At 38.2% G+C, this 72,089-nt stretch overlaps 1 protein-coding gene across 1 annotated transcript; it reads left to right on the top strand.

The window, feature by feature from the left end:
• Nucleotides 1-30,973: 30,973 nt before the first annotated feature.
• Nucleotides 30,974-62,973, top strand: SLC15A5 (solute carrier family 15 member 5; the record flags this gene model as incomplete). The annotated part of the gene is made up of 9 exons (XM_080609716.1): nucleotides 30,974-31,343; nucleotides 33,068-33,290; nucleotides 38,101-38,270; nucleotides 41,956-42,176; nucleotides 43,464-43,650; nucleotides 47,394-47,582; nucleotides 51,917-52,048; nucleotides 60,852-60,960; nucleotides 62,829-62,973. 9 exons carry the CDS (start codon nucleotides 30,974-30,976, stop codon nucleotides 62,971-62,973), a joined length of 1,746 nt encoding a protein of 581 aa, XP_080465842.1.
• Between the last annotated feature and the right edge of the window lie 9,116 nt (nucleotides 62,974-72,089).

Raw genomic sequence — 72,089 nt, 5'->3', positions numbered from 1 at the left:
TGAGAAAAAATAAAAAGAAATGAAAGAAAGAAAATACAGAAAGAGAAAGGAAAAAAAGAAAAAGAAGCTATGATTTCTTGCAGGCCCTGAACCACTTAAGAGCAGTGATGAGACTGAGTGGAAAACTGGGGCCATAGTAAAACGGAATTGAACTTGTGCTCAAGGTCTATTTTCTTCTCAAAGTTCACTAGCAGCATAAAGTGCCTGTAGAACATTTGAAAACTGCTGTGATCTAAGTGAGGTTAGATACATAACTGGTGATAGTTACTCCTCAGGGGCCCATTCTCACAGTTCTTACTCATGTGAATTGTTCCTGTGATGCTAATAGGATTACTCTTGTAAATCAGGGATGCCATATCAGCCCGATGCCCAGGGTTATACTGATCATGAAGGGCTTCATCTTGCAAACCTCATTCATGTGAACAACCCTTTTTCATGACAATTTTCCCATTGACTTGAAGAACTATCCATGTAGCCAGAAACAGTAGAGTCAAGACACAAGTTTAGGGTCAGCATAAAAGTAGGAATACAAGAGTTTTTCATTTAACCTCCAGCAAGGAATAGATACTCCTCAAGGAGGCCAGATAAGTGCAGTCTTTCTCTTTTGACTGCAGGGAAGGCGAGGGAGAGGCATGTATTGGCCAGCCTTGTTTCATCCTGTCTCCTCGTTTGGCTCCATTTATTCACCGTAGAGTGGTAAAGAAGATACCAACAATACATTTTCACCACACCTGAAGCTTTTGTTCACCAACCGCTTGCTAATATAAATTAGTTGTTTCCTCAAATACCTCTTCTGTCAAATTGACAAATTATGCTTCCTGCATTAAATAAGCCAGTGGTTTTCAGAGTGAAACAAAACTTGGGCACTAGGATTCAGTCCCTATATTAACTTAAAGTCTGAAATACTGCTTAAATTCCAAAAGGAAAGTGTTACGAAACGTTTAGTATAATGGACCAGAGCCAGTTTTGTGCTACTCCATTAAAACCTACACCCTGTCTGGTTAGAAAGCACTTTCACTATATAAGATGTTGACACCTATGTAATTTTAATGTGATTCAAATGCTCCTGTTTCAGAAGATCTCAAACTGCTGTCTGGTTTCTCTGGGGAACTGCTTCAAAAACAGCAAGAAAGGATCTTTCTTTGGGGGAGAAAAGGGAGAGGAGTGGGTGTTAGAATTCCAGATGCTCACTTATGAGACAGTAACAATAATATATTGTGTAAGTGACCATTCACAGTGGGTGGTGACCAACAAGCAGTGTGTGAAGGTAAAGGGATACAGTCTCCACAAAACAGAAGAGTGGTTGTATGTGCTGATAGTCTGCTCAGTTATACATCATTAATACATTATCCAAAACCCCCCCACAAAGCTCATTTACTGGTCATTTAAAGAGACAATGAATAAGGTTATCCTCTAAAGTTGCTTACTATTTTTCATCAAGTAGCACCACTGAATGTGCAAGACACTGATCAAAAGCCAGGATGTGGACATATCGTAAGAAACACTCCCCTCATGAAGAAGTATCTGTAGACCATTGCCCTGCACATCTTGATGTCCCAGTTGAGAAACACCTCAGAAAGGGTTTGGCTGGCATATAGGCAAACCTTTTCAGTCGGTCTATATATAAGCACATCATGGACCATTCTTTCCCTGGATTCCTCTTTCACTGCATATGAATGCAGTGTTGTGGTATTGCGGTCTTGCTTCTGAAAAGCGGTCTTGCTTCTGAAAATAAGTCTGCAGCATGGAACCGCCTTTGCAGCTGACCGTAATGAATATGTGGTGAGGTATTTAAAGTCCCGTGCTGTATTGAAGGGAAAAAAGGCATTAACCTCAGCTTTTGTGGTGCTATTTGAACCATACAATTGTTTTTGCTAGGAAAGCAAGATATTTTATATCATTAAAAGCCGTGAGAGAGTTGATATCATTATAAGCTCAGATGTGCCAATAAAACAGATTTTGCAGACACCATAGGAAGTTACTTTTAAACTAATCCAGTGTGAAGAGTTATTTGTTAAGCACAGTTAAATACAGTTTACAGAACAAAACCTGATCCTTTCAAACAACCCTGAAGTAGCGGGAGAAAAATGTTCGTTATAAAAGCAGAAAGGTTATCAAGTTTCACTTCACAGATTGAACGAGGAAGTATAGAGAGCAAAATGAATTTTAAGATACTGAGGTTTTAATCATTAGTAGAAGAGTCCAGTAGGTTTTCTTTGGTATTGTACTATTGCTCTGCTCTAGAGGCATAAGCTGGAGACTAAACTGAAAGATTTCTTGCTGTGGTGCCACCCCAAATGCACAGATTTTAAGAAAACTTACAATCAGTTTGAGTGAGGTACTGAGAATACAAAGATGATAAAAAGTGTCTAGCAAGAAGTTGCAAGGTGTCTCTGTAGACAAGAGGTCCCTGGAAGTTAGCAAGCACCAGCTTTGCAGGAAATGGAGATACCTGTAGACATACAGACCTGGTATGTTTATAGACAAATAGGTAAAGTTATAAAGTTAACTCTCAAAGTGCTCTCAGATCATATGGTGAGAGTTTTTTATTCATGTAAATGTAGGTATTTATGTAAGGCAGTGAAAGAGCTCGGCCCTGTGGATTGAAGCAAGCTCATTATTCCATGAGAGCACTAAACTGCACTTACAATGGTCTGAATCTTTAGTCACTGTTAATCTTAACTGGATTCATATCACTGGATTCATATCAGTTGTATATTAATAGGCTAAATGATCCTGTTGCTCATTATTAGTCATCTAAAACTGAAGTTTCTCAGCACTTTATTTGTGTAATATATATCACTGATGGGTTATGAACCATCTTTATCTAATGGAGCAACTTCTGCTTGGTGGTTCAGAAAGTATGAGTGCTGAAGGTGGGGTAGGACCCTGTACTCCTGTACAGGGGGCTATTTTTGAGGAGTAACCATCTGAAAGAAAGAATTTATGTTCTTATATCCCTTATATCTTATATCACTTATATATTATATCACTTATATCACATATCTTGTATCACTTATATCACTGATCTTGCGGTAGGACTATGGGTGGGATTCTGTAGAAGTACTGGATCAGAAGATGTGGGGAGTAGGAACAGGACCCCAGTTTTTGGGTGTCTGTTGTCATCCAGCAGGAAATGAAGGCTGGAGATTCCTGCCTTCAGCAATTCAGCTGTCTCCAACTCACAGACTGAAGTTGTGTAATGAATGCAGAGTGAGTGCATTCTGCTCTGAGAGGAAAGAGCCCTAATGCATGTTTGTCTAGGAGTTAATTTGTGTGTGAGTTGTTCTCATGTAAGGGTTAAGGGGCAGACCGTGTAGTCAGTGTGAGCCAAACATCATTGTTTTAAAAATATCAATTATCTGCAATTACAGGGCCTACTCCAACAGTACCTTTGCAGTATGCAGAGCCTTCTCAGCTATTTTTATTTACAACCTTCCCTCCCCCAGCTCTCTGTACGGAGCCAAGTTTAGAGTCAGCAAAATTACTTGGAAAAAGCACATTTCCCCAATAGGCCAACTAACCACAATTAAACTGTATTACCACACATTAGGCTTTAAAGGGGTTCCTTTACTGCAGTATATAAAAGTCTGTAAAGGAGGGACAGAGAAGGGGAGGACAAACATTTCATGTGTAATGGATTAAAGTCCTCCCCAATGTAAGTCCATTGACTTCAGTTGGCTAGGGATGAATACAGACAATTCAATATCTAACAATCAACAACTTTTGCTTAGTTGGCAAGAAAAGGAACAATTTAAGGTCCAGAGCCTTCCCTGTGCTCTTTCTGTCTTCCTTCTCTCAGTTGCAGTAGCTCTCTGTGAACAGGAACGACACTCTGCAGGGTTGGCTGTTGGGTATTTTCTGCTGTGGTGCAAGATTACTTCTCGTGGTTTTATGATGCAGCAGTAGACTTTAATAGTCACCTGAGACAATTATTCAGATACTGTATTGTGCAGTAAGATTGCTTTTGAACAGCTGCAGAAATACTTAGCAGAGACACACTCCCTAAAGCCTGGGGAGGGGAAATAAAAACAAACCACAGCAGCAAGACAAGAGTCTGCATCTTATTCTGTCTTTAAGCTTGTAAAAAAAGGAGTTATGTAAGTGATTTAAAAGTTAATTGGGATAGGGACCATTTTTCATTTAGTGGTCCATATAACCCCCATTAATAATAGGCTGCAAATTCACATTCAGTCACTACTCAAACACAAGTCTTCTTTGGGCAGAGTTGTGACCAGTATGATGCTTGCCAGGCAGTTCTCATTAAAAAGATAAAGAGGTGATGAAATAGGGATGCTGTTATTCTCTGCAGTACTGATAATGTTCTTTGGTGCAATCCCATTTACAAAGAACATCACAAAATCATATGTTCCTCTGGTAGAAGTGGGCAATTTTGTTTCTCGTAGCTTTAACCTTGCCATTCTGGTGTTATGCCTTAAGAAAAATACCATTTCCCCCCCAAGCCATGATAACACATGTTTCTCTGTTACACTGTGTTGCAACTAATTAATTTCCCTGCTACAGTTAAAATCTTTTGGCTGATGCAACATATTGTGGCCTAGCTTGATGCTCAGTGTTGTTTTAAGTCTCTCCATACAAAGGGATATTCAGCTGCACTGTCTATTTAGCTTGAATAAAGAGTGCTCATAAACACATAAAATTTTATGGAATCTCTTAATAGCTATCAGGTCATCAAATCCTCCCTCCAGCTCTGGACTCAGGAGGATCTGCAGTATAGCAGAGATGGAGAAGTACTCTTGCTTAGTTTGGCCTCTGAGAAGGCTCCCTGCTTCTTTTTTTCTGCAGACAGGGAGTTGGTGGGGGCTCAGTAGGCTCTGCTAACCCACTCCCCCACTATATCATAACAACTTTTCTCTTAAGACACAGTTTGAACATTTCCTCATCATTTTCTCCCAGGATAACCCTGCAGGTGAAGTCAAGCTGGGACAGTGTTTTGTACTAAATACAGTGTGTGATATGCTGGGAATTCAGTGGATGAAAGACTGCTTGTTCACTTTTTACTGATGCTTCAGTAACGTTGCTTCAGTGCTTCAGTGAAGTTGCTCTTGATTTGTAGCCAGATAACCAAAATCAGAATCAGACCCTTGTTGCTCATTTCTGTGGGAGCAGGACTGGGCCTTATGTGTTCTTGTGCTCATTATATACCTCAGTATCAAGTCTCACAGCTTTGATTCATAGAGTTCTCTTTAATTTGGTACATGCAGGCTTCCAGACTAGATCACATAGCAGCAGGATAACAATCCTCAGGAGAGCATTTCAGTTTGAGAAATTCATGAAGAGGGTGACTTTGCTGCTTACTTGCAATGACACTTGTGGAATAGGAAAGTGAAGAAGTGAATGAAATGGAATTGCCAGCCTGTTCCAAAATGTATGCTCTGTTATACAGCAGATGACAAATAGCATCCTCAATAACATAGTTCTAGTAGCTGTGCTAGTTTTTGTCAGGTTGCTGTTTTTTTCTCACTGTAATCTGTCTTTTCACATTTAGGGCAAGTTTTTCTTGCCTGTGTGCACTGCACATGGGAGCTCTGGAATACTCCTTTTTGCCCTTCCTCAGAGGTTTCCACAGGCCTTGCCTAGGGTGGAGGTAAGCAGGAATAACAGAGCCTCTTTCTGCCATGCAGCAGGGAAAAACCTTGAATTCATCCCTTTTTTCCTCTGATCTTTGGCACTCTGACCAATAGTGTTGAATTCACAGTGTGCAGGTCACTTCCTCATGGAGCAAAACCAGGTTTCTTCCTGTTGCTTTTCTGATCCACAAAAAATCTTATGTGCCTCCTGACATGGGAAGGGTTGCAAAGCAACAACCTTGCCTTCTTTCACCAGGAATGAGCCACTCTCCTTTTGGCTGAGGCATTTTACTATATATTTGGGTATATAGAAGCTGAGGGAAAAATATGTGCTTGACAGTAGCTATAGTGAATCATCAGTATATGTATATGTATGTGTATGTGTATATGTATAAAATGACAGTAGGAGCTCTGCAGCAAGACAAGATGAGAAAGTGGTCCTAAAAGAAAAATAATGAGCTTCCTGCTTTAAGGACAGCAGTGCTTTTTGCGCCCTTTCCATGGAAGACTGGCTTCTTAGCCTAATAGTAACAACAAGAGAATAGAGAATTGAACTCTAGATGCTCTTCACTCCATCCTAATTTCCACACAAGATGCATATTTGCAAAGGGTAATATTGACTTCTAATGGTAGATGAACTGTCTTTGCACAAGAAAAATTACCTTATTGTGAAGCTGAGTAAGGGATTTTAGTGAGATTACGTGTTGAAGACAGTTGGAGAAATTTGACTGTATCCTAAGAACAGAACAAAGCGAAGGTACCTGACATACATCTCCTCCTAGTCCATGTCATATTGCCCTGGCAAAAGTTTCCCAGAGTATGCAGATTATTACCTAGACTTTCAGCGCTAGTGAAAAAGTAAAAAGAAGTAAAGAAGGTACAAGAAGCTACAAACTGAGGAGCTGTATATTCTTGAGAGAGAGTGGAAAACCAAAAGTGAAATGAATCATAGACACTCATGTTCTTAATGCTACTGGAAGGTGTCCTTTAAGTGTGGTTTGCCTTCCAAAAATCCTGGGCTAGAATGCAGTTAGATAAGGGATGAGATGTATGAAGGAGAGGGGAAAATCGTAGTAATGTTGCTTCTCTACTTCTAGTAAGATTGCAGGACTGCTATCACATAAACTGTGTTTGAATGGATGGATATGCAGGCACTGCAGTTCAGTAGAGAGCTAGGTATTAATGCATCCTGATTTCAGAATTAGTTAATTTGCTTTGGTGGGTGTTCATTCCATCCACACTGCTTCTTTTAAAAGGGTTGGTTATTTTCTGATGTATTTAATTTTGGTGCCTCAAGATTCTGTATGTTTGTATGCTCACAATGTTAATGTTTGTGGGAGTAGGCTTGAAAATGGTGCTTTTAGTAACAAAAAACAGTCACGTGCAGATCCAATCATTTACTGCTTTGTGCAAGAAATTCATCTGTTTCATCAGATGATCTAACTGCCAACAATTGCCAAAAAGTTGCTCAATAGCAGTCATATTCATGGCTTTTATGTATTTTCTTCCCGAAACTTTATAGCCCATTTGAGCCTGGAGAAATCATCTAGGAAACAGATCTCCAACAGAAAATTTTCAAAGCTTTCTTTAATCCTTTTAAGGGACTTTATGTGTATATATTTTTATGTTTTGTGCTGTAGTGTTTAGATTAAGCAAAGGATCATGAAGAATAATGGTCCTGTTCAGCTGTGCATAGTACGGACAGTCACACTGAGAACAGCTATACAGTAGTTCAAGAAATAGAAACAAATAAAAGTTTATTCAATAATAATAATAGGGTCCATATTGGCCAAGTTCAATTTGTAATGGTTTGTATTGAGTAGTGAGTTACCTGATTAATCAGATAACTAAATCTGAGGAGGAGCAGGCAAATTGCAATCTTCTTAAAAGGGCAGGTAATGCTTAGTATGGTGCTCACTCCCTCCTTATTCCAACGACAGGAATAGTAAAGGTTGTTATACCACCTGAATTATCACCTGAAGGGGCTACAAGAAGAGGTGAGAGAATAACTAGTCAATGACAACTTAGTTCTTGGTTCCTCCTATGAAGCCTGACAAAAATGTTGCTGCGACAGTCACATACTGTCATTTGCTGGGACCTGAACTATGAGCCTGAACTTGTTTCAACAGCCAACTGAACAATTAATTGTCAGATGATGCCTTTTGATCACTAGCTATCCTGACGTTATGGTAGCAGGGAGGAAGCTTTAATGCTCCATTTCTACCTTGTGGCCTTCATAAATGTCTGTGAATGAAGTAGCTTTTGATCTTTCAGGTTGTGATCTGAAGTCTACCAAAGTCAATGAAAAGACCAACTGCTTTAGGCCTTGTGTTCAGTAAATGTTAAATAGCCTTTTCCAGAAAACTCGGTCTAAAGTCAATGCAGTTCAAGTCCATAAATCATACACAGTAATTCTAGCTGCATGTCATATGGACATATGACCTAGAAACCGACAACTGCCTCACCTCAGTAGGTCTGTTGAAATCTGTTCCTGAGTACCACACCCCGGGGCAGATGCTCACAGTGTGGTTTTTTCCACAAGCATCTGTAACACTTAATCCATCCTTGTCAGTGTACGGCCCTTTGAAGAGGAAGCTTCAGATGTTGCACTTACTTTAGGATGAATGCCAAGTTCTATCCTCCCTTGCACTGAAACTGGCTGTTCTTCCTAGACAAGACTGGCGGATTTTCCCCTTAACTTCATAACAATTTACTAATTAACTTGTAACAGAGTTAAGTGACTATCCCTAGTTTGGGGATGCAGTTTTTTCACATTCTGCTTTCATTTTTCTCAGCTGTTAGCACTGCACTGCATGACTCAGTCCCTTCATTGCCTTCCCAGTCTACAGCAGTCACAGCTAATGGCTGCTCAGCAGCATAAATGAACCCCTTTATCTGCCCTGCATAACCTTATAACCCAGGGAAGACTCTAGCCACATGTATGTAAATTATGTATATGTTCACCATTACTCTTAGTTAATGTTTTCTTTAAATCTTTCATGAAGTTCCTTCAGTTATTTAATTCTGAATTTTCAGGTACACTGTTTCACTTTTAGCCTCTAAAAAGCCCCTCTAAAATTGTGCCCACTCTACCTTTGAAGCCAGTTCAGGGACTCTTATCACTCCTTCTTACCACTCAGTATTCCCTCTACTCTTCATGTGACAAGGCAGATAAACTGATAAATTGATATGAAGTGAGGTCAAAGATATGTTACAATGGCCCAATTTGCCTGAATGCAATCTTTTTGCTGCTGGTCTTCCACAGAAGGTCCTGTTAAATGCTGTGGACATTCCCTTAATTCCGTGAGCATCAGTGCAAGTTTCCTTCCTTTAGTAAATGTTGTTGAGTAAACAAGTCGGCTAAAAAGTTTCATGACCTTTTACGGTTTGTTCACAAACATGTAAAATAGAGCTATTGCTCAGTGGGATGACACTCACTTGAAATCAAGTCCTTTGACTACCATTCTTGTAGGAATAAGAGTAGTTGACTTGTTTCTTCCACTTTTAATAGGTTTTAGGGGGCCTATAAGGATGCTGGGGAGGGACTCTTCATTAGGGACTGTAGTGGTAGGACAAGGAGTAATAAGTTCAAACTTAAACAGGGGTAGATCAGGTTAGATATAAGGAAGAAGTTCTTTACTCTTAGGGTGGTGAGGCACTGGGATGGGTTGCCCAAGGAAGTTGTGAATGTGCCATCCCTGGCAATGTTCAAGGCCAGGTTGGACAGAGCCTTGGGCGACACGGTTTAGTGTGAGGTGTCCCTGCCCATGGCAGGGCACTGGGAACTAGATGATCTTAAGGTTCTTTCCAACCCTAACTGTTCTATGATTCTGTGATTCTATGATTTGGATCCACCTCGTCCAAATCCTATGGAAGCCAACGGATTTTTTTTTATTTATTTTCTAACTTGTGAGATATGGCTTACAGTCAGCTTCAGTGGCTCACAAGGATTGGAATTATTTTTATGCTTTGAAAAATAAGCCCATTTACAAGTAGTGGCACCTCCTTTAAACCTGAATTTTCACAGTGATAAAGAAAATTCTTACAGTGGATGTTGAATGAGTAGGGCCTATCTGCAGTTTAGCTCTCACAGGTGCAGAGAGTGATAGCAATGGCATGTATTTCTGAAGAACTTTGTATCAGCTAGAGATAGCTTATCAGAATAAACAATGATGGGGCAAAATTTCCATCTAGCAAGTTCATGACATCTTATAAAGCAGCAAACTTTATTTTTCACTTCTGCACTGTTGTGCAATAGTTTTAACAAATTTCTTAGTCACAGTTCGTTTTATAACACAGCAAGGAGAGAAGGAAGCAAGCAAGCAAGGAAGGAATGAAAGAGGGAAGGAAGATGGTGTTGATATTGTAATGTCTTTCTGCAGAATGAGTGGTGGTTAAAATGTACTAGCCAGGGGTTTTCTTAGTCCTTTATCAGTTTGGTGTACGTATGGGCAATGGTGGAGGATTAGGACAGGTTGTAATGAAACATGTTTTAATTTATCCACTTTTGTTATGGCATCAGTGCTCTAAATGTAGCAATCTTTATTAAAAATTAGTACTGTTATTTGATATTTTAACTGGAGAAGTAGCTGCATGTTCCAGTTTAGCTACATGCTTTAAAAGCTTAAAATAAGTCAAACTTGTCACAACACCTAAAACTGGATATATATGCTTAACTGTGCAGTTGCATTAATGTCAATAATGTGTATATTGTGCACAAATTTAGACATGATCATAACTTAGTGCAAGATTCAGGCTTATGCTAGAGAAGTAGTAATTTATTTTTTTACTTTTACTACTACTTTAAGTTATAAGAGAAGGTAAGGGGAAGTTTGAAAGGTGATGCTTTATGCGTGCTAAGCCCTATTATGTACTGCACAACCCAGTCATGATTGCCGTTACATTTGTGGAAATACCTGAAAGAAACTATGGAGAGATTTGGGTAGAAGGGCTTCAGGCATTTATGGAAGCTCCCTGTGTTGGCATTATGAGAGGTGGGTGAATTGAACTTCTCCCACAGTGCTTAACTTATTACTTACAGCCTTCAGGCATTGACTTACGCAATTCAGCATTGTTTGTTATGATCATGTTGCAAGTTCTTTGATAATTGGTGTTCTTCCTGAAATCCAAATCTTTCAGGCAGGTGAATCTGTGAGAATTTCTCTTGGTAATCCTTTGTGCTTATAGGGGAGGAGGGAGTTAAAAATTGTGGCTGAGTACAGCCCTAAAGGTCAAGCCAGCAAAACACATAACATGAGAAACAACACTGTCATTTAAAAAAGGAAAATTCATTATAAATACTTCCACTTTCAGACTTTTCTTTCTCTAGACCTGATTTTTTTTCCTAACTTGTTTACTTCCTGAATCAGTTACTTTGGTTTTAGCTTGGGGCAAAGGTTTGGCAACTGTTTCCCCTCATTTTTATTTTACTTAGATCATCCCTGATTTTTATATTCTTTATTAAAAGAGTATTTGAAAACTGCAAATTCTGAAAGGCCTACTTTTCTGGTCGGTACAGAGTGCCCTCACATTAGGTTGCTCTTAATAGAAATTAATTGTATCATGCCTATAGACCTTGGAGCAATTTTGTAGGTATTAGATTCTTAGACATCTGTGGTGTTTTATTATTGATTAAAGAATGAGAGGAAATCGCGTGGCTTAGGACCTTGTGCTGGGATTTATGAATTACTGCTTTTCCTATGTGACCCTTGGCAGGTCATTGAATCTGTCTTTCAGTTTCCCATCCGTGAAGCAGGGAATAATGATGATTTTCTGCTGCTGCTCTTTGTCCATCATGCCTGCTTAAGTAATTCACTCTTTGGAACAGGTCTTGTTACTTGCTAGTGCAAAGAAATCTCATTCTGAGTTAGGATCTGGAGCTGTAATACATATAATTAATATCAGCATTAAACAGTCAAAGGTATTACATCCAAGATGCATTTGGCCTGAGGCCACATAGTTCTTAAAATGATGGATTTTTAATTGATTATTTGGAATGAGGCTTTTTCTCAGACTAGCTAAATCGCCGAAGACCCACGCATGCTGGCTATATTTAGAGGCGAGGAGGTGGCAGAATAATTCTCAAAGTGCTCTATTTCTATAACCCAGGTGAGTGACAATCTGTGAGTGCTGCATCTTTTCAAACAAACATGACTCACAGCCCCCAGGCAGCAGGCATGTGCAGGTTAGAAATTGCATTGAACTGTCCACATTCAAGAGCCAGTGAAATACAGCCACTATCATAAACATTTAATTTAATAATTTCAGGTTAGTACAAGAGTATAGGCATACTAATGGCTTGGCATCTATAACAGCAAAATGCAAAAAGGCTGTGTAAAGTCTGTGTGGGGTTTCAAGGTGAGTCTGGAGTAAAAAAGGCGATATTTTCATCTCAAAGCACACCCTGATGCTTTCAGAAAGCAGAAATGTACCTGGAGTATCAGGCATTGTTGTGAATTCTGCAGAAACTGTATCTTTACAAGAATAAGATTATACCCAGTGTCCAAATCAAAGGCAAAATGTAAAAGGCCTTCTAAATGCATTGATATTTAATTCTCATTGAAACAGACCCCCACCCAAATGGCTGTTTCCTAGGCATTTCTTGTCCCAAACAGTTACTAGCGCCCATGAATGATCTTGCTCTCTCTCAGAAAGCGTACATGGTGAAATCAAGTTAGAAACTGACAGGGAGGTGCAAGAGAGGAGTGAGTACCACCCTTTTCACATCTTTGACCAAAGCTAAAAATAAGCACCAAAACAGGGAGAAGCTGGTTTCCCAGTGGGAGAAGGATCCCTCTGTCTTTCTGAAAGATGCTTTATGTCACTTGTGCTCCAGGGGACAACTGGCCCAAGTGATTCTTGTTTTGTGTCCTAAGCTTGTCACTGACCTCGGCACCCAGCCACATTGCACTGTTTTCTGTGAGATTACCCAAGGCAAGCTCATCTCTGGGAATCTAAAACAGTATTGCCAGGAACTCCCTGTGGTGCAACAACTTTCTTCCGTCACAAGCTGCAAAGTTGAAGACACGCTTTTGTCTTGACTGCAATAACAAAGCTCGGCAGGCTCTGAAATAGCTGCATCTTTGTTCCAGCACATTATCATTAAAGAAGCCAACAGCTGCATGAGAAATAAAGGCAGTTCTAACTATTTGCATTCTTAAGGAGGTTTCATTAGAAATTATATATGGCCCTTATTCCCCCAAATCGCTGACTCTTTTTCAATAGTTCCCATGTTTCATTTCCAAGAATTTGCATTCATAAAGCATGAAGTAACATTTTTGTGTAGTTTGCCAGTTCATGCAATACATGTAACAACACTGAAAACAAGTTAGGTCAAAGACACAAGGCTTTGGTTGAGAATTTCCTTGCCTCTTGCTTCCTTTAGAGCAAACACAGTATTGATTTTATATTTGTCTCCCAGTTATGTTTCTCAGAACCCAGTTCTGTTCTTGAACCCAGAGGCAGGAGAAAGCTAGGCATAATACCTGCTTAACAGCAAGTGGACACCCAGCTTCGCTACTGCTAATGAAATTTCCTCATGTCAAAACATCAGGTAAATGTTACTCAGTGGTTTTGCACCGGACTAGGAAACTGCATTTTAAAACGTCTTCTTCATAAGGACTTGAAGGAGCCTGATAGGCCTGGAAAATGAAGACGCAGCACCCATAGCAAGAAGTTGGTATTGAAAGTTGTTCAGTGTCCTCCCGTCTATCTGCAAACATGCTTCCAACTCTGACCCACTTTACTGGGTGGTGCCTCATATAATCCTTTGTCTTTTTAAGATTACTTGTGTAAATAACTGTATAATATTTATATATAATCTCTTCCATCAAGGTAAATAGGTTGCCAAGCTCTGAAAGTACCAGAGTATACTAGATATAAGGTTGATCTGGTTTCTGGGGGTGCTGTACAAGCGAAGATCAGCTTAATAAAAGTATGGGAAGACTGAGAATTAGTAATAGCTGAAGTGTGTAATGCTTTACATAATATTTCTTTTACTGGCAGTATGTCATTTAAGTTATTGCCTAAGATTCAGATTCTGTTCTACTTTCAGAAGTTCCTTTATGTCCGCACCACCACAGTTAGCTATTTGTTTGCGGATAATCAAATTAACCTACTCTTTGTCTTTGTCGGGTTCAGCTAGTTAGTTTACAGCTGCTGAATCATAGAATAGTTGGGATTGGAAAGGACCTTAAGATCATCTAATTCCAACCCCCCTGCCATGGGCAGGGATGTGAATATCTGAAGTATAAAATTTTACAACTTTTCCAAACATTTTTTCCTCAAAATTATTAATTCAATATATAACTTTAATTGTCTGTGTAAATATCCAGTTACTTTTTACATCTTTTCGTGTTCCTGGCTTCCACTAGAAATGAATTTCAGAGTTCAGTTATCTGCTGGGTATTGTTTTTTCAGGGTTGGATTATATTCTTTCTAATGGCATTGAATTGAATTGGTCTTCTGATTCTGTATGAAGAAACGGTGAGAAAATAAGCTCCCTATATCTTAGGTACTGATACACACTTTCAGGACTACCCATTTTGTAAAAGACAGTCTTACTATCCTTCTTTAAATAAGAGACAACAGTTTCGGGGATAGATGCAGTGATTAGCAGATGAATCATACTTACATTTCAAGTTAATATTCTCAGGTTTTTTTCTTTCTTAATGTTTGCTACTATCACAGCCAGCTTCCAAGAAAGGCTTTCGATCTGCTGCCTGTGATACCTCACTTTAACTGCTATAGTGAACCCTTATCTTTCAAACACACTGGCTCCAAAGTCCAGTAGAAAGAGCGAAAGATTTCTAGTGACTGCAATAAAGCCTGTAGGTCTTGGTGAAGTGCAGTGTTAAAGGGACTGTTTTCTTTTTTTTTTTTTTCCCCCTTCTAACTCAGCCTGTTAAGATTTGGCATTGTTTCCAGACTGCTTCAGTCCCTCTGTCCAGGATTTAGTTTTATTAATATATGTAGAAAAAGCATAATACTCAAAGTGACCTTTTCTTCTAAACCTGAGATTCTTTCAGTGCCTGTGTATTACCTTAAAGTTTCCACTTAATAGGCTGTTGCCCTGCATTGTAGTTTCTGTTTCCTACAAGAACTAAGTTGCTTCATCTGCCTGCCCCCTCCATAGAAGACTTTTCTCCTGAAATCATATCTCATACAAATCATTAGTCTAATCAGTTCAACTCTCAAGGAAACTGATAAATCAACAGTAATCTAAACCCCATCCTCTCTTCAAGGTGCTAGCCTGTGTCAAAGGGCTTTAAAGTTCATGCCGTTCTGTGTAATGAGTTCTGCCCTGGGAGGATGGAATAAATACAGCTTGATAGCTGATGAACATTTGAGGTTCTTTCTCCTGAACAGGATTGTGATTTTCCTGCATTTCAGTAAAATACTTAAAAGCTAATTTAGTCAGTGTATTGGTGGTGGTCAGATGTGGGTGCTTGACCACTAAAAACTAAACTGGCAAGCTACACACTCCTTTCTCCTTAAAGTCACTTAAGAGAAAGGGAAATTATTATCTAGAGTGAGCTGTCAACCTTTATGCCAGCTTTTCTCCTGATATGATTTATAAAACAGCTAAGATAACCTCTGGGGGGGGAGCTTTGCAATGGAAATAGCAAGTAATTCTTCTCTAATGAACATAACACTGTCACAAGTTTAAAGTTCAAATCTGAGGTATGAAGGTTTGGGGGAAAAAAAGAGCCTGTAAAATACTAATGTGACAGCATATGTGCTCCTTGCCTGCAAAATGCATGAAACAGGAAAAACAGGCAAACTTTTCTTTTCTAATGGGGTTTAAAATATTTTTCAGTCTTTATTAGACAGAAGTTCCTCAATGCTGTTTGGGTTTTGATGCCTTTTTGGTTTTTTTTTTTATTTTTGCTGCACACTCTCCTCGATTGAGATGAGGCATTTTTCTCAGCACAAGTTGCGCACCCTTTGGTCCTTCAGCACTGCAAAATGTACTGTCACAATTGGCACTCATTAAATAAGCCTTTGTTGGTAGCTGCAACCAACAGGCAGAAGGCTGAATGGACTACAGGAATTTAAAATCCTGGAGGAGGCTAGTCCTGACCAGCATTTAGAAATACCAAATGAGGATATATGGGAGAACTCATTTCTTGCCACTCCGCTAAAAAAAACTTCACACCAAAAACTAAGGAAAAGAAGAATCCCATTACTATCTGGCAGCTTTCACTGGTATCTAGCTAACTTCAAAACTGCTTTAAAAATAAAACCAGATCTTTCCTAAAAAATGTTAAATGGAAACTGAAAACAACAAAAGAAATTAGAAAGTTTATAAATCAATGTCAATCAGGCTAACTTGCCACTGAACTTACCCAGCATATTACTTATTATGAGAGCTGTATGAATGCAATTTAGATAGTCAGTGAACCATAGTATCTGCAAGTTTGCTGAGGCTGATAGCTTTTCACTGACTGGTCAGTATCTTTCTGTCTCAAGGCTAGAGTTGCACTAGATCCTTGCTATCAGCTGAAGTAAAAAGAGTCGCCTGAGTAGAAAAGGATAGTGAACTTGTTCCCCTTGTTCCCATGGGGGACTTCAACCACCCTGACATCTGTTGGAGTGAAGGTACGGCTCAGCACAAGCAATCCAGGAGGTTCCTCGATTGTGTGGAAGACAACTTCCTTCTTCAAGTAATAGAGGAGCTGACAAGGAGAGGTGCCATGCTTGACCTATGCTCACCAACAAGGAAGGGCTGGTTGGAAATGTGATGCTCCAGGGCAGCCTTGGATGCAGCGATCACGAGACGGTCGAATTTGAAATCCTCAGGACATTGAGAAGAGCGTGCAGCAAGCTCACTGCCCTGGACTTCAAGAGAGCAGACTTTGGCCTCTTCAGGAACCTGCTTAGTAAGGTTCCATGGGATACAGCCCTAGAGGGCAGGGGGGCGCAAGACTCTTGGTTATTCAAGGATCACCTGCTCCAAGCTCAGGAGTGTTGCATCCCAACTAGAAGGAAGTGCAGCAGGAGGGCCAGGAGACCTCCTTGGATGGATAAGGAGCTGCTCAGGAAAATTCAAAGGAAAAAAAATGCTTATAGAAGGTGGAAGCAGGGACAGGCAGCCTGGGAAGAATACAGGGATGTTGTCCGGGAAGCTATGGACCAGGTTAGGAAAGCTAAGGCCCAGTTAGAATTGAACTTGGCTAAGGATATTAAGGATAACAGGAAGGGATTCTATAGGTACATAGCGAATAAAAGACAGACTAGAGACAACGTAGGCCCCCTTCAGAAGATATCGGGAGAACTGGGTATCCTGGATTTGGAGAAGGCTGAGGTTCTTAATGACTTCTTTGCCTCTGTCTTCACTGGCAAAGGCTCTGACTGCACCACCCAAGTCTTGGAAGGCAGACACAAGGACTGTAACAATGAAGATCCTAGGCCTACAAGGATGCTGGGGATGGACTCTTCATCAGGGACTGTAGTGACAGGACAAGGGGTAACGGGTTAAAACTCAAACAGGGGAAGTTTAGATTGGATCTAAGGAAGAAATTCTTTACTGTGAGGGTGGTGAGGCACTGGAATAGGTTGCCCAGGGAGGTTGTAAATGCTTCATCCTTGGTGGTGTTCAAGGCCAGGTTGGGTGAGGCCTTGGGTGACATGGTTTAGTGTGAGGTGTCCCTGCCCATGGCAGGGTTGTTGGAACTAGATGATCTTAAGGTCCTTGTCAACCCTAACTATTCTATGATTCTATGATGGGACAGATGGCAGATAAAAGAAAACTGGACCTTCAGGAAACCTCAACTTCTCTTTTGAATTTTTGAAAAGAAAAACAAAAAGAGAAAAAAGCAAATGAGCAGATGGTATCGTACTCCAGCTATTCTCAAATGATAGACACTACCACAGCATTGGGAGATTCGTATTTACTCTGGGAACCTGACCTGATTGCATATGGGACCTACCTGACATTCAGGGAGCAGCAGCCAGGTGGCAAGTAACGTGTCCTTCTGTGGCACAAAATGCACACTGCATGGGGACAGTGTAGCTCAATATTTGTTTCTGCAATAAAGTCTCCTGAGATATGGTCACCACAGGTTTGGATTAGGGTGTACAAAACCTCAGTATCACAGCTGTTGAAAAAAATCAGGAAAACACTGAAAGTTCTTTCTCTTTGCTTTTCAGCAAAGTTTGAATTTCCACAGGGGAAATAAAATCAGTAATTCCTGATAAAGACAAAGCTTAGTATAAAAAAAAATTAAAAGTAAAAAAAATAAGCAGCCTCTCTCTTTTCCATTAGCAGGTGTCTGAAGCTTTTTTGTCTCTCAGTGACACAGAGAGATGCTAAATGCAGTATTTTGCCACCATCATGGGATGATTTATCTATGAAATTATTTTTTTATGCAGCTGTTATACCTCAAGTGGTAAATAAGGCTTTGTCTGTGCTCCAAAAGCGGTGCCACTTCAAATATACCGGTGTAGTTAAAGTAATACAACCCATTGGTTGTTGTTACAGCCCTGTAAAATGGTATTCAGTCATGTAGTTGTCCCTGTATAGTGAGGGTAGGATATCTGGTGATTTTGTAGTGCATTGAACACTGAAGTTTTTATTGGTGTTACGGTAACAGCTGGAAGAAAAAGGGCAACTAAAATGTTATGCTGAGAAAGGTCTTGAGTTCAGATAAGGCTCAAATAGAAAGACTGCGAGCAGCTTCAGGAACAAACCACATTTTCCTGTGGACAAAGGTAATGGTAGCATATTGTGGGCTGTATTAAATATCAGTAATGATAAAAGTATGGCAAAACCATTTCACTGAGGCAGGAAAATATAAGGTTTCTGGTAGTAGTACAAGCAGCCTTAACACTGAGCACAGAAGAATTTCTCAAGATTCAACTCTTGTGCAGAATAAGACCATTTAATGTTTGCTCTCAGAAGTCAGTGTCTTCAAGTTACAAAGCTGCTCCTGAGGACTGAATTAAAGTCTGTACCATTGTAAAAAATTGATAAATATCTTACAATACTTGGAGTGTAGTATTTGTTTTCTGATTTCAAACAGACAGTTCTTGCCAAGGGTTTCCAGTAAGGATTACAGCTGGGTAAGGCTTATTTTAACGCTTGATTTTCTAAAAATCAGATTCAGTTAAATTAATTGCCATTTTGCAAGGCAGAACAACTTAGAGAGCATCTGCCTGGAAAAATTCTGTGGGTTCAGGACAGAAGATATTCTTCCCAAAAGATACACATCAACATAATGCTCAGTACCAGTGACAGAAAGGCTTTAAAGTGCATGCGCCCTACATCAAGCCCATGATCTGATTGTTACACTGATGGATATTCTGGAAAGGCTTATCTTTTTTTCTCTCTCATGTTAAATTTGGAATGACTTTGATTTAATCATTATGTAAGTAGAGTCATTATTTAGGGTCCTAGTTTCTCCTCTGATCTTATTTAGGATTCTGTATTTTTGTATTTGGCCCTGCTGTTGATTTGCTAGGGAGCCACAACTTCTTTGTGTTATAATTGACCCATCTCTACTGTGGCAAATAACATTCCCTGCCTATCTGACAGAAAAGTGCCAGACTTAATTAGCAACAGACAATGTTTTCAAAAGTGATTAGTTAGAGACATTCTGTGAAAATTGAGGCTCTTGAAGACTATCAGGTTGAGCCTCTGGATATGCATTCACACTTAAAAATTCACAAATAAGTTGTTGAAAAACAGTTGGTGCTCCGATAAGATGCATTTTAAACACACTACTATATATCACAGCAAATATATTAATGTCTACTTTCATACACAGATTCTGAAACCTCTTTCCCTTAGTCAGTTCCAGAGACTTGAAAGGGCAAAATCCGCCATACCTACTGAGGGTTACCTGCAGAATTCAGAGGTGAAACACACTATGGACTATGAGAAGAAAGAAGTTTTAAAACTTAAGATTCAAGCTGAGATCTGCTCAGGATTTTACAAGTCCATGAAAGCAAGCTTGTGTGACTGCCAAAATCTTGAAAAATATGTATCGCGATTTTGTCACCAAAGTGGAAGCAGGAGCCACTTGCACAGCACACACAAGTGCTATACAGCTGTTTTCATGATGAATCTCTTGCTTGCTGACCTGATTTAGACTGGAGTCAACTCAACACACACTGCAAACTTCTCTGGGTGATTAGAAAACATTCCTCTAAAGTATGTGAACAAACATGAGCTGCAAGCGCTGTGTTGGAGATTATCTTGTAACATCTCTGCAGCAAGACTATGTAACTCTGCTATTTTTTTTTTATTTCCTCTAGCTGCCTGAATATTAACATTTAGTTGCAATTATATTAACATCTTCCTGCCATATTTATTTTTCTGGTCAGGAAGCATGATTTTTTTCTCTTGGAAGAAGCCAGACCAAGCTATGTCTATAACTTGGTCTCAAGTTATGTAGAGAGTTATAACTCTATATATCTCAAGTTACGTCAAGTTATGCTCTATCAAGCATACATTAATGTAAGAACCAATCTGAAGTCAGTGTTTATTTTGATGTAGTGAGGTGTGATAATCTGGGAGACATAAACTCATGGCTAGTATTCTACAGAATGTGAACTTGAAATTATGGAACCAAAAGTGCCTTCCTCATCCCTTGAAACATTTGCCAAATATGCTATGTATGTGGCTTCATTTTAGTAACTATGTATTTCTCTGGAATATCAGGTTTGTATGCCCTGGAAGGATTGTTAGATTTGCAGCACCTGCATCTTCAGAAGATTCCCTTTGCATAGAGCATAATGCATCCCCTCCTTGCTTCTAAGTGTGTGCCAAATGACAGCCAGCAACTACACACATTTTTGCTGGTTTCAGTGCTTCTGGCATCAGAAGCTGCTGGGACTCTGGACACTGAACACAGAGGAGGAAAACTCCATTTCCCAACTATCCCAGTGAGCCTGCAGTGTAAAGAGGGTTAAAAAAAAAATAAATTAAATAATTCAACTTCATAGATGTAGTCATTCAAATTTGTGTTTGTGGCAGCTTTGGAAGGAGACTCCATCATTTTTAGGTTCTCATTGATGAATGCACCCATGCTAATGTGTTCCAGCTGTTCCAAAGTTCAGCTGCTGGGCTGAGGATCTCAGCCCTGGTTGATGATTAAAGAAATTAGGCTCTGGTTCATCTGTCACTCCTGACTTGAAGGCAGTCAGCCAGCAAGCATCCATGGGAGTGGCAGATAGCAAAGCAGGCAAGTCTTGAACGAGTCTGGCCTGACAAATGTGAATCTGCTGGATTATGACTAATCTGGACCTGAGCAATGCAATTGCTCAATTTTTAAAGAACTGGCATATTCTAAGAAAAACAAGTCCTCACCAGCTTCTGGTGATTTACATCTTTACCTTTCCAACTGCTTCAAAAGGCAGAAAAACTGTAGAAAGGGACAATGAAGAAAAAGTAAATAAAGGCCAGGTTAAACTGGAGGCAAGTAAGAATAGCAGTGGGGCAGAGGAATAGAGAGAGTGGGGTGGAAATTACAGCAAAAGAAAAAAGTTGGAAAGTGGAAGGAAAAGTAGAAGCCAACCTGATTTCCTTAGCTTGGGGTTAGTAGTAGTCTGTAGCCCTACCTCCCTACTTCATCCACTCTACGCTTTCCATACCCTGCAAAAAGTAAAGCTGAGTTTTACAGAAACTCTCAATTCACAGCAGTTATCCCAAGAGTAAGTCCATCTTGTGCTTTGAGATTATTAACAGCTTTCATTTTTTATTTAAAGACTATTTACGATCTGGGAGGGAAAAGAAAAAAAACAAAACATGACTGAACACTTGCACAGGTCATCTGAACTTATTTTTAAAGTACTTGTCCTAAAATCTTACCGTTCTCTCAAGTTTATCTGTGGTGTTTTGTTTGGGAAAGGGGACTGAAGGTACTGTACAGCACACAGAGAGATACCATGGTAGTAAAACCTAATTATAATCATTACTAAAACTGCAAGGTGCTGAGGTATCAGTTCATTTTACATATTCACAGATTGATTGATTTCTTGGGCCACTTACAGACTTTTTCCTGTTACAACCTGAGTTCTTACCTCCAAAATTGTTGCCCACTTTACACCTGGAGAGGCAAGCATTTTGATGATATGGCTATATCATTGTTGAACAGTATAGGCCGTGTGCTCCCCTTGCGCGTCACTTGGCACATAGCCTTCTTCTTCACCATTCTAACTGGCCAGAGGAGCTGGGCGACAAAATTAGTGTCCTTTGCTTTTCTTTTCCTGTCAGATCCTAGTGTGATAACCAAAACCTGGTTTGCATTCCTTCACCTTCATCTCTTCTGCCACATACTTGAGGTACACCTCACTAAGAGATTTCATATCTAAATCTTCAAAAAGTCTGTCAAAGAGAAAACAACAGGGAGGAAAGCTGAGAAACTCAAATGTAGGTTCAAGTCAATGTGTAGTATGAATGTGACAAAACTTTACTGATCTACAAATGCTTATGTATCTAATTGTAAAATTTAAGCACCTAATACCAAATGTGTTTCATATTATTCCCTGTTTTTCTTTTTGAGTTTAGCCTTTCCTTCTGTAACAGTATCAATTATTTTTCAACACTGTATCGCATCCCTTGCTTTCTCATCTCTTTTTCAGTACTACCCTTTTGTCTGCTAAATCATCAAAGATATTTTTGTTCTTTTACCTATCGTTGCAGAGTCTGTAAACACTCAGAAGCATCTTAGAGAATTTCTAAGTGTAGCATTTGTGATGCATTTGCACTAAAAGCTTTGAATTGCTGTCTTTGATAAAGCTATTTGGTCTGATTATATTGTTTTGGAATCACACATTCAAGTACACCTCTCTGAAAAAAAATGAATTTTTCAAAATGTAATATATTGCTTGTCTCAAAATGGAGGAGGATTGTTTTTAAATACTGTGTAATCTCTATCCTGAAATTCACACACCAGCAGTTAAGATTGACATTTAAATTCCAGTATTTCAACACCAACAACTCCTAATTTTAATGATTTATCAAATATAAACAATAATAATTATTCTAGGCTTAATTCTCTTAAATTGTTTCCATGCATTTGAAGACTGCATGGACAGATGTTGACCATGACAAGCACTCTGCATGAGTGCTGGATAGCAGGTGTAACAGCCATTAATGGATGTAGTGTATTTTTTAAGCAGGAATTGAAAACAATATTTCCAAATAGAAATTCAGGTCTCATAGACTAGAATTTAGGTGGGAGTAACTATATTTTTTAAGATTGAGTGATGTCCTTAAACTGCCAATAGTAGTCAAGAAAAAGTGTATTCACATCATCAGGGGCCCAGAAGCACAGTCAGCTATAAAGTTACGTGATGTATTGATCTCAGCGTTTGAGGCATGGGCAAACCTTCTTTCATAAACCTTTGCAGTTGAAGACATCACTACCCAGGGACAGATATCACAGCACCCACCAATTGCATCAGTGGAACAGATTATGGGATGTCTTTCATTTGTTTCAGTCAAAATCAGTCTGGTTAAACGGTAACTGAAGTTGAAAAACTTAATCCACTAGTTTAAGTTAATTATCAGGGTTTTTTTCACCTTCCATGTTCAATGGCAAGACATCCAGACAAATTAAATATGGATGTTGCCCCCACTTACATGTTAACAAAATGCATTTCCTTACTCCCACATGTCATCAGAGCAAGCCACTCTCTGAGTGTATAATGTGTATTGATTTTCAAAAGCACCTTGATGGAGCTGAGCACCCTCTACTGAGCATATCAGTGGGCCTTTAAAACCATGCTTCTACAATAATGATTCTTTAGCCATGTTCTCAAAAAGAATTTTTTTTATGGCAACATACTGATTTTACTCTCTACTAAGTTGGTATCTGCTGTCCCTCGTCTTTTTTCTATGTAATGATGGTTTCAAGGCAAGGAACTGAACTGCTTTTAATAAATAGCATGCTTTGCTTGAAATGATAGTGAAATCACTTGCAACATGTAACAGACACTAATCTGTCTTGTCTCCAGTAATAAATCAGTAGCATACATGCTGTCTTATCATATCTAGAGACAACTCAAGGTACTTTATTATAAGCTGTGCAGTGGTATAAAAAAGAAAAAGAAAACAACATCAAAACACAACATTTTTCCAAAGAGAAAATAAATGAATCCAAAGTTTTCTTGTCTTTTTGCCTGTGTACGATGTACTTAAGCTTTCCATTGCATCTCTTTGAAGGACTGTAGGCAGAGAGTTCCAGCTGGATTTAGTGACGGTATTTAGTACAGCATTAGTGAACCTCATAATCAGTCAGCTGAGTTTGGTTGTATTGAAATCTGGAGGTAAGGGTGCCATATTGATGTCTGAGTACATCCCATACCTTTCCTTAAGCATAGCTTTTGTGGGTTGATGTGAAGACTGAAGATACTGAGCAGTTCTGATAAGGCAAGCCATTTTTGCACTGAGACTCATACCTGGACCCAAGGATTCTGCCCTTTGCTAAAGTTCCCATATGCTACTGGACTGACATTTGGAAGCTAGCTTATTCGGTGTGCTGGGATAACTCAAAGGTCATTACAGTACTTAAATGCAGGTGACATAGATGCCCTAACAGAGTTGTGTTCCAGAGGAAAAGAAAAGCAACATGTGGCTTCTCACCTTTGAAGAAGCATGTGGCCTCTACTATTAAATGTCAAACATAAAAGAAATCTTAAAGAAGTAGCTGCACTTTGGAGATCACATCAGGATCCAGGCTTGACCAGACCTGTTCAGACTCAGACTCAGTTCAGAGATCCACCTCTAGAAGATAAATCCTGAAACCCTTAGCAAAAATCCCATCTATGTTTAAATCGTGCTTGGTACAAAATTTCAACCTGCCTGTCTTTACTGGAAGAATAAGAGCTAATTTTGAAACAGTTCTACTGTACATATGCCCAGACTAGGAGTGTAACTTCAGTTTCATGCATTTAGGCAAATTGCTAACAATAGAGTATATTGTGCACAGTACTCCCTCCAAACATCCCATCATCAGTGCCGAGTAGAAAGATCGCATTGCTTGACCTGCTAGCAATGCTGATACCTTTCATAAAGACTAAAAACTCCATTAAAAATCAATTTTTAATGAGAAAACATTGTCAATTACAAGGAGAAGCATTTTCATTTCTGCCAGTTTCTCCCTCAATCAAGCCAAACTGTAGATCTCTAGGAACTCACACATTTTTCAGCTGTGGACATTCAAGTTTGCAGCTGAATAAATAAAGTTATGTTACACTCTTTCCTGTACCAGTTTACAAGGTGGAAATATGAATGAGCAGATGAGGGAAATAAAATAGGTTTCAAGAAAATGTCTGAAACTTTCTGTTTCCAACTTTTATTCAGTCAACTGTGAGAATTTATCCGGAAATTCAGATGATCTGAATTTCCTATGATCGTTGACCTATCCCATGAAATTAATGAGATTCCAAATACTGTTTTGTGGACAAAACTGAAAACCTTAAGGTATTCTTTTTCCCCTTGTAAAAGCATGCTCTGCTGGCTCTAACATTCAGCTCCCATTTTCTGCCATTCTCCTACATCCAGTGTGCCCAACTGTGCTTTTCTCAGATAGTGCTTTCTCACTCCTGTCAGTTGAGGACTTTCTATTTTGTAAACATAATTAACTATTCATTGACATAGAGTCTTGAATTTGCTCTGCCCCAAATTCTGGGAGAACAGCCTTAATCTCTAGGTTACAAAGTTAACTTCCCTACAGCTCATAAAGCTTTACACAATGTGTTACAGCTCCAGCAGGAGAGATTAAAAGACTATCTGGGCACTGCAGTGGTTGGAAAGCTCTTCAGTGAGGTGGGAGATCTACTGTCAATTCCCTGTCCTGATGAATATTGGCTTCTAAAAAAGATGCTAACATCTTTTCATGGCTTCTCTGAAACCAGTTAAGTTGGATCAGGGATGAATTTACAGTAGAAACACTGCCATCACATAGTACTTATATATGTATTTTAGAATACTAACCAGAGTCTGCTAAATGGACTTGAATATAAATGAACTGTCACTATGGGAGAATAGCTGAAATCATCTTGGATGTACAGATAATATTGTCTCAATTGTGAGCCCTGCTTTAGAATCCCATTTCAGTCTCTACCTAAAAATCTATATGTCAGAAGAAAATAACCTGAGTGCCATCTACAAACTATAACATGACACAAAAAAGCCATCTTTCTGTATGATAGAGCTACTTCTAATTTTCCCATTAGACCAAATGACATCATAAAGAATATCTGCCAACAACGTGATGTAAAACCATACCATGCATAATGAAAAATAATTACAATTCAATTACTCCTGAATTATAAAACCGTCAGCTAGGTGCAATAAGACAAACGCCTTAGAACATATGAAAAACTGCTTAGCATAGATAATTCTGTATGTTTGAACAAAATCTCCAAAATAAACCATGTGTGGTTTGAAGGAACAGGGTAATCATGCCAGATTAATTCTCAGTTATAGCAAAGGTTTGAGGATCAGCAATTTTAAAACCATCCCCCTGAAAAGAAAATTCTAAAAGTAAATTAGCAAACCTTTCTTACTCATACAGGGCATACCCAGTAACTGGGCAACAAACTTCTTTTTCCTTCTGTCATATTTTTTGCTTAGATTCTACTTTGGCAAAGTATTTACCGTTGGTGCTCACAATCACATAATGGTTGAGGTTAGAAGGCACCTCCAGTGATTGCCAAGTCCACCCCACCTGCTCAAAGCAGAGTCACCTAAATTAAAAGTCTTACCCTGATCCTGCACTTTCACAGACAAATGTTGTCATAGAACAAGACAGATATTATATGTGTCCTGCTGCAAGGCAGAACTGGGGTAAGGTTCCCACTTACATCTAGCTAAAGTGTGGAAGGTTTTGAAAGAATACTTGCTAAAGGGAGGATAAAATTATTCAAACATGATGTGGCAACACAGTCCCAGAACTTCTCAGAGAATTCCTCATATAATCAGTATTTTTAATAACTGTTTATTTCGTAAATGCTCTTTTTCAGTCTTCAAACGTACTTTTGTAACATCTAGTAGATCTTTGTAGAATATAGTACAATTTTAAGTAGATATGCTAAAAGCTTTCTCAACCTCCCAATGACTACATTTCAGTTTCTTAATTGACCTTTTACATGATTCACAGAGAGCTTAAGTTTTGCATGTATTTGTTCTTCTGTATGTGTTAGACAAATATTAGCACTTTTAATAAAGTTCTGCAGAGGCATCAGATACAGATTGCAAATGCTGTGAACTCCAAAAGCAGCACTGTCATATTCTGTTCCAGCTCTGATTCAAGGCTATCTGCACAGCAGCCAGAGACCCCTGAGACTGCAGTGACAGGCAATGCAAAAATCACTAAAATGTTGTCTGAGGTAATATTTTAAATATAAGAAGTTTCATTATAGGATATAGGACTCAGGAAATAACACGTTGGGAGTGATACTTAAGGATGAAAAAAAGACGAAAAAAAACCCCAAAATTGACAGAAAAAGACAAAGATTTTACTAGAAGCTAAATCTATTTTTTTTTTTTTTTTTTTTTATATGAACCTTTACCTGTTCTACAGTTAAACTCTGTCCTTGGAGCTATTTTGAAGTCCTGTGAAGCACATTCACAAGTGGCGGGTCATCTCCAACCTGTACAAGACCACAGCTTCTAGTACATATTTTTCATGCCTCTGGTAATTTGCATTTGTTGATTTTTTCTGCTGAATAGATATAACTGCAAGGAAGGCAAAAAAAGAGAGAAGAATATGTCTAATGCCAGTGTCTGACCCTTTCCCTCAGGCTACATGTTGTGCTAGACAAATGCAGGCATGAGCAGTACTTGTGGAAAGCAGTGCTAAGCTGCCCTTGCTGAAGGGCATCCTGCAGGGATCAAACTTGGTTTGGTATCTGCTATTTTGTGTTAAATTGAACATTTCTCATATACATAAGAGAAGTAAATTAAAGTTGTGATTTTGAAAAGCATGAAGTCTAGTCTTAGCCTGTGCTTTTACCACATCTCCTTTTTCTGTCCCTAGTCTTGTAACTCTTCTAATTAGTCACCTGGAGCTGTAGCAAGACACTTAGGGACAGAAGCATTCTTCCAGACTTGTCTTTGCAGCATTTTCTTGCTTTCTCCTTTTCTGTCATCCAGCTTTGAGCTGTGTTTCTTTACTGTGGCTGCCTGCTTAGCCTACCCCCTGGACCTGCTTTTACACCATCAAGCAGCAAACCCCAGGCATGTTCACCCCTGTTTGGCAAACTCTCACCCAGAGCTGTTTTGCTCTGCCTTTCTTCTGACTTCAAAACTGCAGTCCTCAGGCCAGTGGTCACTGAGCCAACTTCTCAGCCCATGCAAGTTAATGGAAGTCCTGGTGATAACTAGAAATATATGACCCATGAAATTTTTTATTTACAGTGTAAAAGTTGTTGTGCTGGATTGTCAGTCTTGTCCATGTCAATTATGTTTTTGCCCCAGATATTTAGCAGGAACCACAGCTGCTGCTATGATGAAGAGTAACACCTCTCACATATTCTTTCAAAGACTAAGAGTAAAAAGAGTAAAAGAGTAAAACTGAATTAAAATTACAAAAACATTAGAGAGACTGGCCCTTCCAGAACATGAACAGAGGTGTAGAACCACTACCTTTCAACCAGAGGAAGTGGTGTGCTGCACACTGAGTTCTGCCTCTTCAATTTCAATAAACTACCCCCATAATAAAAAAACTGACCACTATCACTTGTCAGAGAATATTAAAAGAAAATTTCACTTCCAAATGGTCCAATTTAATCGACTTGCCTAATGCAAATTTAGAGTTCCAGCATGTGTAGAAGTAATCTTCTACCTTGTGTGAAAGGGCACCAAATAGCAAGTCATTTATTAATGGCCAGACCTCTAGTGAGCTCATACTGTCCTGTGGCAGCAAGTATTTTTGTAAACCTCTCTCCAAGATCTGACTGTCCCATTTTGAAAGCTATCCTTTAAAGATTTGTTTTAAAAAAAATATCCAAAGTCCTTATTGGCATTCAGAGGTACTGCCAGAAGGACAGGATTTTGAAATAGCCGTTATTTGGTTCAGCTAGTTTCTAGTTGCTTCAGTATATATAAAGCTCTACGTATGTTAATACAAATGATAAAGTTTTTCATCAGGCATTATGCAATCCTACTACCTTGTGTATTAAGAATAGGGCAAATGAATGCCGGGTGATTAAACTAGAATTCATCTAAAACCATGTCAAGTAATTAGATAGACCACCTAGAATTGCTGCTAAAGTGATTAAAAATAAATCAATAAGAATCATATTGTTATATGAAATTGTATCTCCTCTTAGCATTGAGCATGTTAACTCACGTACTGATTGTGATCTGTGACTATCGTAACCACCACACCCATATTAGTCACCTGGAAAGGCAATTCAAAAGCCCTCCTCCTACTTTCTATGGCATTTGTAAGTCAATTATTCCTTTTCCCTAGCTTGTAACCCAAAATTAGGGTAAATGAAAACACATGAGGTCTAAGAGAGAGCCATCCCAGCTAGTAACCCTGCTGTCTTTACTGGTTGCCATGATATGTTTCACTTGGATTTGCAAGCATCCATGAAAACAGGTAAACTTTGCACTCTTTAAAGAAAAATAATTTGTAGGAAAACAGACTATTTTACATTGAAATGGCTAGAGGAGCAAGAGTGTATGTATCCTGATGTTTTCTATCTGATGCTAAAATACAGTTGTATTTCCTTAAAAAACCACAAATTATTATTTTCCTCATGAACAGTTAGAGATGCTTCACACAACAGAAGACATATGTGCCTTTTAGTTGAAATACTATTATCTGTCCTGTTATGATTTGGGATTGGCTTCATTAGGATTTGATGGAGAAGCTAAATTGAGTTAAAAGTGATTTCTAGTTTTGATTTCTCTGGTTGGTTCATCCAAATGAAAATCTTTTTAGCTACTGCAGATCAGAAGACAGGAATAGTTCTTGGCATGCTACAAGTCACAGCCATTTGCATCTCCAACTGGGCTTCTCTGAAAACTATTAGTTTTTTGCTATGCTAGTCTAAAGCAAGAACTCAAAATAAATTAAAAAATATCTATTTTAGAATTATTTTGGGAAGTAATCTGTTGCTACTTAGATTTAAGTTTCAGAGACTATAGGCATTGTGTTTGAATCACAGTTGCTTTTTTACTTCAGCAGGGGTGGGTGAGGAAGGGATGTAATCTTGGAATCTATCTTTATCCATACTGGTTATACGCCATTGTGCATCTGTTTTGGGATGTAGGAGTTCTCACTACTAAATAAATCCAAAGAGGTAAAAATTGAGTAGTTATATGGACAGATGGAAACAAACAACAGAGCCTATGCCTCAAAAAGTGCTCTCATAAGCACTGAGAGGTCTATTTAAAGAAGCAGATCTGATTTACCACTGCCTTGTAACATGTGTATGCATTTACATTTGTGAAAAATAAATGCAGAATGCTTCTCATTCTTAGTTGGAAGTATATTGAACAGGTGTTAGTGATTTTAATGAGCTCCAGAAAATGGAGGACCTGATCAGGGAAAACAGCAAACTTCTCTGTGGATAAGGTTGTAGGAGCATTATAAAGCACTGTAAGTTGGGTTCTTCCTAATTTTCTTTCAAGCTTGTAATTACTTTTGGTTGATATGAGAAAGCACATCATCTGTGCCCTTGACCCTTATGATGCATTGTAGCTATGGTGCAATATCTGGCTAAAGGAATGGTTCTGGTTTAGATTGTTTTTTTCATTTTTTTTTTCCTTTCTTGTTAACTTTCTTTTAAAATTTGCTTTTCCAACTTAAATGTAGTAACATTACTTATTTTTATAATTAACTTTATCTGAAATTCAACCAAAAATAACAAGAAATATAATAGTGATTAGATACTAAACTTAAAAAAAAAAAATCCTTCTCTTTATCTTTGCTTGTAGTTTTTCACTTGTTGCCTAATTAAAGTATCAGACTATTATAAGCAAATTATTCCCTTGATCTATTATTTGAATTCTGCTGAAAATGTTAGCTTTCATGGATATTTAAACCTTTATCTTTAACATACAGATAGAGTTGCACATATAGAATTGGTTTCACATAATTTAATAGGTAATGTAATTCTGGGGAAAAATCTTGTTCACCCCCAAATGGACTAATTAAATAAACTGATTGAATTTTTGAGTGTCATTAAACTCAGAAAGTGAAATGCGGACAAAGCTCTTATATTTTACTTTATTTTTTTAATACTCTTTGATCCTATAAGTAATGTCACAAAAGTGACAGGTGCCTTAAGAAATTGTAGTACTGAAGTGTGGAATTCAAAGGGAGAGTCTTACCAGTTTGCTAATTACAGCAGAGGAGAACAGAAGTATACCTGTGACTCAGGCTGCTCTACACAGTTTTACTCAAAAAAAGGCAAGAATGCTTGATGCAGACAGAAGGGATATGCAAGAGAAGCAACTTTGGAACCACACAGCTGACAAGGAGCAACAACCATTACCTGGAGGAAGCAGCCGTGCTGGAAACCTGTCTCAACCTCAGAAGAAACTCCAAGAGGCTATTTGTGTGCTGCTGGTGGAACTGTGTGAGAGATTCACATTCTTTGGCATTGTCTGCAACATGATCCTCTTCTGCACTGTTAAACTTGGCTATCGCAACTACCAGGCAGCTATTGTCAATATGTGCTTTGTAGGCACCTCCATGTTGACTCCAGTCCTGGTTGGGTGGCTTGCCGAATGCCTTGTCGGGAGGATCAAACTTGTGTGCATCTGCATGTTTCTACACTTCCTAGGTAGGTGACACCCTGGGGACTATTTCATCTTTTAGCAATTCTGTTGCAGAAATGCATTATTGAGCATTGTGTTTGAAATCTAATAGCTTTCTCCAACCTTGTGGCCACTTAGTCTCACAGCTAATTACTTATTTTCTTCTCTATGAAATACAATGCAGTATTTTTGCCTATGTACTTTTGTGAGGCAGTGCTTTGAACAAGGCTGAGGTACATTTGCATGTTTATCTTGTGGATAGTTAGTGCACAAACTTGACTCCTTTAAAGCAGCTTAGCCATTCAGAGCACAGACACTCAACTCTTAAAATTTGTCCCCTTTACCAAGTATCTAAGGTTATTCATGTTTGGTGCAAATGAAAGGCTTGACTCAGAGAGATAGTTTGAGAGTTTGGAAAGTCCTTCCTGGCTGTTAGTATTAAGATTTTATTGTACGTAAAGGTATATGAATGTTGTGTTTGGACAACTTGGGAAGATGCATTTAAGCACATACCAGTACTAACAGTCTTAAGGAGAGAGGGTGTATTCCAATACCTGTATTGAGAGTCTGCTGTCTGTTAGCACAGTCTGAATCTTTCCTACATGTTATTTTGGAGATCTTTTACATAAAAGCTCTGTTCTGTAGTAAGTCTGACTGTTCTGTAGCAATTGATTCGTCTCACAGCTGGTGGTTATTCTGTCAACTTCAACCAAGCTGACAGAAATACTTTTTACTCAGACTAGTTGAGCATAAGCAAGTCTGATTTCTGCAGTAGCCAGCCATGTTGTTGTTTACACGTGCAACAAAGGAAGGAAAGAATCAGAGCAATTCCTGTAATGTTCTTGAGCTGATTGCAAAACCATTGTGCAAGCAGCCTGGAAAAATGATTGCTATAATGTTCCACTGTTTCTCCCATGGGCTTCTGGTTGCTAACCTCCTTCTGTCACTTGTCCCTTCAATGCATATCTTAAAGAAGAAGATTGGTGACACAAACAGAATTTTATTTCTCTGGGTATTGCTTTAACCAGAAATTTTTTGGGAGGGAGTTGCACAGTCATAGTCTTAGTCATTCTTAGTGTTGGTGATGTTGACACATCAATATATTTTGAGATTAGTCTCCAATTACAACTTCGAGAATATCTAGCTGATTAAATTCTTAAAGAGTTCCTTTGCAGGCTAGAGGTGGTAAATGCAGTTCATGGCACTGCTTCTATAGGTAAAGTTTCTGAAAATCATGTATTTTCCATGAAGCTGCAGCAAAAAAAAAGAAAACTTTCCTCAAAAGTTTAGAGAATTATTTATTAAATTATGAGTCCCATTACAATTCTGGGGTTTAAAGAAGATGCAGAAAGGGCTACACATCACCATGGGGTGGGTTGTTTTCTTTTTTATTTGATCGGTATTCTGTCAGGTGAAGTTACATGGTTTAACTTGTGCCCCCTGGCATGTGGAGAACTACTGCCCTCTATATGCAGGCAATGGAGAAGGTCAATGAAAGGAGCTATGTTTCCAGGGTGAGATCTTCAGTTGATCGAACAACCTGAATACTTACAAGCATTTCAGAGGAAGACTGGAGGCCCTTAGTGGTCTTGCCTGACTGTGTATATTGACATCCAGAATATTGTCAGAATGAAGACTCTTCCTCTTTGCATTTCTCTATTATGTATTTTTTATTTATCATCTGTCTTTTCAAAATAACTTCTTTAAAACTACAATCCATTTCAAATGACAATTTTCTTTCCAATTCCAGGCACAGCACTATTACCTGTTGTGGCATTCCCCTTTGAAGATGTTTACATTGACAGACGACATATTCTTCATACACTGACCAAAAGGGAGCAAAAAATTGTATTCTACTTTGCACTACTCACCGCTAGTCTGGGAATAGGAGGCATAAGGGCTATAGTTTGTCCATTAAGTGCATACAGCCTTGAGGACTGTGGACCAAAGGAACTTCTTTCTTTTTTCAATTGGTTGGTAAATTGTTGGCTAAATATCTTTGGGGGATCATAGAGCAATGCCTTGAAATTTACTGCTGACTTACAAGGCATATTTTATAGATGGTGTGTTTCATGTTTTAACTGCAAAACATTTAGATTTTGTAAGAATTTCCAAGAACTTCTGTAAAACTTTTCCTAATTTTTTTCCTTTTCCTAGGGCCACTAAGTGATCATGTAGCTCAGCCTCCTATAGAAATCTTCAGATAGAATAAGGATGAACTGATTTGCCCAAATGCTCAAAGACTTGACAACCTAGTTGCTGTTAAAACAACATTTGGTTTTCTACCTTTAACCTGGCTATCCCTTTAGGACATTTTGCTGTCACTCCCTAACTGTGTCAAAATTCAATGAGATATTAGAATTTACATCAGAGTAAATTTTTAGCAATGACAGGCAATGGTAGTTGTCTGCTGGAACCAGGGATTGCTAGTAGTCTGGGACTGCTAATCTCAGTGATAGGGATCTGCTGTATTGTTTCAAATCTGTTGCTGTGAAGTTTTGCCATCAGATAAACCACTTCACATTTGTGTTCTGGTTTGAATATTTAAATTTTCTTAAGAAATTTTTGAGGAAAATTTGATTCTCAAATGGTTCTTAAAATTCGACATTTTTTCATATGACGTATTTCTCTCCTTCAGTGCATCAGAGAAGTAATTTTTTGTTACATGTTTACCTTTATTTACCACTTCTGTAGCACTCTGTAGAGTGCTGTATACATTCACTTGTACTTTCTGATTGGACTGTGGAGTGAGTATCAAAGAAGGCAGGGTGAAATAAGCCTTAAACTAACCCCTTTTCTCTCCTTTCCCTGTACATGCATGGTTATTAAAATAATAACTGAGCTCATTTGCGTATTAACAATGCAGTGCAGAAGAATCGGTGAAGATCTTGGTGAATCAGTTCTTTCCTCCTTTGGGGATGGCATTCCTGGCTATTCTTTTTCCTTCAATTAAGTTAATATCAAAGAGTTTTGAATTAAATCCAAACTTCAGTGAATAAGGCAGCTTTACCAAAGGTGGATGAGACTGTTTAGCTCCTTAGAGCAGATTCTGCTTCCTTGACCTGCCCATAAGAGAAAAGAGGAAGGAAAAAAAAAAAAAAAAGTCCTTCATTTTTACTCTATTCTGAGTTTTAATCCTTAATTAGCAACATCATTTTGATTAAATAAGACTCTGGGGGATTAAGACTGGGGAACAATCAGTTGTTCTGAAAGATAGCTCTGGAGAATTTATTGTACTGTGGTCTTAGCCATTCAAAATTGTGTTTAATCAAAGTGACATTTCTTAGTGTTGATTACAAAGGAGATACAATACGAATAAAATATTCCTTTGGAGAATCCAATGGGTCAGTTCTTGGAACTTTGGAAGTATCAAGAAAGGCACATGTGCAATTAAAAAAAAAAATTAATAAGTTTTGTAGTGGCATCCAAGGAGGGGCTGTTGGGGGTTTCATTCTTAACATTCTTAATCTTGTTAAAGCATCTCAGAATATAATAACTGGGGTTTTTTTGGTAGGCTGCTTATCACAAGATTGAATTTTAAAATAATATAAAATGAGGAGGTTGCATACTCTTGGTGAGTTTGAGTCTATGTTTTTAGACAAGTTCTATTTACATTAGAATTATAAGATTAAAGATTGGGTTAAAAGGCCCTGTAATTACCTGTTGTCTAATTCAGTCCTTGAAAGAGATTGCTTTGCACACGTAAGGCCTGTTTCTAACCCCTTGAATGAACTATGACTCTGACCTTTTAAATAAACAGAATATACCAATGCTAAGTGAAGAAGGGACTTGGATTCTGCTGGATCATTTCCTTAAGGATTATTGCTTTTCTAATGTTAAGGTTATAAACTGGTACTATTTTTGCAGCAGGAAAAGTAAATTATGTCCATGGAAGCGGAGAATGGAGCAAAGGGTACAATCCAGATGAGGGAAGAGAGTTTTCAGTTTTGGCTTATTGATCTGCTGTACAAAAAGAAAACCAACAAAATGCAGAGAACATAGGACCAGTAGTATCTTTCCTCTCCCCTCCCTTCTAAATAATCTGTCTTTCCACATACTGCAGTTTCCACTGTTATCCTGGACGCACTTTACCTAGACTTTTAAAAATGGTTTTTTATCCCTTTGGGGCTTTTTCTCCCACCTTGTCTTTGCAGAGGACTCCGTGATTTAGTGATTCTGAAACAATATACCCTCTTCTACAAAGCTGTGATTTAGCTTGGATACTGGTCCATACATGGAATATCCTGGTCTGAGTTTGGATAAATAAAATTTAAATTGTGAGAGCTAGGCATACTTAAAAAATAAAAACAAATATTTCAAGTGACAGGAAATCTAATGAGTCTTCAAAAATAATCCTGAAAGTGACAAAAGATCAATTTTAGAATATTTTTAATATATTTTACTTGGTCTTAGGTTGTTTCACTCAACAGGTCCTTTTCAACTGTTACATTATACAGTATTCAAAATTTTTTACTTAAACCTAAACAATGCTTTATGTCATCACCTCGATGTTACTTCTTGAATTATCATAATGAATACATTTCTTTAAAATGTTATAATAAAATTAATAGGGTTTTATGGGCATGTCGTGATAGTATTTAGGTTTGTGTCTGGAGTTCATTCTTGAAATGAACCTCCCACCTTGGCATTTGTAGGACTTTTCCAACCTAGCTGGTTCTATGATGCAGAGACCTCAGAGTGCTGATCTTCCAGGAAGGAGCTGTTCCCTGCGAAGTTGGACATGATAGTCAATTTGATTTAATTCATCTGTGCCCTACTGGGATCTCTGAGACACTTTACATAAAGCACATCCAAATACTGCAATATTAGATAGCAGTGGTATATGAGAGCTAGCAACATGTATTTCTGGTTTTATAGGTTCTGATCTGCTGCCATCAGTACAATATGAGCAAACCGCCAAATTCTAATGGGTGCATTGAGGTTAGTTTATCTTTTTTCTTTGGTCCATAGGGATTGCTCAAACATGGTGGTGGTTTCTATTCCCATTTCTGTAAGAAGACAGGAGCCTTACATTTCAGTACTTTGCTTTATGGTGGTAAAAACCAAAAATGCTCTCCTGTACTTAAGGGTTTTCTTTGGAAGTTCCTACTCCCACTGAAACAATCATAGAGTCATGAAGAGCATCAGGACTTCAGGTAGCTCAGCCACACTTCTTTAGAAATTTGGAAAACAGACACTTTAACTTCTACCTTTAAAATTGTCTGTTAGGAATTGTTTCAAAACTTTAGCTGAACAGAGGTCAACACGCCTATGTACAAAACCCTTTCAACCACAACGTCATCACTTAGTAACATAATTCCAAAGTGCCTGGAGGCTGCTTTCAGTGGAGAGAAAAAGTCCATGATTCTGATGAGTATCATCTCCTGAAAATGCAAGTACTTAAAGGAAACAGTAATTGGTCTGGAAATTCAGACATCTCTTGGTGTGACTTCGGAGAAATGTGTGAAGCAGGAGAGCTCACTGCTGTGCATGTCTTTGTTGTTTCCAAGATTGTTACTGCTGCATGGCTCTTGACACCACTGACTTTGCCCTGATGGAGTAATTGTTTTTCTTCTGTCACTTGCCCTGGGTCCTGTGAGGCAAGCAGCATAAGCATGTTCCCATGCCTACTTCTGCACAGCCCTGTCATCTCCCATCCCTTAGCAGGGTGAAAGAGTGTTATCTCTGTAACTGAACAGACCTGAGAAGCATTACCAAGGTCTGTACTTCTGTCATCATAAAGTTTTCCTCTCTTGGCACTAGCTAGATGTGTTGTAATGGGCAATGTCAGAACATGTGGAAGGAGTATAACAGTAGTTCAGTACTGTAGCTTACAACATGACTATAGTTTGTCTTGGCAATTATGGCAGACCACCTAGAAATAATTTTACTTTAATGAAATGTGGTTGAGGAAGTCTCTTGAGTGTCAAGAGAGACTTGCAATCCCTTTCTCAGGATTTTCATCTCAAAGCACTTTGCTGGGATTGCTGATACAGGGAGCTGCCAATTGTAGCTGATACTTAGCTCCTGCCCTACCCACTTGTTTGGAGTTAAGGGGGGATCAAGCTGGAAAGCTTGGGAGTTGGGTTTTTGAGGGTAGCTAGTCTGTTACAATGTGTTAAAGTTTTTTCTTTTATTGTTGAGAAGGAAATTCTAGATGAATAAGGAGACATAAATATTTTAGCCCAAATAGCATATGTGAGGCAGAAGTTACATCAGACAAGAAAACAAGCTTTGCTTCTCAGGCAGTATGTTTTAAGCTGCGTAATTATGTATCAATGTGTATTTCACTTTTAAATGAAACCATTTTTGCTAATCTATAGCCCCGTTGCTACCAAAAACTGCACCATGCAAACCCAATAGACATCTTTAAAGCCAACTTCGAAGGTGAAAGTTTATTCAAAGTTAAAAATTTTAACTTAAAGTTTCAAAAGTTAATTCTGCAAGCCAGTTGAAACTGAAGCAAAAAAATACAGGTATTAAATGTGTAAATGGTAAATGTTGATGTATTTCATTAGTCTGAACCACAAGAATATTTGCAGTACTAGACTGATAATTTGTTCTGCTTTACTGCCTTAATACAGTTACTTTACTAATATGCCTCTTGGAGCTGAGACATCCAAGTGAAATTTGATGTTAATTGTTGTGTCAGTGTGTTCATGGTACTGGCACTGTCTATGCTTGCTATACTTACCATGCCTTTAATGTAATGTTTTAATCTTCCGTAAAGGCCTTGTATTATTCATCCTCTCCACTCTTCTCTCTCTTGTCTGTGTGTACTAGGTTTTATTGGCTGGTTAACTTAAATTCAGCAGTTGTTTTTGTCAGCATTTCTTATATCCAGCAGTCTGTGGCCAGAAACCTTGGTTTTCTTATCCCATTTGTGTCCGTGCTTATGGCTATAATCACAATTCACATGGTGCGGGGTGAAATGATTTACAAACCCAAAACAGGTAAGAGGCAAATATATCTTAGGAAATACCTTTAGAGATCAACTTGCATATCTAAACAAGTTTTTGCACAACACTGCCCTGTTTAGTTGGAGATACTTGGGTTTTAGCTCTACAGAGTCTGTGGGTAAGAGAACATCCATGCTCTGTGAAGATAGACTTGGAGAATCTGGATAGGCTGACAAAAGTGGAAAACAGTCTGTGGTAAACTTTTATGTTTTCTGTCATGTCAAAGCGTTTGCCTATGCAGGAAGAGGTATAATATGCAAACTGCTAGTAGACTTTATTTTGTCTTTTTTGGTTCAACCTATGCCCAATGCCAAAGCAGAGTTTGCACCTATGCTAAGGTGCCAAGCATACTGTGTTTTCTCCCTTAGGTGAGTTCCATTACTTCAGCTGAACTTGCGTCTGGGCATCCAAGCAGTGTGGTTAGTCAGCTAAACAGGAATAAGCAATAGTAGCAATGTAGTTTTATAATGCCTTTATCTTGCAGAACATCTGATGCTTACTATTATTTCAATGTGCTTGCTTATACAACATCGAGTTTTTATACATTTGAAAATAACTAGAAACACTGAATAGCTCTAAATAGTTCCTGTGCAGTGTATGTATTTTAAAACAGAAATTCTTACACTTCTGTGACCTCACCATTTTAGTACCTGAGCTCTCCAAAACTCTGCTGCCTGCTACCGCTCTCCATTGACCAAGCACAGGAGTGTAAGTGGAGCCTAGGTGACTTGGATAAGGCTGTAAATACCCAAACCTTGCTATTCTTTTTACAGTAGAAGCCAGAAACTTAATGCAACTTGTTATTTCAGTACTTTTATTATAAATATATCCTTAGCAATGGAGAGAATGGTGGCTGGCTGGCTCGCTGGGACTCACTACAAATTTTACAACCTGAGTAGGTAAAAAGATTTGTTAATATCAGTCCCTGAGCTGGACTATTTCATATGGACTAAATCTGAAGTTTATCATCTAACTAGTTTAATTCTGCTAAGTGAAATAACATAAATTTGTAGATCATGTCTACCTTAGCCATCAACAAAGCTAGCAGATTTTTTTTTGTATCAAGTGTTGTTCCTGATGAGTGTTGATGTATCATATATTTTGCAAGTCTTTGCAGAATGCTAATCTCTGTACTAATATCTGAAAAGCTTATCTCCTTAGTCAAAATAAAAGACAGTAAATTTTATACCTTTCAGTGTGATTATGAAATTGGAAATTCTTCAAAACTGTAGTTCAAATCTATAGGTAACCTTAAATTATTTTTATATAAGCTGTGTTTTTTATTTTAAAGTAACTCTTCAAATAGTTCAGATCATACATTCAATTATGTTTAGCTGTCAAGCATGGACTTCATTTGCATTTCTTTCCACTGCTATAATTTTGAGGACTGGCAGGTGACCAGAGATGAGGAAAAAAGCGCATATCTACCATCTAGGGTGCAATGTAGGCTTTTTATTGTAATTAAGGAGCATAGATATTCATGATTAGATCAAGGTCAAAGTAGCAGAACATTAAAGCCAAGGGCTGAAGTATGAAGGAAAAGGAAAATCACTTTCTGAAAGTTGCAATTTAACATCTATACAGATGGATTTTTTTTTTTTAAGAAAATATTAGAAATAGAAGTATAGAGTTTATGATGTTGACCTACACAAAGTGCAGTGATACAAATGTACTTTTAAACATGTCTCTTACTAGCTGATTCGATTTGTATCCTGAAGAATTCACCAATAAGGAGTTGTGTGGGGTTTACTTGTTCCCTTTTAAAGAAAGGATCAGATACTTATTTTAGCTACATCATTGTCAAAATCCTTTTGATATTGATTAGGCCTATGTATCATTCAAATTTCAAGTTACTTTTTGAACTGAAACTTCAAGCAGCTTTATCTTCTAGAAATCAGAACTAGGTTTACTAGATTTCATAATCTGCTGGAATTCCATGCTGAGAAACATGATGCAAATAATCTGTCTATTTTCCCACATACGAAATAATGTTTCCTTAGTAGCTGACTGAAATTACACTAAAGAGGGCCTCCATTAGGAAAGTCAGGGAACTGTCAGGATTTTTGTGCCTAGTTTAGTGTTTTGGGTTTTTTTCAGTGAGAGTAAGAAAGAAGAGTCTGCTCATCATCTTCCATTCCAAAGAAAAGAAATGGCCATGACCATCATTGAGTCTAGGTCAGATAAACCAGAGCACAGCCATGTTGTTGCTTTGCTGCGCTGTCTGTGATATGGTGCTCTGTGCATCTCCTGGTTTCCACACTAACTGTGTTCAAACCCTTGTAGAAGAGAATCATCACATTGTTGCTTTTCATTTCTTCCTTGTGAATGCTCAACTTCTAGTGTACAGCAAAGCAAAAGATTATCACTTCTCTGACCCAAACCATGTAATTGCTAGTCCTACCAATGAGTTGAGCTGATGCTGGCTTTTCTGCTACTTTTGTGGGAGTTTTTTACTTCTGAAAATAACTCTGCTTTGCAAGAACCCCAAATCCCACTTGTTTTCTGGTTAGCTTCTTAGCCAAGTAACTCTGGAAGTCTGCAGATATTTCTTTTGGTCATCAGACCTGGCCTTGAAATAATCTTGATCCTAAACTTAAACATCACTTACAATAGGTGATAACAGCTGTCTAATATAGTCACGCAGAACAATAAAAACTGTACCAACTCTCTGTGTTTGCAAGCTTTGATATACTATTTCAGATTTTATTCAATAGTGCAACTAGTCTACAGGTTAATGCTAAACAGCCAGAGGGTTTTAAATGTTAGGTTATCTAATAAATGCTTTAGAGCAAGTATTTCCAATAGGTATCAATGGATATTTCCAGAAACTCATTTCCATAGAGATAGTAGGGGGACATTTTCATTCTGCAGTCTCAGTTCACCTTAGTTTTTTAGAAAGCATTTATTTATAGATATGCAAGTTATTGTAGTGCTTCAACACTCAGAAAAGCAGAGAAGTGCTGTAATCCTTATTTGCATGGATGGCAACTTACCAAAAGTAAATGAATCTGCATTCCTAAGCATGAAACTAATGGTTTTATCCTCATTTTACTTCTTTTTCCTCTGAGTCAGAGAACCAAGTTAGCAATTCCTGAACCCAGTAACCAGTGAACAAGTTTTAATATGCCAAATACTAGATTGGAAATTTCTCCTCTGCCACAGCATGGTACGTGGAAGTCCTGAGATAGTATTTCTGGCTTTGAAATGCATCCATGAAAGTTCTCTTATCCCATCAGCCCTCTTTTGAGCTCCCTTTCCTTCTCACTTGACTCCCGCCTTTCCCTTGCTGTTGGACTGTAGCAGATATGCAGTACTTCAGTACTGTCTTGAACTGAAAACTAACCTCATTCAGTCAATAGAAAGCAAAAGCTAAGCAAATCAATACTTACCTGCTCAAGCACAGCAACAGATTGTTGTGCTGTGTTAAATAACTAGTAACAAAAGGCATTTTGCTCTGTGGATGCTGGGCTAGATTGCTTATGTACAGTTGGGTTGTGAACCAACTGTCTTCCAAAGAAGAATGTTTTGGAACAAATCCAGTCTTTTATTGCTTTCCCCCTCCCCAAAAAGACATAAAAGTGAATATATCAGGTTGTATTTTCCCTCCCAGTGTTTTGTCTTGTTGATTTTAGCTGTAAGTACAAACATTCCGATGTGTAATGTGTTTGATTGTTTGCAGACAGTTCCTTGCTGACGACTTTTGGGGTAATTGTTAGTGCACTGAAAATGTCCTGCGTGCGATACCGCTACTTTAGTGGAGGCGTGACAAACCGGCTAGATCATGCTAAGGAAAACTATGGTGGTCAGTACAGTGAGACTCAGGTGGAAAGCACGAAGTCACTCACCAGGCTCTTCCCATTGTTTACTTTCCAAATTCTATACAGAATGTGTATAATGCAGGTAGGTACGCAGCTTCTAAACAAAAACCTTGAAATTTACTGTGGCATGTTTACTACTATATCTCTAGGAATGTTGCTTTACTAGTGGAGCAACCTGTGTGATTCTTGCCACTTCTGAGTGAGTACATGTTATAGAAATATAAATGTGTCCAGGAAGCTACTTAAGGTGACACTTAAGAATCCTTCAGGTTCATTTCTGTCTGGATGAGCCTGACTAACCAGGAGTTTGAGGTTACCCTTTAGCGACTGGAACAACAAATTTCTGAGTTAGCTCAGAAATTTATTTTTACTCATTTGTGTTAAAATGCTGCTTAAGGAAATTCTTAAAAATATGTAGCATATACTGCTTTATTGACACTCCATCTTGCCATCAGCCTACATTCTCATCCGTCTGCTTCATTCTTTCTCCTCTTTCCTCCCTGACCCTCCCCAAAAGCACAAAAATCCCAAGCAAACAAAAAAAGTGCAAACCCCAAACCAACAAGTACACATATATGGCCAAGGCTATGCATTAATGACTTAGATGGAAATGAACCAGATACCATTAATCAGGGTTGTAATAACCAGCTATATATCTAGAAAAGATAAAAGTATTTGCACTGCTGAAAGAGATTACTTTTATTTCTTTGGCAGAATTTCCAGTAAATTTAAGGCTCACTCTTAGACTAGGCGATAGATCAGTATCTTCTTTTTAAAGATTAATAGTATTTTCTCCATATTATTAAGTTAACAGCTTTCAGTGCCTGTGATTCATGTTGATGATATTTTAATTCTTATTAAGAAGTCAGTTCTGATTTGCAATAGTCAGTGGAAAGGCAGAAGGAACCAACAAAATTTGGCTCAATTCTGATCTTTCACGTTCTGTTGCCATTTATTCACCCTTTTAAAATTTATATCTTCTTTTGGAGGTGGAATGTAGGTGAAAAGTATTTTTATTAAGAGCTAACATTTGAGTAATTCTTTGGCACTGAACAGACTCACAATGAGTAGGGTTGACTATAACCATTGCTGAGGAAACCCTGCATGAGCTCAGTTACAAACTATACATTAATTTTCAGACAGCTATAAGGCAATAATATTCTACAAAATCATATGTGCTGGGAGGGAACGAGAATGTCTCTGAAAGTCTTTTACCATGAATGGTTGTTCCTTTTAGCCAGAAGGTATTTGGTTTATTGTGACTTCTTCAGAAGGAAAAACATTGGAGAAGTTTCCAAGTATAGTAAAAATCTTACCCATGAAAGGTACCTGGTGTGCTAGTGGAGCTGCGTTTTATTCTTCAATACAGATTCCCTCAGGATATTATCTCCAAACCATGAATTCCAACTTGCACTTCAGTGGATTTGTCTTGCCAGTTGCAGCAATGAATGTGATAAGCATCGTGCCACTACTGATTCTTGTTCCTATTTTGGAATGCATTAACTCGAATCTCTTTAGTTCTAAGGACACTGGACATTCTCCAACAATTTACATTGGTATGTAAAAAAGATGTGTTTATACAGCTTTAACAGGTATTCTGTTTTTGAAAGAGAAACTTTAGTAGCTGATGATGGTCCTATACAAATATTTCTGACTATAGATGTTAAGATGAACTTGTTTTGGGATGATGCTTAGGGGTGAATATATGTCAAAGGAATTGCTGAAAAAATATGCTAGATATCAATAAAAAATGCATAGGTTTTGTGCAGGACAGAGACTGAGTCTCTTTTGACCAATAAAAAATTTTGAGAGACATTCACAAATAAATAGGACACATCCTGAGGAACTGGTGAAAAAAATGGTACTAACCATGTAGGCCTGAGACTTACTCTTACTTGGTTGTCTTCCAAGTTTATCCATTAACTTTTGGAAAGTGAATTTACTTTTAAAATCTATTTTGAGAATAGAAGAGTCCTTCAGTTAGTTGCTCTCTGATACTGAAGAAATGTTCATTGACCAAAATTGTGAACAAAGGCTTTGTTTTTCTGCTGGTTTTATGTTATAACTGTATCAATGTTGGGATTGCAACTCATAAGAGAGAAACAGTACTATCACTAATACAGTTTATTCAGGACTCTATGGTTGTATCACAAATGAAATAAAAGTATCTAATCTAATTCTGTGTCTGCAATAGGTGTTTTTAGAACTAGTGAGCAAAAGAAAACATGAAGAAAACTATGTAAAACAAATGGGTATATATCACTGGACTGTTGTTCCTATTGAGAAGGCTGAACATTTCACAGGTGGAAGGTTACTTGGAGAGATACAACTTTCCTCTCCAGCACCAAAATTTTCATTTGAATAGCTAGTATGGAATAATTGTCTGGGTGGTTAGTAATTTTATTTATTAAAATCATAAACTGTAACATACCTTATTGTACACTCACTTCAAGTAAAGACGGATCTCCAGACGTGAAGTGTTATCTCTTTCTCACAGAAGAGGTACAACAGTCTTCTCTGCTGAGTTCTGTTTTCAACAGTAAATGTTGTATACTCAGGCTTGCAGATTGGCACTCATTTCGGAGAAATTCATAGCCTAAAGGCAATGATGGCTTTAGTAGGGGTTCAGCTGCCTTCCAATGACACCGATGTTTTACTTATTCATTCATTTATTATCCCCCAAACCTCTTACATTCTAGGATCTAGAGGGATCCTCTGAGACCCTCTTTTAATATCAGCTACATTTAACACCACCAAAAAAGCAGCTTCTATTCTGTATTTGCTTAAAACTATTCTGTTTCACAGATACTCTCATTAAACTTCCTACAGTTTTTTTTAATCTTCCAGCCTGCATTACAAACCTCAGACAAAAATATTTATAAACGACTGTTTTCTCAGTGTGCTACTATTAATTCAGAGCCCCATGGCAAGCAGCACAGTGAGTACTGACACACACAGAGGTATTAATCTGACTAAATTAGCCTAATTAAGAGTGTTATTAAGTTTTATACAAACCAGATGCATATAACGCAGCAGGTTGCAATTACCCCAGTTTTTAAAATAACATCTGCATTAAAGCACAAAAAACCACACTCAGATAATAACTTTCCTTAAAACCATGGAAATTTCAAGTTAGTATTAATGTTCTATCCTGTTATGTTGAACAGCAGTAGAATATATGCAGTGGTTAATTCTTAATAGCTTCATTTATTAAAATAGCCTCCTGTTAGGGATGATAAATTACCTGAGGCATAAAAATACCTGTGAGTACAGGCGATGGCTTTAGATATCCAAGTGTATGACTGCACCTGCAAATACGGTAGACCTCTAAGTGCCAGTATTTTTGCCAACAGTTAATTAGGTTCACAATTATTTTCAGGAACAAAATTGGAAGTATAAATAAGCTGTTGGTGTTAAGCCAGCCTATAACTATATTTTTAATGCAAGTCTTGTAAAAGAAATTTAAATAGTTTTATGGAAATTTTCAACATGTTAAGAAAAACAGTTTTCCAAGGGTGACCCATACAGACAATGTTGAACTGAAATATCTGATTGCTGTGTAATAAGGATCTATGTGAAAACTGTAATCTGTCACTATTTCTATAGTTGGTTTATTTGTAAAATAGATATGATGTAAAGAACATGCAAATCTTAATGTGAACTTAGATTGTGTCACAAATATATTGAGTATCTGAACTTCTTTATGAAAAACATTGGATATTTGGTAAAGTTAGAGTTTTAGAGTTTTTCCAGTTTCATAGCTGTTTGTGCGGGTTTTGTGTTTTGATTTGTGGTTTTTGTTGCGGGTTGTTTGATTTGTTTTTGTGGTGGTAGTTGTTTGTTTGGGTAATTTTTTATATGCATTTTATGCTTTAGTCAACAGTATAAAAGATTCAGCAGAGAACTGAAGGAGAGTGTCTGCTGGATAGTTGTCCATCAGCTGAAGACCAGAGGCTCTAGCTGAAGCATCTGAGCCACAGAATTTCTTGCTCTAATATTCTTAATTCTTGATTATACTGAAATGTCTTATTAGTCTTGTATTTATTCCATTCAAGACTGATGTGGAGAATAGCTCTCCATACAGTAAGCAAAAGCAAGCCTCCAGTCCAATGTCTATTTGGAGTGATTTGGGAGTTGATGGTTATAATTTCCCCCTAAAAGATGCTCTAGTATGAACAGTATTCATTTCAGGAGAGCTTTTTGACCTGTTTTACTCAGGATATGAGATCAGGAATCGTAAAGGTCCAATACAACCTTAGTCTCTAGATAATATAAACAACCTTGTCCTAGAATCAGCCCCAAGTGTTACTAAAAAACCTTGTTGTCCTATAAAAGCAAAGCCTCAGATGGTCATTCAAAACTGCTTGTTTTAAAAAAGACTGAAGGGAGAAGAGGTAAAAGGGAAACCAGGTCTCCAAGGCTCTCAGTTTCTTCTTCTGCCATATAATGTCTTAAAAGAAATATTACAATTGTTGGGAATTCAGAGGTTACTTTTCCTGAAATGCTTTGGCTTTCAGTAAGGAAAATGGCTTAAAATATAGCACTGTGTAGTAATATTGAGCTGCTTGAGGTTTCTTTAGTACTAACATAATTTTTCACAAGGAGAAGTCTTGCTTTGCTATATTACAAGAAGCTCCTTGAGGGCTTTACACCTGGCCTTCATAAGGTGCATTGGCTAGAAAGTGCTGTTGAATTCCCTCCTGTCATCAATTTTCAAGCAATAATTCACTGGTGTTCTTATTAAGCGCTAAAGGGCTCTTAGCTTCTAAGCCTCAGGTTAGGCAGGGAAGAGGGTATTTAAAGTTGTGAAAATGCAGGAAGACTGTGCTGATAGCAGGGTATGAGAGTTTGCTGCTGAGAGAATAAACACTGGTACATGCAAAAACATAAGAAAGCTAAGGCCACTTAGCTATATGGGTTTTCTGCCTTTTCTGTCCTGACACCTAAAGAGATAAACTTTACATGTGTTATAAAAATAATATGAAACAAAAGCCTTTGACTGTGTAAGTCAATTCTAATAATAATAACAACTTCTGGTCATGAAGTGGGATGAGGCTTCGTAAGACAAGTAAAAAAACACAGCCTAGGTATTTGAGCCAAAGCTGTCACAAGAAACATTTAGTTTGGCTTGTGGTCTAACAAGTACAATTTATTCATGTTTATGTCACCAGAGAGGATGTGTGGGATGGGGTAGCAAGGGGAAGGTTCTTTTGCATGTCCTAGGACTTTGCTTTACTCTAAATACGTGATGACCCTGTACCTACAGCCTTGGCGAAAGCTTTCTGTGCTCTTTACCCAGTTGTAGGTCAGTTTTCTGCTGCACTTTCCGTGATGGTTGCTGGCTTCTCTGAAATACACCGAAAGCATTTCCCTCAGGTGGAGCAAACACTTTCTGAGGAGGTTCTTCTGGTCTCCTCCATGCCTTGCTTCCACTTGGTGCCTCAGTACGTCCTCCTTGGAGTTGCTGAAGCCTTGGTAACTCCCTCCTGTAAGTAAAATCTAATAGGTTAAAGCAAGAATATTCTGATTTGAAAAGAATGATATCATCTTCGTAAAAATAATTAGTGTCATCTGATATTTTATCCCTGGCTCTCTTCCATGGGCTTAATGAGTAGATCTGTGCTTTACCTGCTTCAGAATGGCGTAATTTCTCTTGCTTTAATTTAGAGTGAGTGGTGCCATTGTTCCAGCTTAACTGGAAGGTAACACAGCCTAGTCAGGTCCCTGGGGTGCATAATCTACTGTTTGGCAGGGGGATGATAGCAGTGGTGGGACTCTGGGCTCAGAGGCATGACAGGTCTTGAAGCTGAACCAGCTTCATGTGGGGGCTGGACCAGATGAGCTCCTGAGGTCCCTTCTGATTTAAAGTCTTCTGTGGTGATTTTTTTTGGAGGCAGAACAAATACAGACGAGAGCTGAGCTGTGGTTATGGTCTATGAACACTTCCTACACCACAGTCAAAGCAAGGTGAAGGAATTTAACCTCTTTCCATTTGTGAACCCAGCTAGTAGAATTATTGCATGTTTTTCACTGACACAAAGCATATGCAGGTGGGTAACACAATTCAACTGACAAGCTAACCTGCAGAATATTGTAGGCAGATGCAAGATTCTTGTTTGTGCTCTAATTGAGAGTCATGTGAATGTGCCTGCACAGAGCATCATGCCTCAGCTTGTGGCATGGAGCCAGAGATAAACACTCCTGTTTTGCAGAGAACAGGCAGAGCTTAGCTCATGCCTGCTATCCATAAATTATGTAGATGCACTTCTGATTGTGAGTCTGAACCTTCTCTTCCTTCCATAATTTACCTTTCCACATCTACACTGACATTCCTGAGGCTTATTTTGTTCTGAGGAGCACACAGAGTGCTTACCAGTGTTTTAACTTGCAGAGCTTGAAAAAGAAATGTTAGTATTACAAAAATAATCTAATCAGCATTCACTTAAAGAGACCCAGGTAAAGTAATTGACTAGCTGATCTCTGCAGGCATTTAATTCTGCAGGTTGAGTGTCTATTGTTCCCATAGAACCCAAGAAATATTCAGATTTGTATTTAAAAGCAGAAAATAACTTCAGTGTCTTGGCTTCATTCTTACACTCTAAGACTAGTGAGAGCTGTGGGTCATGGTCTGTCACTAAAAAGGTAATTTTCCCTAGTTTTAAATACTTAGGGCTTTCATAATGCCTCTTTATCCTATAGCTCTCAAGTACTTAACTGAGACAGGTTTCTAGGCAGGTAATTTGGTTTCTAGGTTACAGGCTAAGTGTAACTGAAAACTGTGACCTTCTCTGTTTAGCTTACAAAAAAAAAGGTCAGGAGGTGGGTTGCTTAGAGTCTTCCCATGCAGAAACATGGCAATAATCTTGCTGGTAGAATAAAGCTTTTTAAATCTAGCACGTTGGGACACAACAGAAGTCCAATGACTGGAAGATGACATTAGCCTTCAGAGAAGAAACATAGCTTCATCTTGGGGGGGTTGGTTTTGTTTTGGTTGGGTTTCATTATTTGTTTGGGCTTTTGGTTTTTTGTTTTATTTTGGTTTTTTGTTTTGGGGGTTTCAAACTTTTTAAAGGATTATGATTAGAATTTCTTAGGAAGAAAAGCTCTCATTTCAATAATGATTAAGCATCTTGCTGAGAGCTGCAGTTAGAGGTGCGATTCAAGAATCCAAGTGAATGGGACTAAGTCTGATTTTGACACTTACATACAAAAAACTCAAGGTAGATACCTAAAATAGTAGGTTACTGCTGTAGTTGATAAGGGTGCAGGCCTCCATTCACTTGCCCACACATAAGTGTCTGGCACGATTTGTCATGGAGTATCTGCAAGTAATGCAGGCAAGCTCTTTAAGGTGTCTGTGGCTTCCAGCTGCTGCTGTAGAAGAGCATAGTTTTCTCATAGGTCTTGCACCTTATCAGACAGCCCAATGCAAACGGCTAGTGCACTAGAGCATTTTTTGCATCACTGGGCATCTGTATTCAGGCTGCTGGAATGAGCCCTGGGTTTGTACTTCAATTTGAACTAAACCGCTGTTCAGGAACCATTCAGTGGATCTCCATGGATGCTAATGACAGCCTAGACACTTAAATAGTTGTTTCACCTTTCCTGGCATTTTACTGCCTTTGTTATGCAGAAGGTCAAATTCAATTATCATAATAATTTACTTGATCTGCAAGTATATGATCCAAGTTGAAGACAGAAATGTTCACACTTGTAATCAGAGGGAAGAGAGGAGATATCTCATTTCTGAAATGCTTGGTTAAAGGAGCTAGATTTGGCATATTGAACTCTTCATCTGCATTTGAGCTCTGATACTTAAAATTGTGTTTATACAATATATTATCTTGTTGATAGGAGTTTTATATAGTCATCTGCTTCAGGTGGCAGGAGCTTCCCTGAGAATAATATCAGCATTTAATGTTTCCCTAGCACTGAGGTAGTCTTTAGAAAATAATATAAAACAAGGATAAAATAATTGCTCTCCTCCACAATGTTAGAATGTTCGATATTACAGGCCTCTGACAGCTTAAATTTGTAACCTAAGCTTGGTTTAAACTAGGAAATTACTCTTAAAACCCAATGATTTAAAAAGCAAAACCAAAAACCCTGGAAAAAAATACTACCACACACACAAAAAAAATCCCAACAACCCCACCACCTCCATCCTGCGAGGTAACATCAGCAGACATTTGCCCCCACAGTGCCTGAGACTATTGTTGAAGGGAAGCCAGCCTGCTTGCCACAGCAGCTATTACACTGCCAAGTGTCCAAGCCATCCGGTGCACTGGAACTGCTTTGCCCTACAAAGAGTTAGCAAATTTGCGGTATTTGATCAAGTGCTGCAAGATTATCATCTGCCCATCAACAAGTCTCAAAACACTTTGAAATGGGAAATCTCATAACAATCAGGTCTGTTAGTTAAAGGATATATTGGGGATCACTTCACCCACCAATTGAAATGCAATAGTCTCTAGAGTGAAATGCAGCAGCTGTTTAATAGTTCACAGCAGCACTGTGGGGGAAGTGAGGATGGAGTACGCAATTGGAACAGCAGGGGTAATTTAGGTAAGTAGGATGCAATTACCCAGGCTGAATTTAGCCAGGATGTATGTTTTACACCCCTGCTTTTAGAAGGGAGGAATAACCGAAAACTTTTTAGGCTCTTAGTGATTCAAATTAGCTAGGACACTGATTGTGCCATGTTTCAGACTGTACTGTTATATCTACAGATGGTGTCCCAGGCTCACCTGCTTTCTCTTGCCGTCGGGCTTTTGGTTCCTATTGTGAATAAGAAAAAACCACTGCCCATGGTATTTTTTTTCCTTTAATATGTTTCCAAAGCTCTCATTTGGGCATCCAAATTAAAAAAGGATGGAAGATAATGATTGCAAAGTTTGATTTGTATTTAGAGATGCTTCAGGCAACTCAGCATCCAAATAGGATCCTCTGCTGACAAGTTTCTCAAGCTGGAGGTCATTCAAACTCAACAAATAAAGCAGGCTGGGAGACACTGGGGGTTAGTGAACAAGTGTGGGTCAGAGCTCAAGGTGTGAAATTAGGAAACATGAGGTTTTAATAATTGGAAAAGTTACTCAAAAAGAACAGCTATCATAAAGACTTTCTGTTACTGTAACCTAGTTTAGCCAAATTACAGCTGGTGGGATTATTTATAGTCATCCACGCTACAACAGAATGCTACAGCTTCCTCTTGCCACCAAAGCTGTTGCTGCTTGTGGCTTAGTTTTCTGGCAAGAAAGCGAAGAACAATATCTTAAAAAAATTGCCAGTGACTCTGAGGGCTGCTCTCTGGGGAAGAGCAGCGTTGTCCAGTTTTAAGTTAAAGCCAGGTAACTGTCCAAGTTAAGGTAGCACCCTAGATTTGGGAAGCATTTTACTAGTGGTCATGCTGCATTGGCTCTGGCATAAGAGGTCCTGCTGTCCTGCAGTTAAGTATCACATCTGCTGTCTTCACGCTTGGTAACTGTGGTAGGTGTTTCTCTTGTCTTGCTGTGCCTGAGGTTTTACAAGGTGAAAGTAACCGTCTGGGTGAAAGATGTTTACATACTTGTGGAATATTGATAGTTGTATGTGAGATAGTTTATTACAGAGACTAATTTAAGCAGTTTAGGTAACCCTTTGTTAATAGGGTACATACTAATACGGCTGCCCTTCTGCAGCAAGTACATTCTCTGTAAAATGTGGAAAGTTCTTATTAGAGGCACTTTGGGGTTTTTGTCTTATCTTTTACCATAATTTACTACTTTTTTTTTTTTTTTTTTTTTTTTTTTTTTAACCTGTTTCTGTATCTGCTTCTTTTCTAAGGTTCCTTACTTTCATTCTGGCTTGTGCCAGAAAGAATGAGAGGGATTTCCATGCATTTTTTAACTCTCTTTAATGGAGCTGGCTGCTTTATGGGAGCTTTCTTTGTTCAGACAGCCCACGCAGGCTCTCAAGGTAAGAATATGCTCATGACTGGTGTTCCTGAGCAGTTTTCTTAATATTATTGATTTGGAGAATTAGGCAGCAGAATTAAAGGGGATGCCAAAGTTTTATTGATTTGCTCTCACAATTAAGATGGAATTAAGATAGGAAATAGCCTTCCAGCTGTACTCATCCAATTTTAATGAGTCATCTTAGTTCTGATAGTTGGAGTAATTAGAGGGTGGCATCTTGCAGGAAGCCCTCACCTCCAATCTCTATACTTCTGTTCTGGAAGACAAAATAAATTGTCTAGGAAACACTTTTTTTATGTTCATGAAGAAGTACGTTCATGTTAGCCACGCTTCCATGGAAGCCTCTGGCCGTGAGAGCAAGATTAGTGCTTCGAAGAGTGGAGGACATGCCTTTCTTTTTGTTCCACAGTGTCACAGGGGAAAGGAGGTTGGGTTGAGTGTTTGAGAGCTGTCTATGGAATTTGTTCTCCTAGAGCTGCTACTTCTTTTCTGCTTTCTTTACACCTCTCTCTTTGCCCAGCTACCGGAAGAACCAGATTCTGTGACAATGCAGTCTCATTGTGGTTTTATCCTTTTGCAGATGGCTACCACAATTCCTAGAGAATTATTTTCAAAAGGGAGTTATTTCACATTCAGCCTTTTGAGGAATATTTAGGTTAGGCCCTGAACTGGAGATTTTTCTGGGTTGCTGACTTTCAAGATAGGCCAAGAGTTTCTTAAAGTCTTTTTTCTTTTGCTGATGAATCTTTGTTCAATACAAAAAAGACTTGTTTCATAAGTGAATTTAAAAAATAAGGCACTGGGGTTCTTGAACTGAAGGACAGGGATCCCTTTGTTCACATATTCAGCGATAGTTCCTCTTGCTGAAGAAGTACTTCTAAAGATGCTTTCCATTGATAAGGTTCCTTGTTATTGTGCTACAGAGAGCTGCTCTTTTATAGAGCACAACTGCTGTCCCTAATGCATGACACCATTACAGTTACCACGGTTGCAGAATTTTGTTACTGCTCATGGTTAAGTTTTGGGTTCTTCTCTTTCTTACATAAAAAGCCATGTAATTTAAAAAACAAGGGGAAGTGATTTTTTTTTTTTTTTTTTTGAAAGCATGACAAGAAATTTTAATTCCTACTTGCAAGATCTGAACAAATGAATGGCTCTTTGACGTGCAGTGCTGGTTTTAAGTTTTTAATTCCATTACAATTTTATTATGAGGTATAAAAACCCCTTACCCAGATGAATCTAGCAAAGAACTATTAAATACCAAGGCATCCAGCGTGGAGAGCAGAGCTTCTTGAATGTCACCCAGTAAAATAGATGTTATGTTTTCCACTGGGTAATACGGGTTTAATGGAACTAACACTTCAAGAAAGACTGCATTGCTGACTTTTTTTCTTCCACTTTCCCCAAAAGTATGGAAATTACTAATTCTGATAAAGTTAAAATTGACATATTTTACTGCAATTTAACTTTAGGTATGTCGTGGTTTAAGCCCAAGCTGTAAATCAGAACCACGCAGTCTACTGCCCCCCCCCCCCCCCCCCCCCCCACCTTTCTTCCCTCCGCTTCTGGAGGGACGGGGAGGAGAATCAAAAGAATGCAGCTCCCATGGGTTGAGATAAGAACAGTTTAATAACTAAGGTATAACACAAATCACCACTGCCGCCACCAACAATAACAACGACAAGAGAAATAACAAGGGAAGAGAATACGATACCGCCCGCCGGAAAAGACAGCCCGCCCGACCAGGGGACGTGCCCTTCCGGGTAGCTCCCAGTTCCATCCCCTGGCATGACGTGCTGTGGTATGGAACACCTCCTTGGCCAGTCTGGGTCAGGTGTCCTGTCCCCGCTTCCTCCCGGCCCCTCCTCCTCCCTGGCAGAGCATGAGACTCACAAAATCCTTGGTCAGTCTAAACATCGGTGTTATCAGTTTTTTTTGTTCCCAAGCCAAAAGTCAAAAACACAGTGCTGCAACAGCTACTAAGAAGGAAAAAAAAACAAAAAACTGACTGCCACTGCTGAACCCAGGACAAGGTATAATTGCATTTTTATAAAATACTTAAGCATAATGTCAGCATCAAAACATTTTGCCTATGTTGTGCTACTATATGTGTAATTTATTCCTTTAAGACTATTTTTATACAAAGCAATAGAGGAAATAAATTTTTGCATTTGGTTTGTAATTTGGTAGGGTTTTGTCTAATTTTAAATCGAGCTGATTTATTCTTTTTCTGTAAGTCTGTATGAAAACATTTAATTGATTCAAAAAGAAGATGTTTATTTCTTGCCAGAAATACTGTTTTATCAGAAGCTTCACATTTTTATCCTAGCTGGGACCAAAAAAGACTGAACTCTCCATGTTCTCCACAGACTGCATTTGCCATGCTTTAACCTCTTTTGCTTAAGATTTTTGGGCAAACTGAAAATTTTTCCTGGCTATAATATTATCCCTTTTATGAAATTGAGTGCCAAACTTCTCTACTTAACTTTAGAAGAAAAAGTATAACTTAAGGCTTTATTTGTCGGGCCTGCTCTTCCTATAGATGGAATTGACCATGCCATTATCCTGAGCAAAAGTCACTCTTAAATTTCCAAAGGATTCAGTGGCAGTGTGTATTCAGATTAAGGTGCTGTAATGGGACCAAATAAGCCCCTAAATAGGAGAAGTCTTCTACAAAACTTGAAAAGCTTTAGAGAAAATACAGTGAAAAATGTTTAATATTTGCTCTGTTGCTCTAGTTAGAAGCATTAGAGATTATTTTCCCTATGAGTATGTAAACAACATATTATTGGGCTCTCAAATTTTATTTCTAAAAATAAGTGGAATCTCACTGGGTATCTCTTTCCCACTGTTCCCTGCGTGAATGAGATTAATAATTCCGAGTGACCACAACTCATGGAATTCACAGCTTGTAAATAATGGAGATATTCCTGTTTCTTAGAATCAAAGAAGGGTTTGGGTTGGAAAGGACCTTAAAGATCATCTAGTTCCAACCCCCCTGTCGTGGGCAGGGACACTCTCCACTATGCCAGGTTGCTCAAAGCCCCATCCAACCTGGCATTCTATTGTGTTACAACACTTCTGACTGAAGATTTGAAGTAATCCTCTACTCATCCCAGCTAGATTTTTGTCTTTCTGACTCATAAATCAAAGTAGGCAGGGGATCAGACTTCTGGAGCAGGTTATAGACTATAACAAAACCAAAGAGGCATCTAGGCTTAGTTTTGGTTTTCTCCTAGTTTGATAGGAAATGTTATATACAAAATTCTTTTCTTCCATCTGTACTTTTCCAGACTCTTCCATTGTGCTTCTTATAGTGTTCTTTGATGCTTGTGATGCAAAGCTTAAGATCAGCAAAATAACAATTTGTTAATTTATAAAACCTAATGGTTACCCGTTGAACATTCTAAAGATGACAATGCTTCAGCAAATAAAATTGTGAGCTGCCTTAGAATTCAGTCAAATTAAGGTCAAATGACACAAATTAAGCTCTCATTATGTTTGATTTTTTTTCAAGTCTGTTTAAAGGGTTTGTAAGGTATTTGGTATCTGGACAATTTATAGAATTATTTCTTTCCCTCCTCTCTCCTCCAAAAAAAGCTGAACTAATACATTTATATTGGAAAAAAACAAAGTTCCTTCTCTTTCGCTAAAAGATAATGACTTTGTTTATGTAAGGTTTTGTAAGGTTTAACAAGGCTCAGTGTGCAACTCTTAGGCTATGGGTGCTTTTGACTTGTCCCATGGTTCTCATTTCACTAAAACCTGAGCCAAGACTATTTCTGGTTCTCCCATCTCTAAGCAATGAGACCATGTTTTTCCATGGAACAATTCAGGATATAGTGAAGTAGATCCTCTAGTGTATTTTGAAGTGCTGAGGCACAGAGGGTGTTGACAAAATTTAAACATTATAATATCCTATTTCATGTCACTAGTTTAGAATTTTATTTGGGTTTTTATTGGCAAAGTTGATCAGATATCAGTCACAGTCAAAGCTGCATTAATCATTTTTAACACATCTATGGAGGATGGTGTGAATATGATAAAATAAGACTTTTTTAAAAAAATCTGACGAGTGCAAACAGATGACGGGTGACAGTGATATTTTCAGGACAAGCTGGGAAACTGCTTTCTTTTGGATCTTTTACTTCTCCTAACATTTTAACGGAAGAAGATGCAAGACAAAACCTGTCGTCCTATGCCAATCATTTCAGAATACATTTCTCTAAAAATATTAATGTAAATATGTAAGAAAGACAAGGGCAAAAAAAAAGGTCAGAGGAAAGATAGTGCCCCAGACACAACTTTACCTGCTTGTATTCAGAGAACTGGGGTTGGTTTTGTGGGTTTTCTTTTGGTTTTGCCTTTTTTATTTTACTATTTTTTCCCTCTAGTTTGGAGCCTCGTGTGATTCTAAATGCCAAAGATGATAAAGCTAGAGGATATTTCTTGCAGACCAGGTGGTGGTGTCCACTGATGCCTACTTAGCTAATAAGGATTAGAGGCAGACTGAGGCTTTAATTTCGATATGGTTAAACACTAAATATATGAGCACTAACTTGATGAACTTATGGAAAGCAATACAATCCATTCATAAGATATCAATTAAATTTTTCTATACTCATAGTCTAGGTTGCACAATACCTCTAAAAATATTGGAATCTAATTTCTGGCATGTGACTGTTTTGCTTTGCCTTCTGTTTTCCCAATACTAAAATACAATGGTGGTGTTCAGTAAACAAATTTGAATGCCTTCCTGTGCAACTTTGGGCTTTTTGTGAATCCCTTGAGAGCTGTAAGGGAGCCATCATAGTAGCAGACAAATTAGAATCATAGAAGCAACTAAGTTAGAAAAGACCTTTAAGATCAACAAGTCCAACCATTACCACACATCTGCGAAGTCCACCACTAAACCACATCACGTTTGTGCACTAGTATTTGTCAAAGACTGGTTTAAAGCCCTTTTCACTTCTTCCATGATGGCCAATATTGCTAGCAGTTTGCCACTGTCATCATCCACAAGAAACAGCCCAGGAAAGTGGGGTTTTGTCTGTGTCCTAATTAGTGTTTTGCCTGCTTTTTCGCTTGTGTTGGTAGGATCAGATGTGTTCTCTTAATGTTGTATAATATTCCTCCTTCTTATTCTACCTGAGCTTTTTTGAAGCAAAACCGGTAGGAGTGGAAAATGTTAGTGAAAGTTTACCTGGTGCTTTATTTCCACAACGTACAGTATAGCAGTCTTGAGGAATTGACTGCCTAGACTTAATCTTCTAATTTGTTCTAAATTTGTCACAAAATGCATAACCAATTCACGTCTAACCAATAAGAAAAGGCTCTTTAAAATATGCACAGCTAAAGGAAACTTATGATTCTCTGCAGTGATTCATGCTACAAAGTATTTCCATTGTTGGAATAAAAATGAAAATCAGGAGCTTGTTGTAGAAACTTAATTCCCAGTGAGCAATTATCTATGTGACAAACCAACCTTGTAATTGGCACTTCTGTTGGCAATCTCCATAGAAAAGTAAAGGATTGACAGAACCCAAAGGCAGTGTCTTTTGGGGGAAGATGAATTGTTAGCATATTGCGTGCTGATTCAAGGGAGAGAAAGTGCTGGCCACTTCAAACAGAGTAGTACTCCAGAAAAAACACACTCCTTACCAGTAAGTTCCTGACATTCATGGCTATGGGTAAAATCTTGAAAATATGAACCTCAAACACAGCCAGTGGAGAGTGCTGGAGTGTGCAGGCAGCTTGTGGAATGTGTTAGTCGGGTAAAGGGTGAAAGCATCTAAAGCAAGTTTCGCTGGCTGAAACACATGATTGATGTTTTAACAGCCATGACTGTTCTCCCAAGGCTTCCTGCCAGCAGAGGATTCTTGGTGCAGTAAGAGTAAGCAGAAGTAAATGTAGTCCAGGTTTATCCCCTCTTTCATGGAAGACCAAATTCCATTTAAAAAGAAGACTAAAAAGAAAAATGAAAAATAAATATTTTTGGCTGAAAATAGGAAATGGTTACATTAATCTTTGCTGTATTCACTGATGAAAATGCATATTGGAAGTAGGATAATAGTCTGGATATCTCTAGGACTGCTACCACCCTTGATTCTTGGTAGAGAAAGGCACCCCTGAAAAACATCATTGCCCCTCACTGAAAGGAAGAGAAAAACAGGCTCCTACCTCTTGCTTTGGATAGAGCAGTAAACTAGAAAGAGAGCACACACGCTACAGAAGCTGGAGTCTTACCATGCCCAGTGTAATTTTGGCCCTGCCTATGCTGTTGCTCATTTATAATACATGACCTTCCAAAGGTTTTGTGTCATTATCTTGGCCTCGCTGTTTAAATACTGGCAATTACTAAAAGAATTGAGGAGACTGAGCAGTGGTCTTTGACGCAAGCCATGGAGGAGACCAGTGGTGAAGCGGGGGCTAAACCCTGATCTGCTCGCCAGGCCACCCTCCTACCCTGCTAAAACCAAACATTCCAACTTCCAGCTCTTAAATATGGTGGTTTGGTAGCACTAAGACGGTTTCAAAGGTCCAGTTTACTCTGCTCTTTTAGAAGGTGATAATTTTTCTTCTTTTTTCCTTTTTTTTTTTTTTTCCTTTTAATATTGCTCAGCACTGTTTTTCAGTACATAATTTCTGTTCAGGTTCCATTGTAAGTGCTGTTCCATTAGGAAGTTCCTGCTGCTCATATAGTTAGCCTAGCACACGTGAATAACCTAGCAGACAGTGTGAACTCTGCTTTGACAAGCTGTAGATCTGAACCCCATTGCGTGCTTTCTCTTTCATCAGATACACGCGCTCTCCCCCTGACTTCTATTGGCCACTGGGGGATGTGAAATGAAAAACTGCCTGATTGTGAATTATGACAATAAAAGTTTATAAGCTACTAAAATGAAGTTATAGCACCTAGGAGCTCAGTCAACTGACAGTGTTAAATGATACAGTTTAGAATTCACTCTGAGGTAATGCTACAAAAGGAATCGTACATGCAGGAGTGAGGTGGTGCCGCTCTGTGACAGGCAGAAAGGTAACCTGGCACGGAGCGAACTGCGGAGGAGTTAGGGAAAACTGCCACAATGATGGCAGTTGTTCTCTGTTAATCTGGGAACTGTTAAAGGTAACTGCTTTGGAAAGAAATGTGTTTACATCTCTAAGAAGATGTGGTGGAAAGAGAAAAATGTAAATATATGGGGGGGAGGGATATGTGTGTAATCCCCTGACTGGTGGCTCTCCCAGGCTATGGAGCAGCTCTATCTCTCCAAATAGAAAATTTGAACAAACTAAGAATAGCATTGGATGGCTAAAGATTGCATTAGTGGCCAAAAGATCAGTTAAGGCTATCAAGTTTGTAAAGCACAACTATGGCAAAAAAGGCTGGTTTTCTTCCTCTCCCTTTTAGGTCATTCAAGAGGTGAATAACCACTCTGTTCAGATGGGTAGGATTTGATACCAGACTTCTAAGAAGCAAAGAAAGGCCACATTGATGCTGGTGTTTTAGTTTGGGTCAAGAGTGTGCTTTTGACCTGAACCTCCTGATCTCTGATTTGCATCACAGAATGATCTTGGAGAACAAAAAACTTCATTCTTTAGGACAGAACTAGACCAAAAAAATGCTTGTGCCTGATGTGTTCCAGCTGTTAGTGGGAACTGGTCTGATGTGACCCCCTACCTGAGCTGTGTATAGTGTGCACATCACGTTCTCGGCACCAGCTGTTTCATGCTCTGTATTTGCTCTTACTGCACTTCACTACTTGCTAATGAAGACAGTCTCTTTCTTCTTCAAAGCCATATATATTCTGTATTCCCAAATAACGTAAAAGGATGTTACAGCACTGTAGATCTCTCTCGATTTTTGTAGCTACTGTAACTTCTTTTTCACCCTGGTTTTATGTTTTTTCTGTAGTTGATTATGGTACTTGAGGTACTGATTTTCTTCAAAGGCAGACTGGCTGGGCTGGCGTTCTTTTCAATCATCTTCATTTCCACAGTTATTTTGCCATCTGAGCTTGTTTTCAAACTGGTTGCAACAGACATCATTGAAAGCAGAATATTTACAAACTAAAGCATGCGAGAATAGAGGCAGGGAAGACTGGGTGTATATCGGTGGGGCTGTCCTCTGCTGAATGGAATTTAAGCTGCCAAAATGTCCCAGACACTATTGCCAAAAGTCTTGGTAGAAAAAAGTTTGGTTCGTGCAATTAAATGCTCTGTGCTGGACAAGGACATGTTGCAGACTTACAAATAAAGGCAGCTGTAAAAACAGGTAAAGTAAAATATCAGGTAGAATCTTGATAATGGAGCACCATCCAAGGCACTGAACAAATGCCCGTTATGCATTTTTTTGGTTTTGTTTTTGGGTTTATTTCCTTCCACACACACCCTTTAGAAGGGCCTGTTAAAAGCATGAGGGATGTGAATAAGGATTTCTACAGACCACTTTAGCTTTTCCTAAAATTTTCACATTTGGCATTCATTTAGCTATATGCACAGGATTATATAGAGGAGAAATGGCCCAATCATTACAGCTGTGCAGAGTTAGGTTTTCCAGTACACTTCAGATTCGATGAACGTTCTTTAGTTTCTCTAGATCTCTATTGCCTGCCTGCAGAACAGGAGCAAAGTACTCAAAAAAACCATAGATGCTGTGAGACTGAAGTCTGTGTAAATAGCTACGGGGGGGTTCAAAGCTCCTGCTGTGATTGTGTCTTACACAAAGTTATCTTTCTGTCTTTCACATGAACCATGTCTGATTCTGCAAGGTAAACTAATTCTACTTCACATGTCTGCTTTGCCAGGCAACTGGTTTCCACACTTGCTGCATGAAGGTAAATTGGAGAGATTCTTCTTCTTCTTGGCTTCCCTAATGATGGTGAACACCCTGGGTTTCTGGACCATTGCACACAGGTATGTGTGAGAAAAAGAAAGCTTGATGTTTCATTTGTAGATATGGGTAAAAATTCTCGCAAAACCTGCAAACTAGTGTGTAACAGAATTGGTAGCAATAGATCGTATGTTATCATTCAGACTTCAGTATTTCTCATCTGCCTTGAGAAGAGAGATTTCACAGTAGCAATTCTGTGGTAAGGTAAAAAAAAATGTAATTAACCTTAAGTATTTAAGGGGTTTTATTAGTAAGAAAATGTCTTGAAGAAAGAAGAGTGTCCAATTCTTTAGAGAAGGATCTAAATATGTTGGCATGCAGCTTAGCTGACAACACCGAGACATCTTGATCATGAGACTGACCTCCACTGCACTTCACTTTGTACCAATATGTAGCAAGCATTGTTGTCTTGGCAAGCTTACATCTTTAGTGTAGGACATTAGTTGAAGGTGTTGCAAGAAAAGAGCAGGCTGTTACTGGTTAATGCTGTATACAGTGGTTTCAACATAATAACCCTGGAATATTTTCTTATAATCTACTGGACAATGAGATAAAAGCAACTTTTTACTGGAGACAGTGGAATTGCTCTGTTAGCCCACACACAGAAATCAGTTTTATGCCACCTAGGCCCCTACAGAGCCTAGGTTTTATACCTGGGTATTGCCTATAAAATCAAAGAACTCACAAGGAACTCACAACTGCAATCCCGTTTTACATCCAGGGTGGTTTGAACGTTGGCCTGCCTCCTGTATTCCGGAATGTTTAATCACAGTTAATTTCCCATTGTCAGGGTTATAAGTAATACTCATAATCAAGAACAGGGAGGGAAACAACCTGTGTCACCATGAGTGGGAAGTGTAATGTGTGAGTGGCATTCTCTCTTAGACATTGGGATTTCTGAAAGAAATCCTTCAGAAACGTTGGTGAAGTGTAGTGATTTCATAATGACAACAATAGATTTCCAAGGGCAGTGTATTTCTAGAACTCTTGAGAAAAAGACTGCTTTTTCTGGTACAATAGCACTAACTTTGCAGCAGCAAAGATTACCATAGTGTCTTGTCAATTTTTTTGTCTTGTCAATCTTTCAGTGCAACCTAAGACACAAGTGGCCATTTATTCCAGTGGCTAGGTCTTGGTTCTCTTCTTTTACATATGACCTGAGTCATGACTAGAAATGTTTTTCCTGCATGTACTTTGTCTTCCTCTTGTAAAATAGTATTTTATTCTTCTATAAAATGAAATTTTCATTTGTGACATTTACTGCTGAAAATTAAAAGGTTTTGATTGTCAAAAAGTGGCTATAAAATTTCTTGAGTGCAACACAATTTTGCAAAAATAACTTGTTTTTGAGGAAATCTTTGACAAAGTTTTCTAAAATTTTATTTCAAATTTTTATTTCACTTCAAAATCAAGGTGTACACCACTTTTCAGTAAGACAATCAAAACCTACATGAAATATGTTTTTTCAGATCAAATATAATTCTTTAATTTTCTGCTGGATAAGAATTCTCCCAGAGGGTAGAAAAAGGGTGAGAGAGATTCAGATAAACACTGATATAAGGGTGGGGGAAATCAGGCTTTAAAACTCTGAACTAGAAAAAAGTACACTAGAATTTGTCTGAGGGGAAAATAGCATGTTTCTTTCTTAAATTTGTTAAAATGACACCATACAGCTGTTAATGATTCTTACATCCCATTTGGCATGTTTCATCCTGAAGTTCTGAAAGGTTCTAGGAAGGCATATATCACTACCCAATTTTTTTGGCTGCTTAAAAGTTCAGAACTCAGAAGGCACTGTAACTTGCAAAATATTACCTAATAATCAATAAGCGAAACTAATACAAGAAAGGATCTTTATTTTAGTATTTCCTTTCTCTATCCTCCTCCTCAGATACAACAATCTAAATCAGGAATACACCAGCGAATTCCGAGCAAGTCTTCCTGAAGAAAAACTTTTGAAGGGTGGAAAAGCCATCAAGCATTATGGTAGTGTCCTGGGCAGATCTCCCATTTTGTCTCCTATGGAGAAAACCTGATTAAATTTCACCCTTGTTTGACTGAATTTTGATTGTGTTATCAAGCAGCTTTCTACTGGTAAACTACTGAGCATACTTAAAGTGGAACTGGCAATGTATTTATGAATTATCTTAGGAAAAATAATGTTATTTTTAAGTTTACAAAATAACAGTCGTCATAGGATTTGGCTTTGTAGGATGCTTGCACTGTCATAATGCACGTTGAGGGCAAAGAGAGCTCACTGCTTGGCGTGGTTGATGGATAGAGGCTTTTAATATCTATAGGGAAATAGGTATCCACATGTATTTGTACTTAGTAATGGTTCAGAATTAATTCATATACACATTCCTTTAGTAAATTACTTTGTGACAGTGTAATTTAAAAATAGTTTTGGAGTCTGGTATTGCCTGGTTGATACGTGCAAAGACTTTTGTCATATTCTTGTCCCTTCTGCTTATCTGCTACACAGCCTCCAGCAAGTTGTTTCTTTACTTTAGTTTCCCTGTCAGTAAAATGGACGCAGCTCAACGAACCTTCTTTGTACAACTGCTTTGAGATCTACCAAAAATATGTTAGAAACTACATACTGGTAATAAGTCCATAAAGTATGTCATGAAACATTTATGCTGGGGTATCTAGTATTTTATTTGCAGAAGCACAGTGAGATTTGTTGTTCCTAAAAGATTACTTACAGAAAATTATGAATAGAAGAACTGGAGATTAGAATTTATTTACATCAAACTTACTAACTGTAGCCCAGTTGAAGGGGGTAAAAATAATTAGGAAAAGAAGACTAGGAAAAGTAGATGCAGTTGGAAAAAGAGGAAAATTATTAGTAAAACACATTCCACTTGAAAGATTTAAACAGTGTTAAACACTCCCCAAATTGGCTCACTTGAATATTGCAAGTAATACTAATCTAGCACTTAATATTTTATTTTAAGTGGCATTAATAAAAAAAGTGAGGATACATCTAAGAAGTAGATACATCTAAGAAGTAGAAAGGAAGGCAGTCAGGAGCTGTTAGTTTGATTTCACTAGTATTTAAGGTTGGGGGTTTGGTTTTGTTTGTGTTTTGTTTGGGGTTTTAATTTAAGAAGAATATTTAAATTCATGAGATAAAAGGAATATTGAATAAAATGCCCCGCAGACGTATCAAAGATAGATTTGCCAGACCCTCTTAATGTCGATAGGTAATGAGAACTCATTTTCTAAACAAAGCATAGTAAAGATGATCTGCCTTAAATTTAGTAAAGCATTTGACATATGTCCCATGAGAAATAATTTGTGAAGATGAAGACCCAGGGTCAGCAGAAGAGCTGCAAGGTGGCTGAGGGACCTGTTGCCCACATGGCAACAGATATTGTAGAAAGGGGAGGTAGCCACCTGGAAGCAAATTTTTTTTTGTGGATCTTGTTTAATATATTCCTCAGTGGTGAAAGAGAATATAATCCAAGGATGCACTGGTGGAGATGGAAGTAAATATATCTTCATACACATTCATCTGAAACTGTTATCTGTGTCAAAGATATGCGTTTTGGCTAGTGTGGGATGTGATGACTTGATGGCAGAGCTGAGTGTACAACTCTGTTTACCCTGTAACAAGTGACGATTTTGGTCTGCTTGTCTTGCCCTGGCTCTTGCCCTGCCAGCAAAAGACAGCCTCTTTCTCCAAAAATGACTGCATAAACTACGCTGGGGCTGTGACAGGGAGAGGCAGCAAAAAACTGAAGGACCTAGTCTCCAAGGGCACCAGAGAGTAGGAGGCAGATTAATTTCCATATATTTGAGTAGATCTGTCCATCCCACCTGACAGTTATCTGCTTGTAAGGTATTATTCTCTAAAGGTTATTTGTATTGCAATAAACCTAGCTTTAACTGTGCAAACTTCTAGTTTCTTTCCATAAAGAAAAAGTGAGAAATTCCTGAATACCTGAGTTGACCTTTGTGCTGGTACGGAAAAGCTGAAAGATGCTGGCTGGAGTCTGCTGACAAGAGGTATGTGGTCTCTGTCAATGCACTTAAGAGTTTACACACAAAAGAACTACTACTATGTATAAAATGGTAACATCTAACATTTGAGCCAGTGAGTATAATTGGGCTGGAGATGCTTTTAATACCTAATGATTTATTTTTTTTTTTTCCTTTTACCAGCACACAGTAAAATTAGTAGAAAGGACTCTTTCAGTTTGATCTTAACTTTGAAAGAAGCTGCTTTTTCACATCTGGTTTAATACATTAGCAAAATGAGGGGACAGAAAAAATAGGGAGATGTATGTGTGTATGAAATAATGCAATAAGCAGCTGGAGAATGTTAGAATAGCCGCCTTTTATTCAGCATTTTATTGATCTGTGGCAGTTTTCATGGGAAACAAAAAACATTCAGATTTGATTGCCTGTGTTTGAGATCACCCTTGATGTTGCTTTGCACCAAGTAAATGCATGTTTTAGTCTTCACCATAAGGAATTATAGTTTTTCAAACTTCAAGTGAGGTTAGGAGTGACCACAAACATCACAGTTCAGTTTTGTTGTTTGAGTGCTGCCTAAATTTTCTGAATCTTGTACCAGAACACAGTGAAATTAGTATAAAGGACTCTGTTGATGCGGTTTTGACTTTGGTGCTGTCTACTGGCTCTGATTATAGCTACTTGAGTAGAGACTGTGCTCAGCAGAGGTCATTACTAACTTTGAATAGGCATGTGTATTGCTGATTACTGCTGGTATAGGTGGGGGGGGTGGGCGTTTAAGGGTTAAATGTGTATTTTCTACTGTATTCATGTGTTTTATACTGTATTTATGTATGCACATACAAAAAAATACAAGCTCTGTTCCAGACAGTTCATTGAGCACCTCAGTTAAGTCTAAATGTATGGGACACCATTCTGAGTGAGGGAGGGTGAAGAAAGCTCGCTGTAGAGGATTAAGATCTCCATCTGTTAAGTTTGCACTGATGATAAAACACATGCTCCCAGTTGGAACAAGATGCATTAAAAGAGCAATTTCACTTCTACTGCCTAGCAACAATGTCATTGAGCACCTGCAATAGTTTAAACATTAAGCATAATTGGCTTTGCTTGACATAAATCTGTAGTTTTGTAAATAAGAGCAGTTGAGTTTCCATGTAATACCAATTAGCTATAAGAAATGCTTTGTTTGCTGAAGCCTGCAGTTTTGCAGAGGAAAGAGGGGGTTGTTAAGACTCAGCGGTAGCAGTCAGAAGGTAGAACCCTGATCAGACTTTACGTAGGCTTTGAGTGTCCTTGTGCAAGCTATTTAATTTATTTCAGTCAGGTTCCCTAGGTACAAAAGGAAGAATAATATTCAGAAGTCTTTTTTTGGTGAAGAACCCTGAGTGTGTCCGATTAAAATACCTTGGAGCATTAAGCTGACTTGTCTGGGTCTCTACTGGATTTATTTTCCCTTCTTTTAGTTAGAGCTACTATTGCATCTTGAAAGTTCTTGTAAATTATCTAGAATAGCTTGCTTTCTGACAGTGATGGAAGAAAGAGGTGCATGACCCACTTGGTATGAAAATCAGTCTTGTTCAGCTGCTGTGAGAACTCTGAATTGGAAAGATGATGTAGGAAAAAACCTTCCATGTGGCCCTAGAGCAGAGCTGCAGAGCAAAGCTAAAGCTTTTAAACTTCAGAGTGGTGTTTATTTGCTATAACATGTACCAGATTTCCTTTGGCAAGAGCAAGTACAACTACTTTTCACAGGGTGTTTTGAAATCTGCTGTTATTTAATCTTAAAATACAAAGAAAAATAAAAAAAAATCAGAAGTCTCTGTTCTGAATAGAATAAAAATTACCTTTTCCTTTCTATCCACCTGGTTTCTAGAAAGTCTCACCCATAGAAGTAATACTCTGTTCATGTAGTGCATTATTTTTGTTTCAGTCTCCATCTGTAACTATAAATACAGATTTTGATTCAAAGAAGGTTGACATCTGAGCTTTATTCAGTCTCTTAGTAATGTTGCCAGCTCTTTAAAGTTAGTTAATCAGTTCTAATACTCAGTGATAGTAAGACTGAAAGGAACCACTCTGACAATGATTTTTTCCAGTGCTTTGAACATACATCATCTCTGCAGAGTTCTGGATGATGCACCTTAAGACTACCAAATTCTTGATACAGTCTGCACGTTTTTCTTGGGGGATACATGCTCTCAAAAAGAAAAATTAGCAGCATCATTTCCTACTTGTTTTTCGTTTGTTGGGGTGTTTTTGTTTGGGGTTTTTTTTGAGAGAGTTTTTTCTGGTTGGCTTTGTTTGTTTTTGTTTTGGAGGTTGTGGTGTTTATATTTTGTTGTTGTTTATTGGGGGGAGCTTTTTTTTCTTATGGTGGGTGTTTGTTTGGGTTTTGCTTTTTTGTTGGTTTTCTCAGGTGTTTTTTTTCCCCGCAGATTAAGCAAAAACTGTGGAGTAGGTACACCTACGGTTTGGTGGGGGTTTTGTCCACCACCTTTCCGAACACCAGGCTTTTATATAGAAACAAAATATGTTTATTTAATCCACTTCTGAGAAAACACTGCAGATATTAACATTACATTTTGAGGGTTAGGCCTCTTTCCTGTTAATATGGGAAGCCCCTGTTGAAGTACTTGCTCTATCACATCTGGAACAGCTTAGCTTAGAACAGAGGTTTCGAAACTGAGTCTCGTATACTCAGCAGAGTGTGCCGATTGGATACCGAATGTCAGCGTGCATTTTTTCTGGATACTCCTTTTTTGATTTAATATATATATATTCTTTTTCCTTTCAGATCAGAAGAAATATTTTGAAATCTGAAAAAAAAAGAAACAATCACAGGGTGGGAAGTGTGCAGAACCAACAAAAAAACCCCTTAAAGCAGTCAGCAATTGTCCTACCTGCTTTGTAACCCAGTAAAAAGCATCTTTTGAAAACAGATGCTGAATGCTTTCATTGTCATTTCATGTGCACTTCAGAAGCAAGATCGCTGATGAGGTTAGGAATGGTAGTTATAGTAACACTCACTAAAAAGGCATAGCAAGTTATCCCAGCTTTGGTTTTGGATGGTCAATGAATACACTATGAAGATACTGTCTATTTAGCTGGCAGAAAGAGGCAATCTTTGGTACAAAGCAAAATCATAGATTCAAAACAGACTAATAGTAACTCAAAGGTTGCAAGTCGATGCTGCTTGAAAGCAAATCATAGAATCATAGAATAGTTAGGGTTGGAAAGGACCTTGAGATCATGCAATTCTGAATTTCTTTACTTTGACTCATAGAGTTTTCTTATTGTCTTGAAATTGTTCCTTTATAAAGAAACAGTTTGTCACCTTTAAAGGTGAAAAACCTGAGAGATTTTAATATTCTGACAGATGATAACCCCCTCAACAAGCTTTGTCACTGTTTATAAAGAGCTGTCATTTAGTGGAAACATTCTTTAAGCTTAAGCTGTTTGTAAACTAAACTTTAATGGTGAGAATATTCGGTAAAACCTTAAGCAACAAAAAGTCCTGCCTTATGTATCTTATGAAAAAGAGCTAGGGAATGTCTGTGACTTTAAGAGAGAAACTTCATTGCAGAGATCCAAGTACTGATATTATGCAGGTCTTGCAGAATAAGCAAATAATTTCAGCAACAAAGAGAGCAGCAAACTGTACCAAGAGGGGAGGAAGGTGATTATTACCTACTCGAAAATGGTGTTGCTTCATTATGGTATGCTTCATTCAATGCAGCTTTTGATTGCTGCTCCTTGCTTGTGGTAGGAAATTCATGTTTATGAGAATACGTGAGAGTGAATGAAGGTCTCATCTCTAAATTCTGCATAGATGTTAAAAAGACTGAATACAGTGGCAGTGAGGGCACAACTAAAGTTCATATCTTCTTCAAATATGTACCTAAAGTACGTATTTAGAAGGAAAATATTACTAGAAAGAGGGTACTCTTGTAGTTCTGGCTGAAATAGCTGAAGTGTATAACTTACTAAATCCAGTGCTTCTTTTCTTTTCAGTTCCAGTGTTAATTACCAGTCAATTGATTCTTGTCCTTGCAAAGTTTGCTCATCTGGTTAATTGCTAAAGTGGATTATTCTCTGCTCAGTTATTTAAATTAACAGTCTCTGTTTCTATCTAGCAAGGGTTAACTAAATCATGCTGATTTTGTTTCTGTTCTTTCCCCCAGTTAGCATTTTCAAGCTATCTTCCTATTGTGAAGTGATTGCTACACCTACCTTTCGACATTCTTTAGAAAACAATATTTTCACTTTCTTCAAACCTTTTTAAGATGCAGCGAGTTCCAAATAATCACTTGCGCAGATGCTCATAAATGCAATTTTTTTTTTCTTCTTTTGAGATACTTGTGCAGCTCCGACACAGGCTCAGGCATGTAGATCCTTCAGAAATGCTCAGAGAGAGTGGCCCAATTTAAATTATCTATTGAATGCTGAAACACAAATTGCACATGAAATCCCCAAGCTTCAAGGGTCTCTGGCAGGTCACATCCTACCAGTCACTCAAACATTTAGTCAGTGCTACCCCCATGCACCTATGAAACTGAGGCTGTTTGACACCTCTGAGAATATTTCTCATGTTAGATCTGTTGTAAATGAGCACATGGTCCAGAATAATTAATGGTAACACTTCAGTCCTTTTTTGACAGAGTTGTGTTTCTTACGCAGTTTGTGCTGGTCTGTCTATTTAACTGCAATCAGCCATGCCTGAAAGACAGGAAAGAACAAGACGGACAAGTGTGTCAGTGAGTGAACCTCTTTTCTGTAATTAGAAATGCACAGGGAATAAATTATTCTCTAATTCAAGCTGTCCAGCTCACACTAATAATAACAACCCAAGAAGCAATCTGTTTATAAAAATTAAAACTGAATTTGTGAGACTCCTTGTTGCAAGACGGGCTTTACTGTGCAGTCTTGTTCTAGTTTATCATGCTTAAAGGGCTTCGTCAAGGCATGGTGAGTGTTTCAGGCTGGACTGCACAGCCATTTCATGTATGCATTCCCTATCACACAAGATAAGCTAAAACTTAAGCAGAGGTAACTGTAGCAATTCTGGGCCAAATTCTTCCCCGCTAAATTAATGGCGGGTAAGGAATAAATGTCATAGAATAAAGGCATGAGCAAACTTGGCTTAAGCTGTTTTTTTCCTTCTGTGGACACCTTTTAATACTTTTCCATTCATGTTTTTTTTTACCTAAGTATCATTCCTATGAGTCTGGTAATCCTTTGTAAACACTAGCGGGGCTTGGTTGTATCTCTAATGGCTAAAGGTTTAATTTAAATTACTCCATAGTGAGCCTTGCAATTTTCAAACATGGTAATATTAAAATTGGAGGAATTGGACTGATTTGAGAGGGTCTCTTTTACTGTCACAGCCAGAAGACTACAGGCTGCACTCTTCCTTCTCTGTCTTCTAGGGCAGAGAGTGGATAGGATCTTGAACTTCTGGGCCCCAAAATGTTTGACTCAATGGATTTTAACTATTCATTGACTTTTATTTTTTTTTCTATTATTTTTTCCTAAACTTACATAGGCCTTAATTATGGCTAACTTGTAATTGTAGCATGTGATTAAGATGCAGAGCTGAGTGCTGGAGGGTGTAGAGCACTCTTACTTGACTTCAGCTTGGAGTTGAGTAGAGCAGATGCCAAAGAACTAGCTTTCCAGCAATGGGTCTGAAAATGAGAGAACAGAGTCTTCACTTTAAACCTGTGAAAGTAATCAGGTCTCGGGATTAGATGTGTTACTTGTGCTCCTTCAGAGCCAAAAGCTATAAAGAACTGCTCAGAGTTTGAACAGCTGTCATAAAGCATCCCTGACATTTTTAAGATCTCAGATCTTCAGATGAAGGCCCATGATAGTAACTCTTATTTTTGGAAGGCTGAAACTTACACAATGAATTCTCTGTCAGACAACATGCTGCAAAAGAGAGTGTCAACTGCAAGCAAGAAGTCAACCTAACAGGTAACAATTTCTTACTATAATTGTGAAATCTCAGCAAATCACTTTATTCATTTTATTCTTCATACAAAACATATATATTATGGTCAGTTGCTGATCTGAAAGTAATAGATGAGATTCAGGGGAAAGAACAAAAGGTGTCTAGGTTTTCTGTCAGACTTGTGTATATGCATCATTTCAGACTGAGTAGAACAAGCTTGAAGAGCCACTGGCCAGCAATTCAGAGTACCTAATTAATTTAATTGCAAACCATTAAAATCTCAAATTAATTTATTATTCAAATCTATTCATGCACTTTCCTCCCCCAGGGCTCTCCCCCTAAAAAAAAATCCCTGCCTTTTCAGTGCATCTCTGTTTTGTGAACATCTGAAATCCAAACAAAGGAATATCCACAGTGTGCCAGACCAGTCATCTTTCTATCAGTGTGTGAGCAGAAAAAATACAGAACAAACACAAAACCCTTTTGGTGAACCCTTCCAAGCATCCAGGCTGAAGGAGTTATATTTAGTTCCACATAATGCTAATTGCCACTTTAGCATGTTCTAGTGAAACATAAGATTTAGGTATTTGTTTTCAGTTTTGATTTTTGTTTGGGTTTTGGGTTGGGGTTGGTTTGGTTTTTGGTTTGTGGGGGTTTTTTAGAATCTCTCCGCTAGTGCTTGTGCTCTTGCGGGCTTTTTATGCCTTGTTTTTTAAAGTCCAAGGTGAAATCAGCCATGGCTCAGATCCTTCGCTGATCAGGCTTTTACAAGAAGGAAGGTGAGAAAGAATCTAGGAGAGAGAATAAATTCATAAATCACCTTCACAGAGCACAGAGTCTTCAAATATTATTTTGTATGAGCAACTGCTGCCCTTCCCATAGCTTTGTAGTTCAACATCTAACATCAGCAAGCTGTGCTAATAAAAGGAGGTGGGGACAGAGGAGGGATACGATGCTTTTTGTGGTGTATCCTTTCATTATAAGCATGAAATAAGTCATGAGCTATTAGAGCCTGAGCTTTCTAAGTCTGCAGAATAGGCTTAGATTGATTTGAAATTTAGCTCATGAATCTATTAGTAGGAAATTCCTTTCATGAAAAAACAGGATTATGTCCTTTTTTATCATAGTAAACAAGGATCTTGGTCCTTCCTTGATGGCAGAATTTGGTCTGGCTTTTTATAATGTGGTAAAATATAAAAAAATGAGTTGAAGCTAACA

This window comes from Psittacula echo (genome assembly GCF_963264785.1).
Source record: "Psittacula echo genome assembly, chromosome: 1".
Classification (NCBI taxonomy): domain Eukaryota; kingdom Metazoa; phylum Chordata; class Aves; order Psittaciformes; family Psittacidae; genus Psittacula; species Psittacula echo.
This window is presented reverse-complemented; position numbering and strand designations above follow the sequence as displayed.